Source organism: Oncorhynchus masou, unplaced genomic scaffold, assembly GCF_036934945.1.
Source record: "Oncorhynchus masou masou isolate Uvic2021 unplaced genomic scaffold, UVic_Omas_1.1 unplaced_scaffold_827, whole genome shotgun sequence".
Lineage (NCBI taxonomy): Eukaryota > Metazoa > Chordata > Actinopteri > Salmoniformes > Salmonidae > Oncorhynchus > Oncorhynchus masou.
Genome location: NW_027016841.1, coordinates 259,681 through 331,769, shown reverse-complemented (window position 1 = coordinate 331,769; position 72,089 = coordinate 259,681). Strand labels below are relative to the sequence as shown.

Below are 72,089 nucleotides of genomic sequence, written 5' to 3'. Positions count from 1 at the left end.
GGGAGGAGGTACAAACAGAAGTACACACACACAGAGCGAATGTCAAGTACGGAAAATACCGGCTTTACATCCTGTAAAACAAAACTCATATCAACTGGTGGACATAAGGCATGACACCATGCCAACCGGCTCATCCATCCTCTATATCAATCAACAAATGTATTTATAAAGACCTTACGTCTGCCGATGACACAAAGTGCTGTACAGAAACCCAGCCTAAAACCCCAAACAGCAAGCAATGCAGATGTAGAGCACGTACATTACTGTTGTTGTGGTACGCCCCCCACGGATCCATTCTTTCACACACTGAATCATTTTGTTTGTGTCAGTTGACTTGTCCTGAGACTCACTAAAACCCACCTGGTGCTTGTTTCGGAAAGCGGACGTAATCAAGCGGGAAACACTATTGCTGCACCTGCCAATGGAATTATGTCACGCGTGTCGGAAAGGGGAGCGGAGAATTGAAAATGATGTCCAGAATGCTCTGGCAACACCACATTGGTGAACACCATTGATTGTTAACCTCTGTAAACGCGTTATGAGGGCCACCGAAAGCGTTGCACTTTCTTTCTTTTCGCCTCATTCATTCGCCACTAAATTCACACACTTCAGAGGGTTAAATTCAGACACCGGTCTTCAGAGAGTCCTGTGGAGGGATAGTTTATTTATCCTCCACCAGCTGCATTGTTATTCACAGCAGCAAAGCTGAAAGACCGATAAGACCCTACCGATCCAACCCTGCACTCTTCCGCTTTATTACCCAACTAATTAAATTCAGCTTTCTGACGTGCGTCCGCCACATAAAACGACCAAAGTGAAGGGAATCTATTGACTGTCTAATTATTCTTAGTACAGTGGAAGTTGAATGTGGACATGAATGGACTTGAAGAGCCAACCCAGGCTTAGACTAGAGAGGCTTCTGGCAATTGCCTAAATACAAACACTTTGAATATAAGATGCAAATCGACATCAGAAGTTTTACAGTATTGAAGGCGGAAGAGATTGAAGAATGGAAGGTTTATTTCTTTGAAAGAGGGATTATAAGGTTACATGGATGTCTGTTTACCAGCTAAAATTAATATATGTTTGTTAATCAGCATTTGGGCCCTGAGGCGCCCCCTCAAATCCACCGAGAATTAATTGTAATTATTTAGGATATGCTCTTTTCCACAGTGACGTAGGCTACAGTGGCTGGGAGCTTCGGGCGATGAGTCCATGGAAGAATTCCAGGGCCCAGTGTTTTCACGCTGAGCAAAAGTCCTATCAATTGAAACTGTGTGAGAACACACTAAATCCCATCATACGCACCATTGCAAATAATTAATTCCAAGAACGGGGTATTTACCAATTAGGTGAGGCGAAATGATTTTGTGAATGCTACCGCCAAGCGGTCCACGGCATTCTAAAATTAGAGCCAAGCAGGTGTGATTTATTAAAGTTTTGGCCTGCCGTCATAAACAGGGAGAAAACAATGAAAGTGGGGATAATGAATCGGGCAGTGGAAATGGGGGGAAAATTCATTGTCTCTCTCGCCTCTCTCGCTTCTCTCTCTCAATCGGGATCAGCAACTCTCTCCCACCTTTAACAGATATTCCTTATTTGAATTCACGCCCAAACAGCTGCATATTAATTTGGGGAAATCAACAGAAAAATTGGGTCACCTGCAGTTTATTCATTCCCTACGTTTTTCATTATAGAGAGAGACCTGCTTCTCAGAATGCATTTAATGAATTCATCTTAGTCTGGGCATCGTGGGTAGTCTTTTATTTGTATTTTTTCCCTGAGGAATATTTCTGTCTGAAATAAAGCCCTTATATGGTGAAAAAAATCTATTCTGATTGGCTGAGCCTGGCTCCCCAGTGGGTGGGCCTATGCCCTCCCAGGCCTACCAATGGCTGCACCCCTGCCCAGTCATGTGAAATCCATAGATTAAGGCCTAATGCATTTATTTAAATTGACATGGGTTCTATATGGAACCGATTTTGGTTCAGTGAAGAAGTATGTAAAGATGACTACTGGTCACCTTGGTGTTCCAGGCCTACTACATTGCAGATGTTGCATTGCATCAGCCAATGGTTGCGTGCCACCTCCTCGACAGTCGAGCATCACGTTGATTTATCATATGATGTGGTTATCTGATATGTGAAAAACCCATCCAGACGTTGTTAGATCTGGCGTGCATCTGCAATGTAGTCAGCCTGGAACAGGTCGAGTCTTGGATTAGGGGTCTCTGGCCAATCAATGACCTTTCCTCGTCTCCGGGTAGAAATTGACCTGACAGTGTGTTGTGACCCACACCTCTACACACATGCAGGTATAAAAAACACTGTCTGGAAACTTTGCATTTGGACCTTGACTTGGAATCAGCAAGTAGTGGCGGGGTGAGAGTTGTTCCTCTGACCGTGACGACGGAGGCTCAAAGCACAGACAGTTATTTGAATGAATTATCCTAAGTGATGGCGAAGCGGCAGGACGGCGCTAGTGAACTCCACCCTGTGTTTGAGACTATGACTATGGGTGCCAAGCTGCTCTAAATATACCCTGTTTGACTCTTACCACAACCCCCCTCTTTGGTTTTTGAGATTCAAATGATGATGTCATGTTTTGGTAACTGTGCAGTTTCAAAGTCTCTTGTTTCAGTGTTTTTCATAGCTAGGACTAGGAGTTTTACCCGACTACATTTATAGCTTGTAACGAGGTCAGTAGTTTTACCTGGTCAGGTCACATGGTCCAGGGAAAATTCCAATAGATAGCACTACAAAAGCTCTTTCTACGTTTCCTCTTGACCTTGGGAGGCGACTTCATCACAAAGGGCCAGATTTCATGTACGTACTGTATGTGGGGTGTATAGGGAGGGTGGAGGAAGGAGGAACTAACAGGAACAAAAAGAGAGCGCCTGGGAGAGAGTATATCGGCACCTGGCACACTTCTAAAGAGCCAGAACTTCAGACATCTAAATCCCTTCAACTGAGCCCCTGTGTGTGTGTGTGTGTGTGTGTGTGTGTGTGTGTGTGTGTGTGTGTGTGTGTGTGTGTGTGTGTGTGTGTGTGTGTGTGTGTGTGTGTGTGTGTGTGTGTGTGTGTGTGTGTGTGTGTGTGTGTGTGTGCGTTTCTAACGGTGTTTGTGCTCTTCACCAATCAAACAGATTGCACAGAGACTCAAATGTACTCTGACCTGCAGTCAAGCTCACTAAGCCAGTCTCAGGCCACAACCCTGGGTCCTCAACCGCTGCACCTCTCAACTTTTAGGGCAATATTTAGCTGACTTTTCAGAGGATCCTCGCCACTGACTTTGCAACTTTTAGAATGGTCTATGCTATCAGGGATTCTTGGGACGTCCCAACTCTGACGTTACCCCATTGACGGTGACATTTGAAATGGTTACGGTTAAGGTCAGGGTTAAAGTCAGGGTTAAGTAAAGGTTAAGATTAGGTAAGGGTTGGGGTAAGGGTAGGGGTTAAGGTCAGGGTTAAGGTCAGGGTTAAAGTAAAGGTTAAGATTAGGTAAGGGTTATGGTTAAGGGTTGGGGTAGGGGTTAAGGCTAGGGTTTAGGGCATGGATGTCTGAAGGATCCCAGATAGCACTACCCAATTTAGCTGGCTTAATATAAACCTGTGACTTCACGGGGTGGCTGAGACATTTGCATTTGAACGAAAGGGGTGGGAGGTATTGACAGACTGTGTGCTGCAGCAATTGAATTAGTGATCATATCAGGACCATTCACTAGAGTTTAGATGACTCTTTGGTGTAAACACCTGGGTTTATTTACTGACTGCTGGGGGTTTCCTTGTGTTGTACCTTTGTATAGGGATTCTAAAATTGCTCTCGGTAATGCCATGGGAGGGATTCATGTTAATGAATCACTAATGGAGTCATCCTGAGAAAATGATATCAACATTTACGCAAACCAATCTTAGTCACTAATTTTAAGTCTGAAGATGTATTCGTACATATCGTTGAAGGTCATGAAAAACATATTCCATTTCAATCCTCATGTTAACAGAGTTTTGACTTTAAGCTTTCGACTAAGTGTTCTCAGCCAGTTCTGCTGTTGTGTGTATTATTCACTTTCTGTTCAAAGCCTAAATGTTCTAGGAATGAGTGAGTCACAATCACCGCATGTTGTACTCAGATGGAATGGAGAGGGATGAACTTATTTATAGAGGACCGTTGCAGGGCAACATCAGTTCAGAGCACTGTTAGATATGTGTCTCTTCAAACACATTGGACTTCAATGGAACTCAGTGAGGTTGTATACTCTGCTATCAGGTACGGTGGTTGTTTTAGAAACGACAGACAGACAGGCAGGCAGGCAGACAGGCAGGCAGGCAGGCAGGCAGACAGACAGACAGACAGACAGACGCTGTTATTGTCAGATACACCAGACAGATAACAGTGATATATGTTGTTTTACAGGGTCAGACATAGTAGTACATGCCCCTGGGAGCATTTTAGAGTTAAGTGCCTTGCTCAAGGGCACATCAATATATTTTCATCACTTTACTGGCTTGGAAATTTGAACCTTGCGGTTACTGGCCCAAAACATTAGACTCTCTGCCACCCTACAGAGAGAGATGGGGGTGGAAGGGGAAGAGAGGTATTCTGTATGGTTTGGCATGTAAAGTGCCTGTTAGGGGTTTATTAAGCAGCAGCATGAGTGACTGACTCGTCCTTGACCCCGAACAGCGCCGGTACATTTATTGTGAAGATTATCCATTGTTGCTGTAGCCGTTTGCTCTAGCGGTTTGCTCTCTCTCTCTCTCTCTCTCTCTCTCTCTCTCTCTCTCCAGGACAATCCTCTGATCCTGCAGTCAGACAGGAATGTGACGGTGAACGCAAGAAACAACCTTGGTCAGCTAACAGGACAGCTCACTGTGGGTGAGTCAGCCTCCGCCGCCACCAGCTGGCCACACACACACACGTACACACACCCGTCCCACACACACCCGCATTCACACAAACACATGCAAACACACTGCCCCCACACACACACACACGAACAAGCACACACACACACACTAACACACACACAGATTACCTGGACTCTTGAACAAAAGTAGCCCATCTTGGGTAGTTGTGTTCCAAGAAGTGGAACCCCAAGACAGCCGGGCCTCAGAAACCCCCGGGCTGGGGAGAACCCGACCATGATGGGGCTTCCCGTTAACTATCCCTCGCCCCTGGGCCACACCGCATGGTGCCTCACTGACTGACTGACTTGCTGGCTCCAACACATCGCTCTGGGGAGTTCTGCATTGTTCCGGAAGTCCAGAACAGAATTCCCTCCTCTCCTCCTGTCAGAGATTTCAGAAGGATTCCAAGGGTTTCTGAAGGAGCTCTGAGTCAGCATGTTGACGACACTCACGCACTTTCTAGTCAGGAGGAAAGGGGCTTTCGGAGGGAGACTGTGCACCGGTTTTACTGGACTGCTGCCGCCTTGGATATGGCCATGATTGATTGGGAGATTTTGACCTGGAATGGAATGGAGAAACTGGTATCTGGAAGGGACTCATACACTGGCAGACTAGTGGACCCACAGGAGAGAGAGACTCAACCTTCTTAGATGGCTATCATTGTACTTATCAGCTTAGTGGTCTCTGGTCCAAGGAGATAAGGGTACCTGGTGAGACCAGTATGACCCTGTCTCTTAGTCTGGTACTCAGGCAACCTTAGTGTTAGTCTCTCTCTCTCGCCTTCTAATATTTGTATCTTCCTCCATTCCCTCTGACTCCTCCCCCTCCCTCTTTCCCTCTCTGCTCTCTCCTCTTCTCTATCTCTTCCTGTTCTCCGTCTGTGAACTGGCTAGTGATAACATTCATCTTCCAATAGGAGAACAGTGTGGTACTTTGGAGTTCTACTCCACATCCACAGACCTCTCTCTCTCTAATTTACTCTCTCTTTGTATGTCTCTGTATGTGTCTGTCTGTCTGTCTGTCTGTCTGTCTGTCTGTCTGTCTGTCTGTCTGTCTGTCTCTCTCTAATTTACTCTCTCTGTAATTTACTCTCTCTCTGTATGTCTCTGTATGTCTCTGTATGTCTCTGTATGTCTCTGTCTGTCTGTCTGTCTGTCTGTCTGTCTGTCTGTCTGTCTGTCTGTCTGTCTCTCTCTAATTTACTATCTCTGTAATTCACTCTCTCTGTATCTCTCTGTCTCTGTGGGTCTGTCTCTCTCTCTCTCTTTAATTTTCTCTCTCTCTCTCTCTCTCTCTCTCTCTCTCTCTGTCTGACTGTCTCTCTCTCTCTGTATTTCAAAGTTCCACTGTCCATAAGCTCAGATAAATTATATTACAGTCAATTATGAGACACACTTTGAAATCACGGCCGACGTGCTCTGATCATAAGGTCCTTGGAGGAGACACACACACACACACAGTTCACCTTGTTGCTATTAGGGCATTGGAACTCCAGCCAACGACACACACGCACATGCATTCGCACACAGACAAACACATACATGTGCAGACACACACACACACACACACACACACACACACACACCTTATTACCCTCCCTCAGCCAGTTGCTAAAGGCCATGAAGTTACCCTGTGGCACAGAGGAACAGACAAAACCGTCACTGAGCCTTGAGTGCTGCACTCTGTTTTATCCTCCCTCCCTCCCTCCCTCCCTCCCTCCCTCCCTCCCTCCCTCCCTCCCTCCCTCCCTCCCTCCCTCCCTCCCTCCCTCCCTATTCCTGTCACCTCGTTAATTTGAGTGAGGACCTGTCATGGCCCATATCCGAATCAGGGCTCGTAAAAATGAAAAGTGAACTTGGCCCACTGAAAGTAGGCTTTTGGCCCCCCTTTCTGACACCAAAATGCTATTTGTCTTCCTCTCCATGTAGAAATTACCTTTAACCACAGAGCTAGGATCAGCTAAGCCTCTAAATCCTTAACAATCAGAAGTGAAGAAAAACTGAAAAGTGTCCTTGGATCAGTCGACAGCAGCAATCTCCCTAGTCCTGTGTCCTCCTTCCCCCTCGGAGAGAGAGATAACATCATGAGAGTATTTTCTGGACGTGGTGCCCAGCTGCTCGGAGGACAGCGAGGGCGAACGGGAACGTCTGTTGTCTTTTTTTGTTGTTGGGGTGTGTCATTGACTTTTCATTTGTATAAGTGTATTCTGGGTAATAAATGGCTTTCTCACTTTGTGGCAAGATTTCATTACGACCGTGGCAGGAGACAGGCGATCAAAACTGGCGACGGGGGCCAAAATGCATTTTTGGGAAAGACAGCGCATAAGGGCGTATGTGACTGTGAGTGTGACAACAACGTCACAGGGATCACTCTCACCCGCCACGCTGCCAATTTTAGAAGTGACTTTCACCGTCCAGCCGAACACTCTATCCAAAACAATCCTTTTATACCCTTTCCTCTCCTTGTCCCTTTCCTAGAAGAAATGGACTTCAAACCTTAAACTGGCAAACTCCCCTATGACTTTGTAATGAGCTTCTAAACTTCGGGCTTCATTTATGTCCCGTTATCTTCTCCTGCTCAGTAATTATTTTCTCTTTTTATCTCGGAGGAATCGTTCCACTCATTTTTTTGTCCAGCTGCTGTATCATGTGGGTGGGGTGGGCAGGGGTGGGAGTCGGAGATGTTCTGGGATTAACACACAGGACTTTGGGGTAAAGAGATGAGGCACTCTGATTGGATCCCCGCTCTGTCACCCATTCTTAGCGTCAATAGGAACAGGTGTTGAAAGCTCTGCTTCCTTGTTATTTTGGTATTTGCTCTTACTTGCTATTAAGCAATTTGGTATGTACTCAAAGGCTAACTTGCCCTTGAGTCATTCTGGGTAAGAGACAGCTTCAGTGACAAGAATATGAATTCTACATTTGATCATGTCTGCTGTGCCTGTACAGGGCACAGGGCCGTCTTTCCCTGTGGCTACTACCGACCGTTTGCAACTGTTCATTCACAGGTGGCATATAAAAGATGATGAACTAGCAGCGCATATGCTTTGTGACGCGAGATCATTCTCAATGAGAACATATTTGCTATAGGTATATTGGGACGTGTTAGAATAGAATCTGTCCATTTTTATGAAGGAAGTACTCATTTTGCTTTGTTTCCATCAATGTCATGCCGGTTATTGATGTGTGTGTACAGATGACACCGCAGGCCTCCGTGTTTACAGACAGCCATGAAGAGTGTGTGATTAAATCCACCTTTTAGCAGCGTCTCTTCTTTGCCTCCTTCGTCTCCCTGGCTGAAAAGATTCTCTTGATTAATGTGTCGGATGAAACCAAACTTTTTCCCTTTTTTCTCCCGCGCTCTTTATTAATGAGTGTAATCTTATTTAGACACATAATTTGTGTATGTTTGTCCATAAATCATGTGTTGTTTTTCTAACCTGGGGTAAAAGGTGCTGCGCGCTGCAGTTTTCTGACTCCACGGCTCTTCAGTTTTCCAAAGCACCTTCAAAGAGTCGAAAGGTCTTCTTCCAGGAGACTCGCTCTCTGACTGATTTCAGCACTTCAAAAAGAGACCAGCGATGACCTCGTTGTTTCGCAGTGTTGCATCACCTTCTTCAGTGTTTACTTTTGAAAGTAAATTAATTCAGCATTTCTCAGCCCTCGTTCAAAGGGGCCGTGACCAGCTAGCTCGACGAGTTCCCGTGACCAACTAACTCGACGAGTTCAAAACTTAAACTTGTTTCTTTAGACTTTATATTTTTGACAGGAAAAAATGACTCTAGACTTTGTCTCTTCCCCCATCCCTCTACTTTGTATTTGAAAGGTCAAAATGGCACCAAACAGGGATTGCCCCTTCCCTCTTTGTGGTTCTCCCCAAACAACCAAACTGCCCTCGTTCCTGACTGACTACAAAGCAGTCATCTGCTTTCTCACGACGCCTGGATGTTGAACATATTCACTAACCACATTATATCCTATAGCAATGTGGTGCCTGACAGTCGTTGACGTGGCACTCAGCCTTTGGCTGGTGCAATGTCACGTCTGCAATGTCACGTCTGCAATGTCACGTCTGCAATGTCACGTCTGCAATGTCACGTCTGCAGTGTCACGTCTGCAATGTCACGTCTGCAATGTCACGTCTGCAATGTCACGTCTGCAATGTCACGTCTGCAATGTCACGTCTGCAATGTCACGTCTGCAATGTCACGTCTGCAATGTCACGTCTGCAATGTCACGTCTGCAATGTCACGTCTGCAATGTCACGTCTGCAGAGTCACGTCTGCAGTGTCACGTCTGCAATGTCACGTCTGCAATGTCACGTCTGCAGTGTCACGTCTGCAGTGTCACGTCTGCAGTGTCACGTCTGCAGTGTCACGTCTGCAATGTCACGTCTGCAATGTCACGTCTGCAATGTCACGTCTGCCTGGAACCCCATCTCTGATTGAACAAGTGACATTTCCTGCGTGTTCAATATCACCACAGAGGATCATCCTTCATCCTTCTCTAATCACAGGAAAATCTGCACCAATGAATGATCTCGGCAGCTGGTTTATAACGGCCTGTTGTCATTAATCTTCTGAGGAGCAGAAGTTTCAGACGCCAGTCCAGACCCACTGTCTCCTTAGTGTGGGCTGCTGCTGTCAACGTGGATATAACTACTTCTTATCACCGGTTGTCGCTAAGTGGCAATGTCCTTGTCTTCTCCAAAGTGTTCCAAAGTGCCCTAACAAGCCACCCCATGAAGTGTTGTGAGTGTAAACTCTGCTCTAGAGTGTTTTCGTTGACGTCCAGCAGCCATTTCCCCCTCTTATATTACATTTGCAGTTATTATGGTCATTTAGCAGACACTTACCCAGAGTGACGCTCATCCTAAGGTAGCTTGGTGAGACAACCACTTATCACTGTCTTACACCACATACCGCGGATGTTTAAATTCATCCGTTTTGACGTTTTTGACGGTGAGGACATACGGAGCTGTCAGGGAGTCAGTCAGAGTCAGTTAGCGCTGCTTTTGGCTTTCCGCCGACGTTCAGAAACGTAAGAGAGCATTCTAAATGTACCTCACTTAAGTCGACGTTTTCTTAAACTGAAGTCATGTACCTCAGAGCCAGAGAACAAAACGCCGAGATCACGGCATGAAAACACGGAAAGTTCATCAAGTATTAACAGTGGTTTAACGCCTGGTTGTTGAATCCTGTTTTCTCTCCTGGTGTTGTTGCTCTGCTTGTGTGACTAGGAGTAATTCCCCTGTGGCTGTATCTGGGGGACTGGAGGAGATGTTGATGACCTTTGGAGCGTATCTACTGTAAGTGGAAGTCTATGGGATCTGAAGGACGGTTGAGAGTTGAGGTTGTTGACGCTGGGCGCTGGTGATGCTGAGCACTGTTGTAGCCATGTCGCAAATGGAATCAGAGTCAAACTATTTGACTTTTCTATCTCAAAGTCAAACAGTAATGTGGGAATTCAATGAGAGGCGGAGTAGAATGGAAGAGAACAGCGCCCTGGCCGGGGTGGGGGGTGGTGGTGGGGGGGTGAATGCTTCCTGCTGTGACTCGATGCCTTGGTCACTGCCGCATTTACATGTTTTTTGAAGCATCTAGTAATTTATTCACAACCGTGGCGTCTAAGTGTGTCGCGGACCCCCGAGTGTAACGCCCGCCACCCCACATCCGTCACACCAACATCCTCTTCCTTAACGCACCCCCTACGCCTGCAATTCCCCTTCTCTCCCGGAGCAAGAGAGAGGGAGACAGAGCAACGGAGTGACATCAGCAGGAGAGAGTTTAATTTGAATACCGCACTGTTGTTTTGATGTAGTCTGCAGCGATGCCACGGCTATTTATTTCTGGTTCTCAGTTTGTCACCCCAATCTGTCTCTCTCTGTGTCTCTGTCTCTCTGTGTCTCTCTGTCTCTCTGTCTCTCTGTCTCTCTGTCTCTCTTGCTCTGTCTCTCTCTCTCTCTGTCTCTCTCTCTCTGTGTGTGTCTCTTGCTCTGTCTCTCTGTCTCTCTCTCTCTCTGTGTGTCTTGCTCTGTCTCTCTCTCTCGCTCTCTCTGTCTCTCTCTCTCTCTGTGTGTCTCTCTCTCTCTCTGTCTCTCTCTCTCTGTCTCTCTCTGTCTCTCTAACTCTCTCTCTCTCTCTCTCTTTCTGCATCCTTTCTTTTCCTCCCATCCCTTTTGCTTGTCTGTGTCTGCTTGTATCATATCCGTACCATCGCCAGCAGGCAGAGCAGGAGAGAAGCCAGGCACAGCATATGAATAAGGGCCCCTGAGAAACCCATCATAGTAAGATTCGGTCAAGTGGGGATTAATCAAATGAGCACATAAATTAACACTTTTCTTAATGAGGACTCCTGTCGTTATCGGCATCCATTGGAATTAGGTTGTCTTTATCTGCGGGAGTGGGGTGCTATTAATCTCCAACTGTCATCATTATTCCACCTTTTTGCTTTTAATCAGATGGGGCTCGTAGAAAAACAAGTTGTCAAACTCTGCAAACCACTTCTAGGAGTCTACATGAGGAGGATCTGAATTGCATACATGATGGGTTTTTTAAACGACACCAGCAGAAAGAAAGAAATAGAAACCACGTTTCATTGCTGAACAGATTGATGCCCAACTTTGTTTGATTTTTCAAGATCAATTTCAAGAGACTACAGTATAATTGCCTCCAATACTAATTGTTATCAGAAATGTATCTCCACTGGATAACAGCCCACAGTGTCTTTATTGCAAACTATTTCAAATCCTTTCATCCTCATTGGAACAATTATTTTCATTAGTACGAATCAATGAAGACAGAACAGAAAAAAAGTGCCATTTTAAACAACAAAATAACGAGCCTCGGAATCCAGAAACACACATTAAAAAGACAACCTGATAAGTAAACAAACAACAACAACAAAAAAGCAGTGAAAAACCAGCCAGCACAGCAGGATAGCTTTAACTGTCCGACGTGTTTAAGGGCCAGAGAGGGAGCGGCCATTTTCTTTACCTCATCAGATGGAAGGTAATCCCAGGTTGATCACCAGTAATAAAGTCTTGTTATGACTGACATGACACTCTTGGGATGCGAGTTGACAGATGGAATGGCTGAAGACCACAGCTCCGAGCAGCTAGCAGTAGACCTGCTGGAAACCTCACATAGATACAGGCTTTAACCTCAGCTTAGCAAGACTTAAGGCCAAATGAAAAGAGAGGAGGAAGAGTGGATTGGATTGGGATGGAGGGAGGGATGAAGAGGCAACAAACAAACAATGCCCTCTCCTATCAGTCCCTGAAGGTCGGAAAGATTTGGAGGAGGTGATAGCGAATAGCTATGTATTTTTTTTAACCTTTGACCTGATTATGTAAGACAAGCAATGGTTTCTGGTTGTAGACCAAGGCTTTTCTGACTCAAGTCTTCAATGGAACAGGGGCACATGGTCAGGTTTCCTTATTGTGTGCAGTACTGCCATATGGTTAGAGTTACAGAGGCTGCAGGTCTAGCATGATAGGTTGTTTTACATGACCATCCATGACCAACCAGCCATTCAAAAACAAGGCTTTTCAAATAGATATTGTTCAGTATAAAGGCAACATTTAACCACAAGCTGTTAAGTCAAGTACTTCAGTGTAAGAACCTGTTTGTACCGAGTGGTACACTATGTTGAGCACCATCTTTCACGCTCTCTATCTCTCAATTCAATTGGCTTTTCATTAGCATGGGGAACATATGTTTACATTGCTGAAGCAAGTGAAATAGATAAAAAAGCAAAATATAAATAAACAGTCACAAATGAACAGTAAACATTACACTCACAAGTTTCAAAGGAAGAGACACATTTCAAATGTCATTATGACTATGTACTGTGTTACAATGATGTGCAAATAGTTAGAACTCTCTCTCTCTCAACTGCCCTTATTCTCTCTTCAAAAACCATTGCATCTTAGCCCTCAGGTAAACACCTGCAATGGAGGTGAGGTGTGATATGTGATGGTTTGTAATGTGTTTGTGTTTTGTATGACATTGACCCAACAAAGGGGATTTTTAAGTCTAATTCTCTTTCTCTCCCGCACTCTCTCCAGGCTCGGAGATGGTGGAGGCCCAGTGTCAGAGGTTCGAGGTGAGGAGTCCTGACGGGGAGCGGGTGCTCTTCTCCGCTGACGAGAAAGAGATCAGCATCGGCACTGAGAAACTGAGGGTGACAGGTAACGCATATACACATGCATGCAGACACAAACACACAGGCGGAGAGCAGCAGGTAGCCTCGAGGGTGACAGGTAGCCTCGAGGGTGACAGGTAGCCTCGAGGGTGACAGGTAGCCTCGAGGGTGACAGGTAGCCTCGAGGGGGACAGGTAGCCTCGAGGGTGACAGGTAGCCTCGAGGGTGACAGGTAGCCTCGAGGGTGACAGGTAGCCTCCAGGGTGACAGGTAGCCTCCAGGGTGACAGGTAGCCTCGAGGGTGACAGGTAGCCTCGAGGGTGACAGGTAGCCTCGAGGGTGACAGGTAGCCTCCAGGGTGACAGGTAGCCTAGCGATTAGAACGTTTGGCCAGTAACCGAAAGGTCACTAGTTTGAATCCCGAGCTGACAACATGATCAATCTGTTGATGTGCCCTTGAGCGAGGCACTTTACCTTAATTGCTCGCTGTTGAGGCAGACCCTGTCTGGGACCTCACTCTGAGGGGGAGTTGAGATATCCAAAAAACACATTTCAAATTCACAAATAAGTACTACTACACACTTGTACATGTTTGTACTAAGACAAATATAAGCACCCCCCAAATGATTGTTATTAAAATCCCAGTGCAGTCCTGTGTTTTATATATATGTTGTACATTAGTTACCTCTCTGACAATAACAGCTTGTTTTCAGTTTCCCCCTCCCCACTCAGACCACTCCCAGACAATCCTAGCTAAATTCTTGCTTGAGAAATTGCTCTCTTCAAAGAGAAGATATTTTCTTTTGGCAATTTTTGGCCATTTTAATTCAATCGTTACCCAGAGTAGGCTGCCTATGCATAAACGGAGAACCAAGTGGTAGTTATCTTTTCAAGGAAATTAAATCAAATATGATTAGACTATAGTTTACTACAATGTCTGTAAATCATTATTGATAAGGGAAAGAAGTGCAGGGCGCTCAACCAACCATTACCCATGTATTTGTCTCTGCCAGCAAATCATCCTCCCAAAGGATAAGCTACATCACGTATGCAGAACGTAGCTCAAGAGAAAGAGAAGACTCCTCTCTCACCAGTCCTGCTGCTTCAGACTCAGTAGCCACACGCGTGAGATCAGGTGCGCGTGTCGTCTCTATTAAATAGAGTAGCTATAGTCTGTACGGGCCGAGAAGCACGTGGCACGTTATCCTTCCAAGGAGATGTACTTCCTAAATAGGATCAGGCTATGGGTTACTACATTTGGTTAGAAATAAATATTGATCGCCCATATTTATCTCGGTCTGAAAATCGTCCAACTCCTAAAAGGCAGGCTATAAAACGTAGCGCAAGAGAAAGTGCAAGTCTCTCAGAATCTGCTCTCTTCAAACTACTTCTAGTAAACTACTATTTGCTGATGTGGCAGAGCAATACCGATAGCCTAATATAATGGGCCATGTGAGAATCTCTGGTGATTTAACCTATTTCCTAGGATATTTTTGAGCTTTTTGATATTGCCTATAGGGAGCAGAATTGTTGAGTCCATGCCTGGCAAGTCAGCTATGGCACATACGCCTAAAATAATCTTGCGGGACTGAGGTTGGGTTTGAAGCAGTTGCAGGTACAGATACATGTTAAATGCGGGTCAGTTGGGTGGATTTACCCAGTCTAAAAGGCTCCATTCACAGGTCAGTGCTCCCATAGCAACCAGATAGATTGTGATGGTGCTAAGGGCCTGTGTGCAGCAATGCACAGCGACTGCTAGTGAGTGGGTTGAGCAGGACTCAGACAGTTGTTGTGTGTGGCCTACATGCAGACATCAGCATTAGATAGAGAGACAGGGACTGAGAGAGAGGGACGGAAGAGAAAATTAAGAGAGAGAGAGAGAGAGAGAGAGAAAATTAAGAGAGAGAGAGAGACGGGAGAGAAAATTAAGAGAGAGAGGTAGGGAAAATGGAAAGAGAGAGAGAGAGAGAGACGGAAGAGAAAATTAAGAGAGAGAGGTAGGGAAAAATGGAAAGAGAGAGAGAGAGAGAGACGGAAGAGAAAAAATTAAGAGAGAGAGAGACGGAAGAGAAAATTAAGAAAGAGAGGTAGGGAAAAATGGAAAGAGAGAGAGAGAGAGAGAGAAGGAAAGATTAAGAGAGAAAATGCACATGTCTATCTCTGTTTGCTTTCCTGGCGCGGTGGTCTCTCCCGGTAAACGAGGCGGCGGGGAGGTCAAGTGGAAGCAGTCGGGGGTCGTGGGCGAACAGACACCCTCCTCCATCCTCCTCCTTTTCCCCTCTGTAATTGGAAAGATCTGTCCATTACAAAGCCAGGAAAGAAAGAAAGGGGGGTGCGAGTGAGAGATGGAGGGAGAGAAAGTGGCGGAGGTCTGCAAGGTGATTGATGTTGTCTTTCGTCGCTCACGTCCGGAGAATGAAAGCATGGAGGAAGGAGGGAGGGTTGGAGGAAGGAAGGAGGGAGGGTTGGAGGAAGGAAGGAGGGGGAGGGTTGGAGGAAGGAGGGAGGGTTGGAGGAAGAAACGGACGTTTCTGTATGTGCTCCATGCAAGAACATCACTCATACTATCTCTGTTTAGTGTGAGGAGATATGATGTCATTGCCATGTGTTCTAACATGGGCTACTTAAACTGATGTTATTTTTGGATACATGTTTCTATTCTATTTTCTATTATCATCTGCATTGTTGGGAAAGAGCTCTCAAGTTAAGAATTCCACTGTACTGTTTTACACCTGTTGTATCCTGGGCACGTGGCGAATAAAGTTTGAAAGCTGAAACTTCTAACATACACTGAGTGGACAAAACATTAGGAACAGTATTGATGTCACTTGTTAAATCCACTTCTATCAGTGCAGATGAAGGGGAGGAAACAGGTTAAAGAAGTTTTTTTTTAGCATTGAGACAATTGAGACATGGATTGTCTATGTGCGAAATTCAGAGGGTAAGACAAAATATTTCAATGCTTTTGAACGGGTTATTGTTGTAGGAGAACTGCAACGCTGCTGGGTTTCCTGTGTGTATCAATAATGGTCCACCACCTAAATGACATCCAGACAACTTGACACAGCGGTGTGAAGCGTTGGAGTCCATGTGGAATGCTTTCGACACCTTGTAGAGTCCATAACCCCAACGAATTGAGGCTGTTCTTAGGGCTTTAAGGCAACTCAATATTTAGGTCTTCATAATGTTTTGTCTACTCAGCGTGTACCTTTCGAAATGGACAATTCTCACATCACACATTTGAGACGTGGTGTCAGTATCACACACATGAATATTGTAACATCACTGGACTTCTCATCATCAGTGTCATCTTACACAGGACTGGCTAATCAGGACCTTAGCTGACTTGAATTACATTATATTCAGTACCGGTTAAAAGTTTAGGCACACCGACTCATTCAACAGTTTTTCTTGGTTTTTTACACTGTAGAATAATATGGAAGACATCAAAACTATGAACTAACACATATGGAATCATGTAGTAACCCAAAAAGTGTTTAAAAAAATCAAAATGAATTTTATATTCTTCAAAGTAGCCACCCTTTGTCTTGATGACAGCTTTGGACACTCTTGGCATTCTCTCAACCAGCTTCACCTGGAATGCTTTTCCAACCGTCTTGAAGGAGTTCCCACATATACTAAGCACTTGTTGGCTGCTTTTCCTTCACACTGCGGTCTGACTCATCCCAATCTCAATTTGGTTGAGGTCAGGTGATTGTGGAGGCCAGGTCATCTGATGTAGCACTCCATCACTCTCCTTCTTGGTAAAATAGCCCTTACACAGCCTGGAGGTGTGTTGGGTCATTGTCCTGTTGAAAAACAAATGATAGTCCCATAAGCGCAAACCAAATGGGATGGCGTATCACTGCAGAATGCTGTGGCAGCCATGCTGATTAAGTGTGCCTTGAATTCTAAATAAATCACTGACAGTGTCACAAGCAAAGCACCCCACACCATCACACCTCCTCCTCCATGCTTCACGGTGGGAACAGCACATGCAGAGGTCCCAAAGACAGCGGTGGGAACCAAAAATCTCAAATTTGAACTCATCAGACCAAAGGACAGATTTCCACCGGTCTAATGTCCATTGCTCGTAACCGACGCAAGTCTCTTCTTCTTATTGATGTCCTTTAGTAGTGGTTTCTTTGCAGCAATTACCATGAAGGCCTGACAGGCTTTGACTGACCTTCATGTCTTAAAGTAATGATGGATTGTAATTTTTCTTTGCTTATTTGAGCTGTTCTTGCCATAATATGGACTTGGTCTTTTACCAAATAGAGCTATCTTCTGTATACCACCCCTACCTTGTCACTACACAACTAATTGGCTCAAACGCGTAAAGAAGGAAAGAAATTCCACAAATGAACTTTTAAGAAGTCACACCTGTTAATTGAAATGTATTCCATGTGACTACCTTATGAAGCTTATTGAGCGAATGCAAAGAGTGTGCAAAGCTGTCATCAAGGCAAAGGGTGGCTACTTTGAAGAATATTAAATATAAAATATGTATCCTTCACTCATGCTGCCAAACATACCGTCGTAAATCTGACTATCCTACCGGTCCTTGACTTCGGCGATGTCATTTACAAAATAGCCTCCAACACTCTACTCAGCAAATTGGATGCAGTCTATCACAGTGCCATCTGTTTTGACACCAAAGCCCCATATACTACCCACCACTGCGACCTGTATGCTCTTGTTGGCTGGCCCTCGCTTCATATTTGTCACCAAACCCACTGGCTCCAGGTCATCTATAAGTCTTTGCTAGGTAAAGCCCCGCCTTATCTCAGCTCACTGGTCACCATAGCAGCACCCACCCGTAGCACGCGCTCCTGCAGGTATATTTCACTGGTCACCCCCAAAGCCAATTCCTCCTTCGGCCGCCTCTCCTTCCAGTTCTCTGCTGCCAATGACTGGAACGAATTGTAAAAATCACTGAAGCTTGAGACTCATATCTCCGTCTCTAACTTTAACCTCTTGAAACTCCCCATCCCGGATCCGGGATTGTGACTAAGCCTCAGGCTCATTAGCATAACGCAACGTTAACGATTTCTGAAAATCGCAAATAAAATTAAAATAATGCGTTTGCTCTCAAGCTTAGCCTTTTCTTAACAACACTGTCATCTCAGATTTTCAAAATATGCTTTTGAACCATAGAAATTGACTAATTTGTGTAAGAGTATGCAAAGCTAGCATAGCATTTTGTGTAGCATGTAGCACGAAACATTTTCACAAAAGCCAGATAACCAAATAAATAAAATCATTTACCTTTGAAGAGCTTCTGATGTTTTCAATGAGGAGACTCCCAGCCACATACCAAATGCGCAGTGTTTCCTGAAAGCGTCTGTGTGTAGGAGAAATCGTTCCGTTTTCTACATTGCGCCTGGCTACCGAAACGAACCGAAAATGCAGTCACCTACAACGTGAAACTTTTTCCGGATTAACTACATAATATCAACCGAAACATGGCAAACGTTGTTTGGAATCAATCCTCAAGGTGTTTTTTCACATATCTCTTCATTGACATGCAGTTCGTGGAAGCTTGCTTCTCTCTCTGTGCCCCATGGAAAAATACTGGCAGGTGACTTTTGCGCACCAATTTCGGCGCAGGACACCGGGCGGACACGTGGTAAATGTGGTCTCTTATGGTCAATCTTCCAACGATCTGCCTACAAATACGTCACAATGCTGCAGACACCTTGGGGAAACGACAGAAAGGGCAGACTCATTCCTCTTGCGTTCACAGCCATATAAGGAGATCATGAAAGACAGAGCCTCAAAATCCTTGTCATTTCCTGGATGCCAAGTCATCTTGGTTTTGCCTGAAGCTCACGTTAAAGGGCACGCACAGAGAAGATATTTGTATTTCTGGACACGTCAGAGTGTTTTCTTTCGAACAGTAGCAATTATATGCATAGTCGAGCATCTTTTTGTGACAAAATATCTTGTTTAAAACGGGAACGTTTTTCTTCCAAAAATGAAATAGTGCCACCATAAGTGTAAGAGGTTAAGCACCAGCTGTCAGAGCAGCTCACAGATCACTACACCTGTACATAGCCCATCTGTAAATAGCCCATCCAGCTATAGCCCATCCGTAAACAGCCCATCCAATTACCTCAACCCCATACTGTTATTTTATTTTGCTCCTTTGCACCCCAGTATGCCTACTAGCACATTCATCATTTGCACATCTATCACTCCAGTGTTTAATTGCTAAATTGTCATTATTTCTCCACTATGGCCTATTTATTGCCTTACCTACCTTACCTTACCTCATTTGCGCACATTGTGTATATATACATTTATATTGTGTTAGTGGCTGTATGTTTGTTTATTCCATGTGTAACTTTGTGTCGTTGTATGTGTCGAACTGCTTTGCTTTATCTTGGCCAGGTCGCAGTTGTAAATGAGAACTTGTTCTCAACTAGCCTACCTGGTTAAATAAAGGTGAAATAAATACATTTTTTAAAATGATTTGTTTGACACTTTTTTGGTTACCACATGATTCCATATGTGTTATTTCATAATTAGAGTGTCTAGTTTGAGAACCAGACGCCTCACAAGTCCACAACTGGCAGCTTCATTAAATAGTTCCCGCAAAACACCATTCTCAACGTCAACAGTGAAGAGGCGACTCCGGGATGCTGGCCTTCTAGGCAGAGTTCCTCTGTCCAGTGTCTGTGTTATTTTACCCTATTATCCTTCTATTGTACTACTATTGTCCTTCTATGGCTTCTATTGTATTACTATTGTCCTTCTATGGCTTCTATTGTACTACTATTGTCCTTCTGTGGCTTTTATTGTACTACTATTGTCATTCTATTGTCCTCATACTGTCCTTCTATTGTCCCCATACAGTCCTTCTGTTGTCTTTCTATTGTCCTCATATTGTTCTTCTATTGTCTTTCTATTGTCCTCATATTATTCTTCTATTGTCTTTCTATTGTCCTCATATTGTTGTTCTATTCTTATTCTATTGTCCTCATGTTGTTATTCTATTGTCTTTCTATTGTCTTTCTATTGTCCTCATATTGTTATTCTATTGTCTTTCTATTGTCTTTCTCAGGGAATGAAGGTGTCGTCTTCGGACATTCAGTGGAGACATCCCATATCAGAGCAGAACCTTTCCAGGATCTCAAGTAAGCATTCTGGAATAACACGCACACACACACACACACACACACACACACACACACACACACACACACACACACACACACACACAAACGGACACACACACACACACACACACACACACACACACACACACACACACACACACACACACACACACACACACACACACACACACACACACACACACACACACACAAACGGACACACACACACACACACACACAAACGGACACACACAAACACAAACGGACACACACACACACACACACACACACACACACAAACGGACACACACACACACACACAAACGGACACACACACAAAAGTACACACACACACACACACACACACACACACACAAACTGACACACACACACACACACACACACACACACACACACACACAAACACAAACGGACACACACACACACACACACACACACACACACACACACACACACACACACACACACACACACACACACACACATACACACAAACGGACACACACACACACACACACAAACGGACACACACACACACACACACACACACACACACACAAACACACAAACACACAAACACACAAACACACACAGCACACAGATGTCTGGACACAGACAGACAGACAGACAGACAGACAGACAGACAGACAGACAGACAGACAGACAGACAGACAGACAGACAGACACACACACACACACACACTGACTCACTCATTTACTGTTACTTTGAAGATACCCCAAAGTCATTAAAAGAAAGGGAGAGTGTGTGTGTGTGTGTGTTATGTGTGTGTCCATACCTGTTTATTCCAGTAGTGTTTTGAGAGCCCTTGACTTGACTTTATAAAACCCTTTGGCCTTGGCGGCGTGGTCATCCTGATGTGAGCGTACAGTAGAGACTGTAGTGCAGTGCAGTTATACAGCTCTTTAAGAGGGCGGTCCTGGCCAGGCTGCTCCTCCATACACTCTCCTGTCATCTACATTAAACCCAGGTAAGGATCAGATGAGATGCTGTATACAGGGTCAGCGAGGGCACACTGCATTGGCCCTCTCAGTCAATGGCTGATGGATAGAACCAGGGTCTGTATTCATAAAGCATCTCAGCCACAGGAGGTTGGTGGAACCTTAATTGGGGAGGACGGGCTCATGGTTATGACCGGAGCAGAACAAGTGAAATGGTATCCAACATATCAAACAGATAGTTTGATAATTCCATTCACTCCGTTCCAGCCATTATTATGATCCGTCCTCCCCTCAGCAGCCTCCTCTGGTCTCAGAGTAGAGTTTCTAGGATCAGTTTTGTCTTTCAGATCGTCATGAATAACATTACATGGAGAAGGGGGACCTGATCCTCGATCAGAACTATAATCAGCAATCCCCATTTCCATGTAATCACTCCGATCTAAAATGAGGATCAGATATCTCATTTGATATCTATTTTGTTATTGTATAGAAGGCAGAAGGGATCCTTGAGAAAGGGACAAGTGGAAAGGCATACACAGTGTTTCCCCTACTGTTGTACAGGTGGGCTTGCCTAAAAGTGTTTGGTTTCTATTGTTTTCAACTGACAATGTTGATGCCAGTGGGCCTGGATGTTGCCTTGGGGTGTCTCGCCTCACGCCGCCATCTGGGTACAGACTTCAATAGCAAGTGAACATGTCATTCTCCTCTTAATTCAATACAGCTGTGTACTCTTATTGTGAATCCATTCAACACAGTTTGATGGCAGAGGTATTTGATCGCTGGTCTCTCATCAGCCAATCAAATCTCACCGATTTATATAGCTTTCGCCTCATTGGCCGACAGCCGCATTGACTGCCGGCCATAACACTTACATCCTCTTTATTGAACAGTCAAGCAGCTCCGTATCAGTGTCTGTATTGTGCGTCATAAGAATAACCCTTTAAAACGATAGCCTAAGGGCCCTGCGGGCTAGCTAGCATAGCGGTAAGTACATGAGTGGATTGGAAGAGACTGACAGACAGGCTAGCATAGCGCTAGCGTTAGCATACAGTGCAGTATATAAATGTGTGGATTAGCAGAGAGAAAGACAGACGGGTATGATGGAGAGCTAATGGGCAGCTTCCAGTCACCTATGAACTGCTTTTATGCAAATGTGGAAGGCTCATTTGTATATTGTCAGGGCAGATTAAGTTCTGGGGAGAGAAAGGGACTGATGGGCATGGATTGGGCTGGAGGAGTGGAGGGAGGGAGGGAGGTGAGGGATAAAGATAGTGGGAGGGAGGGGTGTTTTATCTATCATATTGTTATACCTTCTCTTGGTGCAACCCAAATGGCACCCTATTCCCTACATAGTGCACTACTTGCTATAGGGAATAGGATGCCTTTTGGGCCTCTTCCTCTGTCTGTAATATAGGTGTTGGTTGGGAAGTCTCTTTTGAATTTCTCCTGATTTCTCTCCGTCTAAAACCACAATACACCGGGTAGTTGCCACACACACACACACACACATACAACGAGCGTGCGCACACACACAGACACGCGCGTGCGCACACACATTTGAACACAGCACACGCTGTTCTCCTCACCAAGCATGGACATAATGAAACAGACCCCATTTCACAGGAGCTCTCTCTCTCGGTCTTACTCTCTCTCTCTCTCACTCTCTCTCTCACTCTCTCTCTCTCTCTCTGACACACACACACACACACACATGCGCACACACACAGAATGCATGACACATATGAATAATTTTCAGAGTGGCACTCTCATCTCTTACCTCTGAGTGAACTGAAATGTGACGCATTTTTGACTGACCGCCGTGGCCTTTCTCTCCGCTCTGCGTCGGGGGTTAATTCGGTATTACACGCTTTACATATTTCACTCCCTCGTCTCTCACTCATTAATTGTTCGGCAGAATGGAAACATAGAAATGAATCAAGTTCATATCCCCACCTTTTTATAGTAGTTTAATATAAGTGTGTTCATTAGGACTCGTACTTAACAGGCGATCGAGGTGAATCGCTGCTAATTATCTGGACCAGGGCTTCTTTCTCTGTTTTTGGATTTGGTATCACTTTTTTACTTTTCTTTTTTGATCAAATCCGCTTTTTGGCCGAGGTCGTTTTTGTACCCCTTCTTTTGTTCTCTTCCCCCTTTCTCTATAAAAGTCCCCCGATTTTGCAGTTAAAGTAAATGAAACGTGTAATGACTTGATGGAGTCTATTTGAGGCTAATGATGTATGTTATGATGTAACCCTCTAAAATACAAATGAACATAGAATACATCCTAAATGGCACCCTACTCCCTATTAATTGCACTACTTTTGACCAGAGTCCTATGAGCTCTAGAGTCCTGGTAATGCACTAAGGGGAATAGTGTGTCATTTGGGAAGCAGACAAGCCTACGCAGCAGGATAGACACGGCAATAGTTACAGAGACTCTTTTAGAAGTTTGGACACAGTTTGCTTGACGGGGACCCCAGGATGAAGTCCTTTCGATTAACCCCGGACCCTGTTCCTAGAATGCCCTGTTGAAACTTTTGCATATTGGTCCCACCTAACCCCAAATTCTTTCTCTTACATCACATATTAACTACTAAAAAGTAGTGTAAGTGTGGTTTGTGTCTATTGTCCTCTCGGGATTGTGTCTATTGTCCTCTGTGGATTGTGTCTATTGTCCTCTGTGGTTTGTGTCTATTGTCCTCTCGGGATTGTGTCTATTGTCCTCTCGGGATTGTATCTATTGTCCTCTGTGGTTTGTGTCTATTGTTCTCTGTGGTTTGTGTCTTTTGTCCTCTGTGGTTTGTGTCTACTTGTCCTCTGTGGTTTGTGTCTATTGTCCTCTCGGGATTGTGTCTATTGTCCTCTGTGGATTGTGTCTATTGTCCTCTGTGGTTTGTGTCTATTGATCTCTGTGGTTTGTGAAAAGAAGAGAGAGGGAGAGGGAGAGAGAGCGAGAAAGTAGAGATCAACGGTAAAAGAAGAGAGAGACAGTAGCGACAGAAGGGAAAAGAAGAGAGAGAGAGACCGTAGAGAGACAGACGTCAAAGAAGAGAGAGAGAGAGAAAGACAGTAGCGACAGAAGGGAAAAGAAGAGAGAGAGAGAGAGACCGTAGAGAGTCAGACGTCAAAGAAGAGAGAGAGAGACTGTAGAGAGACAGACGTCAAAGAAGAGAGAGAGAGAGAAAAGACAGTAGCGACAGAAGGGAAAAGAAGGGAGAGAGAGAGAGACAGAAGGTAAAAGAAGGGAGAGAGAGACAGAAGGTAAAAGAAGAGAGAGAGAGAGACAGAAGGTAAAAGAAGAGAGAGAGAGAGAGAGAGAGACAGAAGGTAAAAGAAGGGAGAGAGAGAGAGAGAGAGAGAAGGTAAAAGAAGAGAGAGAGAGAGAGAAGGTAAAAGAAGAGAGAGAGAGACAGAAGGTAAAAGAAGAGAGAGAGAGAGAGAGAGAGAGAGAGAGAAGGTAAAAGAAGAGAGAGAGAGACAGAAGGTAAAAAAGAAGGGAGAGAGAGAGAGAGAAGGTAAAAGAAGGGAGAGAGAGAGAGAGAGAGAAGGTAAAAGAAGGGAGAGAGAGAGAGAGAGAAGGTAAAAGAAGGGAGAGAGAGAGAGAGAGAAGGTAAAAGACGGGAGAGAGAGAGAGAGAAGGTAAAAGAAGGGAGAGAGAGAGAGAGAAGAAGGTAAAAGAAGGGAGAGAGAGAGAGAGAGAAGGTAAAAGAAGGGAGAGAGAGAGAGAGAGAAGGTAAAAGAAGGGAGAGAGAGAGACAGAATGTAAAATAAGGGAGAGAGAGAGAGAGAGAGAAGGTAAAAGAAGGGAGAGAGAGAGAGAAGGTAAAAGAAGGGAGAGAGAGAGAGAGGTAAAAGAAGGGAGAGAGAGAGAGAGAAGGTAAAAGAAGGGAGGGAGAGAGAGAGAGAGACAGAAGGTAAAAGAAGAGAGAGAGACAGAAGGTGAAAGAAGGGAGAGAGAGAGAGAGACAGAAGGTAAAAGAAGAGAGAGAGAGACAGAAGGTAAAAGAAGAGAGAGAGAGAGAGAGACAGAAGGTAAAAAAGGGAGAGAGAGAGACAGAAGGTAAAAGAAGAGAGAGAGAGACAGAAGGTAAAAGAAGAGAGAGAGAGAGAGAGACAGAAGGTAAAGGAAGGAGAGAGAGAGACAGAAGGTAAAAAGGGAGAGAGAGAGAGAGAGAAGGTAAAAGAAGGGAGAGAGAGAGACAGAAGGTAAAAGAAGAGAGAGAGAGAGAGAGGGAGAGAGAGAGAAGGTAAAAGAATAGAGAGAGAGAGAGAGAAGGTAAAAGAAGAGAGAGAGAGACAGAAGGTAAAAGAAGAGAGAGAGAGAGAAGGTAAAAGAAGAGAGAGAGAGAGACAGAAGGTAAAAGAAGAGAGAGAGAGAGAGAGAAGGTAAAAGAAGGGGAGAGAGAGAGAAGGTAAAAGAAGGTAGAAGAGAGAGAGAAGGTAAAAGAAGGTGAGAGAGAGAGAGAGAGAAGGTAAAAGAAGGAGAGAGAGAGAGAAGGTAAAAGAAGGGAGAGAGAGAGAGCGAGAGAAGGTAAAAGAAGGGAGAGAGAGACAGAAAGGTAAAAGAAGGGAGAGAGAGAGACAGAAGGTAAAAGAAGGAGAGAGAGAGAGAGAGAAGAGAAGTAAAAGAAGGGAGAGAGAGAGAGAGAGAAGGTAAAAGAAGGGAGAGAGAGAGAGACAGAAGGTAAAAGAAGGGAGAGAGAGAGAGAGAAGGTAAAAGAAGGGAGAGAGAGAGAGAAGGTAAAAGAAGGGAGAGAGAGAGAGAGAGAGAAGGTAAAAGAAGGGAGAGAGAGAGAGAGAAGGTAAAAGAAGGGAGAGAGAGAGAGAAGGTAAAAGAAGGGAGAGAGAGAGAGCGACAGAAGGTAAAAGAAGGGAGAGAGAGAGAGAGAAGAAGTAAAAGAAGGGAGAGAGAGAGACAGAAGGTAAAAGAAGGAGAGAGAGAGAGAGAGAAGGTAAAAGAAGGGAGAGAGAGAGACAGAAGGTAAAAGAAGGGAGAGAGAGAGACAGAAGGTAAAAGAAGAGAGAGAGAGAGAAGGTAAAGGAAGGGAGAGAGAGAGAGGGAGAGAGACAGAAGGTAAAAGAAGAGAGAGAGAGAAGGTAAAAGAAGAGAGAGAGAGACAGAAGGTAAAAGAAGAGAGAGAGAGAGAGAGAGAAGGTAAAAGAAGAGAGAGAGAGAGAGACAGAAGGTAAAAGAAGAGAGAGAGAGAGAGAGAGAAGGTAAAAGAAGGAGAGAGAGAGACAGAAGGTAAAAGAAGGGAGAGAGAGAGAGAGAAGGTAAAAGAAGGGAGAGAGAGACAGAAGGTAAAATAAGGGAGAGAGAGAGAGAGAGAAGGTAAAAGAAGGGAGAGAGAGAGAGCGAGAAAGGTAAAAGAAGGGAGAGAGAGAGAAGGTAAAAGAAGGGAGAGAGAGAGACAGAAGGTAAAAGAAGGGAGAAAGAGAGAAAGGTAAAAGAAGGGAGAGAGAGAGAGAGAGAGAGACAGAAGGTAAAAGAAGGTTGAGAGAGACAGAAGGTAAAAGAAGGGAGAGAGAGAGACAGAAGGTAAAAGAAGGGAGAGAGAGAGAGAAGGTAAAATAAGGGAGAGAGAGAGACAGTAGGTAAAAGAAGGGAGAGAGAGACAGAAGACGGTAAAAGAAGGGAGAGAGAGAGACAGAAGGTAAAAGAAGGGAGAGAGAGAGAGACAGAAGGTAAAAGAAGGGAGAGAGAGAGGTAAAGAGAAGGTAAAAGAAGGGAGAGAGAGAGAGAGAGAGAAGGTAAAAGAAGGGAGAGAGAGAGAGAGAATGTAAAAGAAGGGAGAGAGAGAGAGAGAGAAGGTAAAAGAAGGAGAGAGAGAGAGAAGGTAAAAGAAGGGAGAGAGAGAGAGAGAGAAGGTAAAAGAAGGGAGAGAGAGAGAGAGAAGGTAAAAGAAGGGAGAGAGAGAGAGACAGTAGGTAAAAGAAGGGAGAGAGAGACAGAGAGAAGGTAAAAGAAGGGAGAGAGAGAGACAGAAGGTAAAAGAAGGAGAGAGAGAGACAGAAGGTAAAAGAAGGAGAGAGAGAGAGAGAGAGAGAAGGTAAAAGAAGGGAGAGAGAGAGAGAGAGAAGGTAAAAGAAGGAGAGAGAGAGAGAGAAGGTAAAAGAAGGGAGAGAGAGAGAAGAAGGTAAAAGAAGGGAGAGAGAGAGAGAAGGTAAAAGAAGGGAGAGAGAGAGAGACAGAAGGTAAAAGAAGGAGAGAGAGAGAGACAGAAGGTAAAAGAAGGGAGAGAGAGAGAGAGAAAAGGTAAAAGAAGGGAGAGAGAGAGACAGTAGGTAAAAGAAGGGAGAGAGAGACAGAGAGAAGGTAAAAGAAGGGAGAGAGAGAGAGACAGAAGGTAAAAGAAGGAGAGAGAGAGAGAGAGAGAGAAGGTAAAAGAAGAGAGAGAGAGACAGAAGGTAAACGAAGGGAGAGAGAGAGAGAAGGTAAAAGAAGGGAGAGAGAGAGAGAGAGAAGGTAAAAGAAGGAGAGAGAGAGAGAGAGAGAGAAGGTAAAAGAAGGAGAGAGACAGAAGGTAAAAGAAGGGAGAGAGAGAGAGACAGAAGGTAAAAGAAGATAGAGAGAGAGACAGAAGGTAAAAGAAGGGAGAGAGAGACAGAAGGTAAAAGAAGGGAGAGAGAGAGACAGAAGGTAAAAGAAGAGAGAGAGACAGAAGGTAAAAGAAGAGAGAGAGAGAAAGTAAAAGAAGGGAGAGAGAGAGAAGGTAAAAGAAGAGAGAGACAGAAGGTAAAAGAAGAGAGAGAGACAGAAGGTAAAAGAAGGGAGAGAGAGACAGAAGGTAAAAGAATAGAGAGAGAGAGACCGTAGAGAGACAGAAGGTAAAAGAAGGGAGAGAGACAGAAGGTAACAGAAGGGAGAGAGAGAGACAGAAGGTAAAAGAAGATAGAGAGAGAGACAGAAGGTAAAAGAAGGGAGAGAGAGACAGAAGGTAAAAGAAGGGAGAGAGAGAGACAGAAGGTAAAAGAAGGGAGAGAGAGAGACAGAAGGTAAAAGAAGAGAGAGAGAGAGACAGAAGGTAAAAGAAGAGAGAAGGGACAGAAAGTAAAAGAAGGGAGGGAGAGAGAGAGAGAAGGTAAAAGAAGAGAGAGAGAGAGACAGAAGGTAAAAGAAGAGAGAGAGAGACAGAAGGTAAAAGAAGGGAGAGAGAGAGAGAGACAGAAGGTAAAAGAAGGGAGAGAGAGAGAGAAGGTAAAAGAAGGGAGAGAGAGAGACAGAAGGTAAAAGAAGGGAGAGAGAGAGAGACAGAAGGTAAAAGAAGAGAGAGAGAGACAGAAGGTAAAAGAAGAGAGAGAGAGAGAGAGACAGAAGGTAAAAAAGGGAGAGAGAGAGACAGAAGGTAAAAGAAGGGAGAGAGAGAGAGAGAGAAGGTAAAAGAAGGGAGAGAGAGAGAAGATAAAAGAAGGGAGAGACAGAGAGAGAGAGAAGGTAAAAGAAGGGAGAGAGACAGAAGGTAAAAGAAGGAGAGAGAGAGACAGAAGGTAAAAGAAGAGAGAGAGAGACAGAAGGTAAAAGAAGAGAGAGAGAGAGACAGAAGGTAAAAGAAGAGAGAGAGAGACAGAAGGTAAAAGAAGGGAGAGAGAGCGAGAGAGAGAAGGTAAAATAAGAGAGAGAGGAGAGTAAGAGAGTAAGAGAGAGACAGAAGGTAAAAGAAGAGAGAGAGAGAGAGAGAGACAGAAAGTAAAAGAAGAGAGAGAGAGAGAGAGACAGAAGGTGAAAGAAGAGAGAGAGAGAGAGAGACAGAAGGTAAAAGAATAGAGAGAGAGACAGAAGGTAAAAGAAGAGAGAGGGAGAGACAGAAGGTGAAAGGAGAGAGAGAGAGAGTAGAGAGACAGGAGTTTGATTAAAGAGAACAAAATCTCAAACAAGAGTCAGAAGACAGAGTGCGTGTCATCAGCAATCAGCTAATTCCACTAGCTAACACTGGCTCCATAATCAGATGCGCATTGATCAAGCTGTTGGACGTCGACACATAGCCTACGTCCCAAATTAACTCCTTTTCCCTACATAGTGCACTACTTTTGTCCGGAGCCCTATGGGCCCTATTCAAAAGTTGTGCACTATATAAGCAATAGGGTCCATTTGGGATGAAGCCATGGAGTTCACAGAGGTCCAGACTCAATTAAAGCCTCATCCAAAGAACTACAGAGGAACAGGTCCAGTCGATATCCTCCTCTTCCCTTTCTGTACCCCCTCACAACTCTACCACCCTACCCCCGGTCAAAGGGGAACCCCTTTGAGACTCCAACCCCACTCACAGTCAAGGGCTTTGGGAGAGATCTTCCCCACATTATCCCCTTCCCTCCAAAGCCACAGTGCAGTACAGTGATGCTCATGAGGTAATGATTTAAGTTGGCTCTTTGGGAAAGTTTCTGTGAAGTGAACGTGGCTCTTTAGGAAAGTTTCTCTGAAGTGAACGTGGCTCTTTGGGAAAGTTTCTCTGAAGTGAATGTGGCTCTTTGGGAAAGTTTCTGTGAAGTGAACGTGGCTCTTTGGGAAAGTTTCTCTGAAGTGAACGTGGCTCTTTAGGAAAGTTTCTCTGAAGTGAACGTGGCTCTTTAGGAAAGTTTCTCTGAAGTGAACGTGGCTCTTTAGGAAAGTTTCTCTGAAGTGAACGTGGCTCTTTAGGAAAGTTTCTCTGAAGTGAACGTGGCTCTTTAGGAAAGTTGTCCATCTGATCAGTGAACGTGGCTCTTTAGGAAAGTTTCTCTGAAGTGAACGTGGCTCTTTGGGAAAGTTTCTCTGAAGTGAATGTGGCTCTTGGGGAAGTTTCCCTGAAGTGAACGGACGCTTTTAGGAAAGTTTTTCGCAAGTTTGACTGAAAGTAAGGAAAAGTTTAATGGAGGTTTGTGTACCAGCCTCTGCATATAAGCCATGTTGGTTCTGTGGGAAGCTTTTGACGATTCGACTTCACTTTTGTGGCCCATTTTAATAATGGAATGTCCATCGGATCAGGTGGGTTGGAAGTTAATGAAAATCCTTGGTAAGGTCAACCTGGCAGCCTGGCGCTGTATTTCTTTAGTATGTCGGCTATGTACAGGAACAACCATCTGTGTCTTTTATGACAAAAACCAAAGCGCCTTTTATTCATTATCAGGCAGATTTATCGGGACATTGAGCAACAAGGGCGTTCTCTAACATTCTCTTCCGTCAACCATTAATTAGTTACACTGAAAGAGGCATTACAGGCATAGGGAAAGGCCTGAACAGAGTTGGCTGTTATGTAAATCATTTGGTGTGTGGCTGCGTGTACCAGCCTCTGCATATAAGCCATGTCATTGTGAACTCAGAGGTTATGATGCCTTCTGCCTGGCTGCTGGTCAGCCTGGCTGACATGCCTTAGCCTTTTACAGCCTGGCTGGACACCCAGGTCTCTTATAGCAGATGGAGCCTGGCTGCCTTCTCAGCCTGGCCACTTTCAGCCTGGCTGCCTCCTCGGCGAGTTCTCAGCCTGTGCCTTCTCAGCCTGGCTGCCTTCTCAGCCTGGCTGCCTTCTCAGTCTGGCTGCCTTCTCAGCCTGGCTGCCTTCTCAGCCTGGCTGCCTTCTCAGCCTGGCTGCCTTCTCAGCCTGGCTGCCTTCTCAGCCTGGCTGCCTTCTCAGCCTGGCTGCCTTCTCAGCCTGGCTGCCTTCTCAGTCTGGCTGCCTTCTCAGCCTGGCTGCCTTCACTGCCGGGTATTGCCCTAGTATGTGTGATATTGTTTCCAACCTTCTGCATACGGCTTCCACTTTGTTCCGCCCGCGAGCCAATGTCTCCCTTGTAGGATATACGTTTGCCCTCAGGTTAAGCGCAGCTACATAGTGTCGATGTTTAAATCGCACCGCTGCTGGATCTGCGAGCCAGCTGTAGCTGATCTTATCTTGGTGGAACCTGCCAGTTCCACTTCCTTGGCTTGGCAGCGCCTCCCAATCCTCCAATCCTTTCGACCTCCAGTTAGAGGGGTTGTTGCACAGCTGCTTGTGCTTTTTTGTCTCCATCTCTGCTCCCTTTGTGCTTGAGCCATCTTCCCCGACTGGCATCATAGCATCTAGTCTTTCTCCCAAGTTCAGAGTTTGCTCCGGGACTCCCACTGCACGTATCCACAGTTTAGAAAATTCCTCCTGTGGCATTGTGTATCCCGTTACCGTCCTTGTCAGTGGGTCTGACGACACTGCCAGGTTAAATAACCTTTGCGCCTGGATTGCTGCTATCATTTTTGCAACTTCACAATGCCTAAGCCGCCATCTTTGTTCCTGCATAGATCAGGCCGTCACAGGTTGACGGAGGCAGGTGCAGACACTTTCTCACTGCTGTTTTAACTATTCCATCTAGGATAGTTAGTTTGACTGTCTCGATGTCCCCGTGGTTTACCGTATATATCACTCGGGGACTGCATATGTGTTTAGTATGCTTACTTTTTGGCTGGGTTGTAGTGGCGCTTGATTGATTCCGCTGACCCACTTGAGGATTTGTCCTCTCAAATCCGGCTTTGAAATCCCCAGCCAGGGGTTCACTTTCATGCCCAGATATTTTTCTGATTTATCTGGGTCAATCCGGTGTAGCTTTTCCCCTTCGATTGTCCATGCCTGACAGTTATTGACTGTGAATGCTCCACCCCGCATCTCACCATGACCCCATGTCACTTTGTTGGCTGCAGGCGCAGGCCAGAAAGTTGCCAGAAACATTCCAATATGAATGTTATGTTGCATGCCCGCCCAAAGAGCTGCTCATAAGCACCAAGTCATCAGTGAATGCTAGGGTAGTCACCTTACTCCCCCCAAACCTGTACCCTCTTCCATGCTCTCGAGCTTGTGAATTAGAGGGTCTACCGCAATGTTGAAGAGGAGGGGCGACATTGGGTCTCCCTGTTTCACTCCCACTTTCATTTCGATTGGCGGTGAGGTTCCTTCCTTCACCTTTATTCTCGTGCGCACCTCCTCGTAGGAGTCCTTGATTAGTCTGATGATATGGCTATCCAGTCCCCTCTCCTTCAGGACATGGATTAAGTGTTCATGTGCCACTGAGTCAAATGCCTTGGCAAAGTCTGTGAATACCACTGCTAGAGCCCTTCTCTCTTTCTTGCTCTGATGTAATACTCCATTTAGGACCATCGGGTTCTCCGCACACCCAGGGGTGGCAATAAAACCCCTTTGCCTGGGGTTGATCGGACACACCTTTGTCCTATAGTTGTATTTGTGGCCAAAGCATATATTAGAAGAAAAACTCCCACTTAAAAAAACACTCAAAAATCTCAGCTGGCCAATCAGCTGTTTACTTGTCATGGATATTTTTAATGACCTGTATACGTCCACACCATTGTGTTGTTGGGGTGCGCCCACACAATTCAAACTTAGAAAAGCTGATTTTTAACATAACTTTTTTATTTTTTTTATTTTATTTTTTTATTTCACCTTTATTTAACCAGGTAGGCTAGTTGAGAACAAGTTCTCATTTGCAACTGCGACCTGGCCAAGATAAAGCATAGCAGTGTGAACAGACAACACAGAGTTACACATTGAGTAAACAATAAACAAGTCAATAACACAGTAGAAAAAAAGGGTCTATATACATTGTGTGCAAAAGGCATGAGGAGGTAGGCAAATAATTGCAATTTTGCAGATTAACACTGGAGTGATAAATGATCAGATGGTCATGTACAGGTAGAGATATTGATGTGCAAAAGAGCAGAAAAGTAAATAAATAAAAACAGTATGGAGATGAGGTAGGTATAATTGGGTGGGCTATTTACCGATAGACTATGTACAGCTGCAGCGATCGGTTAGCTGCTCAGATAGCAGATGTTTGAAGTTGGTGGGGGGGATAAAAGTCTCCAACTTCAGCGATTTCTGCAATTCGTTCCAGTCACAGGCAGCAGAAAACTGGAACGAAAGGCGGCCAAATGAGGTGTTGGCTTTAGGGATGATCAGTGAGATACACCTGCTGGAGCGCGTGCTACGGTTGGGTGTTGCCATCGTGACCAGGGAACTGAGATAAGGCGGAGCTTTACCTTGCATGGACTTGTAGATGACCTGGAACCAGTGGGTCTGGCGACAAGTATGGAGCGAGGGCCAGCCGACTAGAGTGTACAAGTCGCAGTGGTGGGTGGTATAAGGTGCTTTAGTGACAAAACGGATGGCACTGTGATAAACTGCATCCAGTTTGCTGAGTAGAGTGTTGGAAGCTATTTTGTAGATGACGTCGCCGAAGTCGAGGATCGGTAGGATAGTCAGTTTTACTAGGGTAAGTTTGGCGGCATGAGTGAAGGATGCTTTGTTGCGGAATAGAAAGCCGATTCTGGATTTGATTTTCGATTGGAGATGTTTGATATGAGTCTGGAAGGAGAGTTTACAGTCTCGCCAGACACCTAGGTACTTATAGATGTCCACATATTCAAGGTCGGAACCATCCAGGGTGGTGATACTAGTCAGGCGTGCAGGTGCAGGCAGCAAACGGTTGAAAAGCATACATTTGGTTTTACTAGGGTTTAAGAGCAGTTGGAGGCCACGGAAGGAGTGTTGTATGGCATTGAAGCTTGTTTGGAGGTTAGATAGATTGTTGGGAAGGAAAACTATTTAACTCATTTTGTAATTATAAGTCATATTTCATGGAAATCTGGAAACACTGGACAGTTACTTTGAGGTGTTGATGTGGAGAGAGGAAACTGATCCCAGATCTGTATCTGCAGCCAACTTCCACCTAGTGCTAGCTCATCAGAGGGCCTTCTTACTGTACAGGAACCACTCTTCTGGAAAGGGGAATTTATAGACCGAGTGGGAGATTTTAGCTGAGTGAAGCAGACTGTCTGTGTTCCAAAACGGTCCGTTTGTATGTGTCCGATCCAGCCCAGATAAATGGGTTTACAGTACAGTGTGTAGCCAGCTGGGAGTTTCCCCGTCTCCTCAAGCATGTGTTGGAACAAGCTGCAGCTAATAGAGTGCAGTGTTTACTGTTGTTCATTTGATGTTTGGTTAGACACTTCTTCAGGGGGCAATTGGAAATAAGTGAAATTTAAACACAGTACATTTGCATGTGTGTGTGTGTGTGTGTACATGTGTTTGTAGATAATCTGTGTGTGTATCTGTGTATCAGTTTCTGTTTTCTTCGGTCTCAAACCGAAACACCCTCTAGCCATGTCTTACTCAAACTGAAAAAAAATTTGCGGGCTCCAAAAACCTGATATTATCAAACTATCTCACCGCCGAAACACACCTTCTGTTCTCTAAGCGGCCACAACAGCTGCCGACACCCTCCAGACGTAACCGCGGCAACGGTGTAGACGGTTTGGAGGCCCGCGAGGCCCCGGGCATATTGATGTCCGTCTGCCTTCCTGGTAAAAACATCTAAATGATACTTATTGAGCCATCAGTAGCCTTCCAGGAGAGATGTAGTGACTGAGAGAAGCTCCGGCTTAGTCTAATCACCTGTCCTCTTATTTTACTTCCAACCAAAACATCATTATCGTCTTCAGCCATTTTTCTTTTTTTAACACTCTGAAAACACTCACCAGCTGGGACTTTCAGGGGCTTTTGTTAGATTTACTGGCAACACCTGGATCTGCGAGTCGGATCTAAATGGATTGGCCACCTTCCAATTCTGATATTTTTTCACTTTTTTATTTTTTTATTTTGACCAATCAGATCAGCTCCTTTGCCCATAATTGTACATAAGGTCAGAATTGGGCTGCCTGTGTAAATGCAGCCATCATCATCCCATTGTATATTGTTGTTTTGTAATATGAGCTTTGGTATATAGAGAGTAAATCCTTAAATATATATCACAGGCCTCAAATCAAATCACATTTTATTGGTCACATACACATGGTTAGCAGATGTTAATGTGAGTGTAATGAAAGGCGTGTGCTTCTAGTTCTGACAGTGCAGTAATATCTAATAAGAAATCCAACAATTGCACAACAACTACCTAATACACACAAATGTAAAGGGATGGAATAAGAATATGTACATATATAAATATATATATAAATACATGAATGAGCAGTATATACAAATACATATGAGATGAGTAATGTAAGATATGTAAACATTATTAAAGTGGCATTATTTAAAGTGACTAGTGATCCATTTATTAAAGTGGCCATTGATTTGAGTCTGTATGTAGGCAGCAGCCTCTGTGTTAGTGATGGCTGTTTAGCAGTCTGATGGCCTTGAGATAGAAGCTGTTTTTCAGTCTCTCGGTCCCAACTTTGATGCACCTGTACTGACCTCGCCTTCTGGATGGAGGCGGGGTGAACAGGCAGTCGTTCGGGTGGTTGTTGTCCTTGATTATATTTTTGGCCTTTTCTGTGACGTCGGGTGCTGTAGGTGTCCTGGAGGGCAGGTAGTTTGCCCCCGGTGATGCGTTGTGCAGACCTCACTACCCTCAGGCGAGCCTTACGTTTGAGGGTGGTACAGTTGCTGTACCAGGCGGTGAAAAAGCCAGACAGGGTGCTCTCAATTGTGCATTTGTAAAAGTTTGTGAGGGTTTTAGGTGACAAGCCAAATTTCTTCAGCCTCCTGAGGTTGAGGAGGCACTCCTTCACCACACTGTCTGTGTGGTGGACCATTTCTGTTTGTCTGTGATGTGTACGCAGAAGAACTTAAAACTTTCCACTACTGTCCCGTCGATGTGGATAGGAGGGATGCTCCTTCTGAAGTTCACGATCGTCTCCTTTGTTTTGTTGACGTTGAGTGAGAGGTTGTTTTCCTGACACCACACTCCGAGGGCGCTCACCTCCTCCCTGTAGGCAGTCTCATCATTGCTGGTAATCAAAGGCCTGCAAACATTTAGGAACTTGATGATTTGAGTTGGAGGCGTGCATGGCCATGCAGTCATGGGCGAATAGGGAGTACAGGAGGGGGCTGAGCACGCACCCATGTGGGGCCCCAGTGTTGAGGATCAGCGAAGTGGAGATTTTGTTTCCTACCTTCACCACCTGGGGGCGGCCCATCAGAAATTCCAGGACCCAATTGCACAGGTCAGGGTTGAGACCAAGGGCCTCAAGCTTAATGATGATCTTGGAGGGCACTATGGTGTTGAATGCTGAGCTGTAGTCAATGAACAGCATTCTTACATAGATATTCCTTTTGTCCAGATGGGATAGGGCAGTGTGCAGTAGTGTTCATGGTGTTAGTAACTTCGGACCCAAGTTATTGACTCAAATCCTAACTGGAGTTTCACAGGCATACACTGGCAAATCTCCAATTGCTACAGATCTCAAGTTATGAGCAGACTCCTAACTGAATGTCTGAGTTCTTCCTACCCTCGTTTTAATGCCATGCTATTGATAACTTTAGAAAGTTAAACAACCACTTCAGATAGGAGGAGATACCAATCCAGCCTCACGTAGCAGAATATCCACCCTAGAATATCCACCCTAGATTATCCTTACTACCCTAAACCTACTGGCCCCAGTTATAATGCTTCAGAGTGGTTTTAATACCTCCTGTTAACCCACCAACCACTTCAGCTGGAAGTGGATCTATGAATCCGGCCTCACACAGCAGTATATCCACCCTATCCATCGTCTCCTATAGCGTATAGACTCACTCCAGTGGTGGGCTGCATGGGCCAGATTGACTGAGCGCCCCAGAAGCCTGAACCATTGATTTCTTGTGAAGCCTGCACTGATTTAGCTTGCGGCCCCTCTGACGTTATGTGTTGTTTCACTTCAACCTGGGACCGAGCCTGGGACTGAGCCTGGGACTGAGCCTGGGACTGAGCCTGGGACTGAGCCTGGGACCGAGCCTGGGACTGAGCCTGGGACCGAGCCTGGGACTGAGCCTGGGACTGAGCCTGGGACCGAGCCTGGGACTGAGCCTGGGACCGAGCCTGGGACCGAGCCTGGGACTGAGCCTGGGACTGACCCTGGGACCGAGCCTGGGACCGAGCCTGGGACCGAGCCTGGGACCGACCCTGGGACCGAGCCTGGGACCGAGCCTGGGACCGAGCCTGGGACCGAGCCTGGGACCGAGCCTGGGACCGAGCCTGGGACCGAGCCTGGGACCGAGCCTGGGACCGAGCCTGGGACCGAGCCTGGGACTGAGCCTGGGAGCCTGGGACCGAGCCTGGGACCGAGCCTGGGACCGAGCCTGGGACCGACCCTGGGACCGAGCCTGGGACTGAGCCTGGGACCGAGCCTGGGACCGAGCCTGGGACTGCAGGTGTTACTGACACTGGGAGGAGGAGAGAAGAATTGTGCTGTCTTCACAAATACCTTACATCTGACCCAGCATTTTATTTTTTGTGCTGAGTGAGAGAATGTAGGACGTTTCCCCTCCACCACGTGAGACCAGGGAAAGTGGCAATGACACTGTATGTGGAACAATATGTCACATTGTTACGGCTCCCTCATCATCTCTCTGTGTTTCTCTGTCTCTCTCACACATCTAGCACAGATAGAATAATGTGAGGAGCACGCTCGTATTACCCATTTTATCTCTCTCTCTTTCGCTCTCTTTCTCCCTCCCCCATGTCTCTCTCTCTGTTGAAATGTCACCTCAAAAGCACCCTCTCCAAGAAAAGAGATCCTCTCCTTTCCTCCTATCCCCTCCTTTCCTCTCATTTCCTCTCCTTTCCTCATTTCCTCTCATTTCCTCTCCTTTCCTATTTTCCTCTCCTTTCCTCTTTTCCTCTCCTTTCCTCTTTTCCTCTCCTTTCCTCCTATCCTCTCCTTTCCTCCTATCCTCTCTTATCCTCTCCTTTCCTCCTTTCCTCTTTTCCTCTCCTTTCCTCTTTTCCTCTCCTTTCCTCTTTTCCTCTCCTTTCCTAATTTCCTCTCTTTTCCTACTTCACTCATTTTCGCCCTCTTTTTTTATCTTGTCTTTAAGGGAAGTGTTTTCATCAATACTTTTAGACTTCCTGACAGGCATTTCAGGCAGACGAACAATGGTGTTTCTTCTCCTAGCAGGAGGCAGTATGAGTCAGCATATGGTCGCTCAGAGGGGTGGCATGCAGTAGTACAACAGATTCCATCAAGCTTGGATGAAATGGGATATAAAACCACATATAGATTATTTCTCGATTCATTTTTATTTTACCCAATTCAAAAAGTCTGGTATTTCCAGCTCATCAAATATGAAGCATATGTTTCTCCTGACCACATGACTGACTGGATGTAATGGCTGTGCAGACTTTTGTTCAGGCCCTGCCCTAAAACACTAATTATGGTTCAGGCTGTTTGTGATTTGACTATCTGGATCAGGTTGGTTAATGCTGGGCAGGAACAAAAGCCTGTACACCTAGTAGCTGCAAACCCCTGGTCTAATGTGGTCCAGTTTACCTGACACTGATTAAACCTATTCCTGAACTACAAAGGAATAGAGAATCTCTAGGTTCAGAGAACCTGCCCTAAAAGCCTAGCTGGTCGATGTTGAAGGAGGTGTAGGGATGAAATATTCTGCTAACTTTCCCAAAATTCTAAAGTTTTCCAGAAATATTCCACAGAGATTTCTGGAAAACCTGGGAATTTTGGGAATGTTACCGCAATTTTCCAACCCAAATGGTGTCTTAAGTCTGGCTGCTCACATATCAGCTTGTTGTTCTGACTCTCACCCTACTAGTTCCACTTCAATACATCTGTTTGTTTTCACCCCGGGACATGTTAGCCTCTCACAGCGGTCTGTGGTAGGCCACTTTTACTGGCACTCCGCTTTGAGCCACTCACACTCTCAGCAGGAAGCCCCAGTGCACCATGGGAAGTTAAAGAGCTGCTTGTGCCTTGTTCTGATTGTGTTGCTAGCCGTGTAAGAGCTGCTGTTCTCAGAGCGTAGCCTGGCGTTTCAGTTGCTGGTTTGTACTGGATTTGATCGGTACGGTGTCCATGTTAGGACATAGTATGAGAAGTATGGGGTCCATATTAGGACAGCCAGATGAGGATGTTTTATGTAAATGTGACGAGAGACTGACTGGAAGCTTTTGTGTAATAAAATAGTATTTAACTACTGCTTTGAGGGTGTGTATACACTATTTATACACAAGTATGTAGACAACCCTTTCAAGGTAGCGGATTTGGCTATTTCAGCCAAGTCCATTGCTGAAAGGTGTATAAAGTTCAGCCCACAGCCATGCAATCTCCATAGACAAACATTGGCATTAGAATGGCCTTACTGAAGAGCTCAGTGATTACTACTTTGAGGGTGTATATGTCTTGTCTCTCTCTCTCTCTCTGTTCTTCTCTCTTTCTCTTTCCGCAAACACGCCAAAAAGTTGTGACACACATCCGTCGGATACGTCACGTCAGCGACCCGGGCAGAAACTAAGGACGGACCCCAGTCTTTTCACTATTCAATTATCACCGATGGGATGCATGGAGCCATGAAATTACATGTTCATGAAATTAAAATCCCATAATTCCCAGGGTCTCCCTGCCATTTGCAGTTTCCCGGGCTACATTTCACAGCCACAGACGGGCAGGACGCGAATGTCTTTTTTTACTTTGTCATTTTTGGACCCAACCAAAGGATTTGTCAGGGAATCTACTGTAGTTAGTAGTAGGTTGTGCTGGATGGATCATGGTTAGAAACAGGATCACGGTGCATTAGTTTGTAGATGTGAAGATGGAGAAGCCTTGAAACACCTTCAGGTGACCTCCCTGCTGCTCTTGCCTTGCGGGCTCACACATACAGAGTCTCACACCTGCCTACACACTATTTTACACCTGACTGGCATTCGGCATTTAAGTGCTTTACGAAATTTAACATTTACTTTTCAGTGATCAGAACCCCCACCCCCCATGTACCCATATACCCCATTACCCATAGTTCCGAGTCATCCCCCTTACCTGTCTCTCTGTGACAAGTGTTGTGAATTGTATAACTTTTACAACACAGTTGAAGGCTCTCACCTGTTCTTTTCCTGGATATTCATGGAGCGAGTTTAGCAGGGTCTACTTCCACGGGATATAACTTCTCTTGGAGATGGGGACTTCAAAAAAGTAGTCACAAAAGTCACAGAGGCTTGAAAATGTCATTTTCCAACCATTTCTCATCGTTCAAGTCGGCTCACTCTTCCTGCCAGACGACACCTTTGTATCGCTCAGCGCTCTCTGACACTTTAAACGATTTATGTCGCCCCGCCCGGTGACACAGAAGGGTGATGTGGGGTTTTTTTTTGACCGAAAAGGTCATGGGTTCAGATCTCAAACGGTAACATGGCGATATGGCATCAGGGCCATTAAAGTAGAAAGGTCAAGGTGAATGTCAAGCTGTATACGCCTGGAAAACATCTAACTTATATTGTGACTGAAACCTCCATGGAGAAAGTTCTGAGTTTTTCTGACTATGGATTCTGTCTGTCACACCCTCCCTCACTACCTTACAATGTGTATGCACCAGAACTATTATTACATTACCTCCCCCTCCGTTCCCCCCTGAGCTTTTAGAAGTTGTCAAATGAAGACGATAACTGTGTTGATGCATTCTCTCGTTGCCTATCTCTGTCATGTTATAAACAACATGTCCGCCGCATAAAACAAGCCTTGGCGGGCGGCGTTGAAGGTCAAGGCGGATCTCCTCGCCTGCGAGAAGGAACGCAGGAAGGCGGCTCCTGCATGATAATGAACTGGACCGATAAGACCTACAGTCTCTGACTCGGGTGTCTTTTCATATAAAGAATCACCACCAAGGCCTTGGCTTTCTGGATGGATGGAAACTTTTTACGTTTTCTTTTTTTTTGGTCTCCGAATCACCAGGCGGAACAGCAGCCTGAGCAGCAACAGAAAATCAATGTCCTGATTGAATTCCTCTTTTAAAACGGCCGAAAGGACCAGAGCTATTCATAGATATTGTATGATATTCTTACTGTGTAAGAGAAAGAGGCTGTGAGGTTTTTTTGCAGAGAAGTTGGAAGGAAGGATCGTTAAGTCAATATATTCATTTCTGTCAGGTGGTTAATTATCCGAGGCCTGTTTCACCAGCTAACCTGATGGACCAGTGGACCAGATGACCGCTCAGTCCACAGGGAGACTTCCCATCCAGGCTTCCTTCTGTGTGTGTGTGATTGTGTGTGTGTGTGTGTGCCTGTGTGTGACAGAGAGAGAGAGGAATAGTGAGAAAATATGTGTACTAATGTGCCTGTGTATCACTTAGTGTCCCTTTCACACCACAGTCCAATCAAATCCTCTCAGCTAGATCTGTGTTATAGTTTTTAAAGAAATGCTGCTTTAAAAGAAGTTTCAGTTCAGTTATTTTTTCCGATCGGTGACTTACATTCTAATTGTACACTATGTTTTCATTATTGATCCTTCAAGTCACCCATGCTTTGAATCTAAAGTGATTCGTTGTCTAATTGAATCCCTGGATGTCTGGTTCTCTGCAGGCTGGAGTCTCCCACCAGGACCCTGAGTCTGGAGGCTCCCAGAGGGGTAGAGGTCAACGCCGGGGTGGGTGACTTCAAGGCCTCCTGCCGGAAAGACCTGTTGCTCCAGTCGTCAGAAGGAGAGGTGAGAGGGGGGAGACGGGGGTCAGGTTGGAGTGTGTTGGGGTGGGTTGTTGTTGGGGTGTGTGTGTGTGGGTTTTAGGAGGGCTACAATACTGATGCTAGTAGCAGGAGTTCATTAAGTGTCTTATTAACCTAACGAGCTCCATCAATCAGCGCAACCTTGTCCAGCTTTGTTCTCCTCTCCATTTATTTGGGGGAGAGATGTGACCTCATTAACGCTGCAGTCATGATGAGGTGCCTGTTATTTGTCTGTCTCTCTGTCTCTGTCTGTCTGCTCTTCGGTCTGTGGCCCAGCGCACTGTCGAGACTTCCCTGGAGCGAACCTTGTCATTAGCTCTGTAATTAACTCGGAAAGAAAAGCAGTGTTCGCCAAGACTGTGATAGTTTGATAGCAGAGAACAGTAGGAGAAACAATAACTATGCAAGTTCTGACTTATTTGTCACCTTCTTCTTTTTAAAGCTCATTTTTCAGGGGGAGGGACGGTTGGTTTTGGGAAGAGCCTTTCGTCTCATAGTAAATGTTAGTGGCATTTAGAAGGTAACTTACTCCTAAAGCACCACTTCAATCTCTATTAGACTTCCTTGTTGCTATGACCGATAGTGCATCCTGGGCAGGTGAGAGGTCACAGGTTAGAGGCCAGTGTGATAAGTAAATGTCCCCCCATAGAGTTAGATAGGGTCCCATATCCTGTCTTTTCAATGTCCACTTCTACTTCAGGAAGTGCACCCTCTCTCCAACTCCATGATGTCCCCTGCGTGTTGTTTGCATGCTAAGCACAATGGCCGCTGCTGAAGTGGAACTGGTTTGTGTGATTGGTCCTAAACAACTCAAGCGTTGTCAGACTTTCAGAGTCCGTCTCCCTGCTGTTACAGGATCACCTTTAAATGAACACTAGCTAGTTCCTGAGATGTGTCCCGCTCTCCTTTCAGCTCCAGGCCCCCAGCCTGGCTTTAGTAACTACACCCGCTATTTAATTAACTTCCAACATCCCCGGTAATAGATCATTGTATATTGTCACTTAACTATAAAAAGGCATTTTTTTCTTATTTCTCCTCTTCCCTTCTTCTTTTTCATATCTTGCCTGTATAGGAGATGTCTACCTTGTCTACCTTTAGAGGTAGACCTGGAGTCGAAAGTAATGCACACCTGTTTAGGCTAGTGGAGTAGAACACTTGAAAAAGAAAAGGAGAGCCTCACACTCTAGGAGCTCAGATGTAATCATTTAATAACTAAATATGTTTAGACAAGCGGTCTTCATCAGGGTCTGTCTGTCTTCATCAGGGTCTGTCTGTCTTCATCAGGGTCTGTCTGTCTTCATCTGGGTCTGTCTGTCTTCATCAGGGTCTGTCTGTCTTCATCGGGGTCTGTCTGTCTTCATCAGGGTCTACCATTAGAGGTAGATCTGTCTGTCTTCATCAGGGTCTGTCTTTCTTCATCAGGGTCTACCATTAGAGGTAGATCTGTCTGTCTTCATCGGGGTCTGTCTGTCTTCATCGGGGTCTGTCTGTCTTCATCAGGGTCTACCATTAGAGGTAGATCTGTCTGTCTTCATCAGGGTCTGTCTGTCTTCATCAGGGTCTGTCTGTCTTCATCGGGGTCTACCATTAGAGGTAGATCTGTCTGTCTTCATCGGGGTCTGTCTGTCTTCATCGGGGTCTGTCTGTCTTCATCGGGGTCTGTCTGTCTTCATCAGGGTCTGTCTGTCTTCATCGGGGTCTGTCTGTCTTCATCAGGGTCTACCATTAGAGGTAGATCTGTCTGTCTTCATCAGGGTCTGTCTGTCTTCATCGGGGTCTGTCTGTCTTCATCGGGGTCTGTCTGTCTTCATCAGGGTCTGTCTGTCTTCATCGGGGTCTGTCTGTCTTCATCAGGGTCTGTCTGTCTTCATCAGGGTCTGTCTGTCTTCATCAGGGTCTACCATTAGAGGTAGATCTGTCTGTCTTCATCAGGGTCTACCATTAGAGGTAGATCTGTCTGTCTTCATCAGGGTCTACCATTAGAGGTAGATCTGTCTGTCTTCATCAGGGTCTACCATTAGAGGTAGATCTGTCTGTCTTCATCAGGGTCTACCATTAGAGGTAGATCTGTCTGTCTTCATCAGGGTCTGTCTGTCTTCATCAGGGTCTGTCTGTCTTCATCGGGGTCTGTCTGTCTTCATCAGGGTCTACCATTAGAGGTAGATCTGTCTGTCTTCATCAGGGTCTACCATTAGAGGTAGATCTGTTTGTCTTCATCAGGGTCTACCATTAGAGGTAGATCTGTCTGTCTTCATCAGGGTCTGTTTGTCTTCATCAGGGTCTACCATTAGAGGTAGATCTGTTTGTCTTCATCAGGGTCTACCATTAGAGGTAGATCTGTCTGTCTTCATCAGGGTCTACCATTAGAGGTAGATCTGTCTGTCTTCATCAGGGTCTACCATTAGAGGTAGATCTGTCTGTCTTCATCAGGGTCTGTCTGTCTTCATCAGGGTCTGTCTGTCTTCATCAGGGTCTGTCTGTCTTCATCAGGGTCTACCATTAGAGGTAGATATGTCTGTCTTCATCAGGGTCTACCATTAGAGGTAGATCTGTTTGTCTTCATCAGGGTCTACCATTAGAGGTAGATCTGTCTGTCTTCATCAGGGTCTACCATTAGAGGTAGATCTGTCTGTCTTCATCAGGGTCTGTCTGTCTTCATCAGGGTCGGTCTGTCTTCATCAGGGTCTACCATTAGAGGTAGATATGTCTGTCTTCATCAGGGTCTACCATTAGAGGTAGATCTGTTTGTCTTCATCAGGGTCTACCATTAGAGGTAGATATGTCTGTCTTCATCAGGGTCTACCATTAGAGGTTGGACAATGCCCTGAAGAGGAGAAGAGGCGACCATAGAGAGTGTAAGACGAGCACTAGACACTTGACACAAAGCGTTGTCGGCAAACCGTGGGCTTTGACGTACAACGAGGGGTGTTGTGAAACAGATGGACCTCTCTGTAGCCTTAGTGTGACGGAGTTCTGTCAGTCTTTGTGCGCCGTGACACCCAGTGACACGTCCTGACCTTCCTGTCTTCGTCCTGACCTCCTCCCTCATCAGTCCAGCCTTGCCGGCCACACAAATTACAACTTATGTGCCTCTACGAGGAAGTTGGGGAACACAGCCAATTAGATTTACTGCTCCTACTTTCCTCTCTCTTTCTTTTTAATTCTCAATTATTCCTCGTGTGATGGAGGACGTTGACAGAAGAAGAGGGAGAAGAGGAGAAAATAGATGTCTCTGTCAATTTGGAAGGGAAGGCAAACCACATCGGACACCGGGGCTTAACGCGAAATCGATGTTGTCAGCAGCTGGCACTTAAAGGAGCTACATTCAAGTTTAAAAACTTTGGAGAGGCTGGAATTAAATCCAAATGGGTTCGGGTTCCCGATTCGGGAGCATCTTATCGCCTTCTCCGGGATTTCCATTAAAATCAGAGGGAATGAGACTTGACAGAGTCCTCTCTCCTCTAGTCCTGAGGCCTACTCACTCGCTCTGTCTGTCTCGCTCTCTTTCTCTCATCCCAAGGCCTACTCACTCTATCTTTCTCTCGCTCTCTTTATCTCTCTCTCTCTATTTCTTTCTTTCTCTCTGTATTTCTCACTCTCTCTCTCTCTCTCTCTCTCTCTCTCTCTCTCTCTCTCATCCCTAGGTCTCCTTACTCTCCCTTTCTCAACTCTCTCTCTCAGCTCTCCATGTCTCTCTCTCTCAATTTCAATAGAATTCTCTCTCTCATTAAGCTCCCCATGTCTCACATGTAAACGGAAAAGAGCAGGCAGGTACTCAAGTGAAATCTTGAAGCCTCCAATTGCCCAAAGCCTTTGATTGTCTCTTTTTTTTATTGTACATTAGTGCCATTCAACTTTAAGAGCGGAATATCGTAAAGTTCAATTGCCCTCATTCAACCTATTTAGAGAATGGCTAAGTAGTAATAGAAAGAATGCAGTGTAGGTTAAGTGGTAGTTATTCTGAGCTTCTTAGCCTCTTAGCCACTGCTAAAGCTGCACTGAAGTGGACGCTTAGAACTGCTTCCTGTCTCAACTATGTTTGTTGTTGTGGTGGTGGTAACTCACTTCCTCCCGCCGTTCCTTCTCTTTCTCCTCTTCCTCCTCTTCTCCCTCGTTCTCCTCCACCTACTCATCATCAGTCACAACTCTGAAACCTGAGTAGAAACCTACTTCTCATATCTAGTATGCAACATTCGACTGAAATCTGTCATGATCAACCCATAATTGGGGCGGCAGTGTAGCCGAGTGGTTAGAGCATTGGACTGGCAACCGAAAGGTTGCAAGTTCAAATCCCCAAGCTGACATGGTACAAAATCTGTCGTTTTGCCCCTGAACAGGCAGTTAACCCACTGTTCCTAGGCCATCATTGAAAATAAGAATTTGTTCTTAACTGACTTGCCTAGTAAAATAAAAAATATTTTCTCTGACTTTACAGTAAAACATTGAAGGCAGCTGTAATGGCACTTTCAACCAGGGCCCAACTAAATACGCCTATACACATGTAACCACAAAGCTAAGGTGACAAACTAGCACGGGTAACCCATATATGGTCTTACAGTATGTCTAATTTGTTTGAATAAAGATCCAGGCTGCCTCCCAAATGTTTGCTTTTACAGGCATTTCGCTACACCTGCAATAACATCTGCTAAACACATGTATGTGACCAATAACATTTGATTTGATTTGATGTCACCCTATTCCCTATTTGGTGCACTACTTTTTACCAGGTGCCATACAGTAGCTCTGGTCAAAAGTAGTGCACTATAAAGGGAATAGGGCGCCATTTGAGACGTTCCCAGATAATGTATTCTCTAGTGTTTGGGAACAGAACTAGTCTGACTGTAGTTGAGATATGGGAGAAATAATGGGAAAATCTGTCAAAATGGCAACCAACATAACTAGGGTACCCTACAGTCCCTTCAGAAAGTATTCATACCCCTTGACTTGTTCCACATTTGTGACTGGCCGGCATTATTCGGTCTTATGTAGCAACATTTGAAATGGTGTTTTTTTACATTGGAGAAAAGTAAAGACTCAGAGCTAGAAAACGGTATATCATACAATACAATTGAGGAACAATGGGAAAGTAATTCTGCTTTGAAATTTGATAAACTTGTAACCCCACAAAATGACCCTTGAATGTTTTGGTACCTACTGCAGAGCTCTTCTTTGTCTACACTCAACACACCCTCTTAAGCTTTAGCCCCACCCATCTCTTTAAGGATTCACGTGAGGCTATGTCCTAAACAACCAAACATTTCAAGACTAAAGGCTGTAATCTGGAGTGCCAGAGCGTGCTCTGGGCATTCATAAACTCAGAGCATTGTCAGATTGTTCATTTAAATTCAGAGCGTTTGGCTCTCAGAGCTTTCAGAGTGCACATTGGATGCTCTGGCTGAGGAGTTAGGGTAGATCTGAACGTTCTGATCTAACAACAGCAGTCATGCACCCAAGCTAATGTTGGCTAATTTGCTAGCTACTTCCTGACACAAATGAGAGAACGGCTCACTCATTTTACTCACCCTAGCAGAGCTGTTTATGTTATCAGAGCATTGGTGACTGCAAAGGTGCTGCTGGCAACAATTTAATTACGCTTTTTTGCCAACGTTTACTGACACCGGCCGTATTCAACAGGTTCGTAAATTCGGCTGTTATTCTGCCCTCTGGCACACTCAGACGAGAGTCCTCTGAAATCAGAGTACATAGACATAGTCTATCGACAGTTGTTGCAGTGACATCATAAACATTATATCGAAATAGTTGCTAGCATCTTTTGTTTAGACGTGTAAGCTAGCTAGCTAAACAACGAACCATAATCCCAACTGATAATGTTACTACCATGCATGAATCTAGCAATGCAAATGGCTCTGAGATACAAATAATATTACTACACAGATCATACACTTAACGTTAGCAAGCCAGCCAGCCAGCTACCGTTAGCAAGCCAGCCAGCCAGCTAGCGTTAGCTAGCCAGCCAGCTAGCGTTAGCTAGCTAGCGAACAGTGCACTTTAACTTGAAATGAAAGCGACTTTCTAACAGAAACGGTGACTAACTCCATTCCGTACAAATTTGCGCAACCACAGCATTCAAACGAGGCTGCAATGAAAACTAATGGGACTGTAGCGACTGTGTTGGCAACAAAATCCAGGGTGTGAACTAAGTTTCGATTCAGCATTGATTGACATGATAACGGACTAATAGTATTCGAGAAAGGATGGAAAAAACGGACCCCTCTGACACGGTACGTTACAACGTGACGTGTCACTACATACTGCACGGCATGCATTTGCAACTCAACTTAAACACAAGAAAGGGACAGGGTAAGGGGGATACCTAGTCATTTATACCTTCTGTGTGTTCTCTTTTTGACTTCGTCTGCATATTTGCAATCAAACGCCAGCATTTTCTTCATCTCCTTGTCTATCATTCTCTAATTCCACTGATTTCAAAGCTCTGTCCTCCAGAAAGTGGAGAGCAACACTTATGCTGTTCTACTATGTGATATCTAGCAAAAAAGCAGCATTAGAATGGATTGCCAACACATACTGAACAGCTCATATTATAGACAGAAGTGTGCTATATGGCAGACCAATCCATACTCATCTCTCGGCCTATCCAGCCCACTCATAATCTTAGCCAATCATGGCTAGCGGGAAGGTTTCTGACTTTTTCCGTGGCTAAACCAACTAGGCTCGTAATTTAACAATTGACTTCGTATTCACAGATGGTATACATGTTTGTTATTAAGGCACATATAAGTTCACACGTTCCAGAAGGCATTTCTGCCAAAAAAACGCATTTACTTTCAAATAGCGTTCCTGTGTAGTAGTGATGCCTGTGTTTAGCTCTATTCCATTTTTTTTGTATCCTAAAAAACGTCCTAGTTCTTGCAGATGACAAGCATACCCATAACATGATGTAGCCACCACTATGCTTGAAAATATGAAGAGTGGTACTCAGTGATGGGTTGTGTTGGATTTGCCCCAAACATAAAGCTTTGTATTCAGGACAAAATGTTAAAGTTCATTTCTTTGCCACCTTTTTGCAGTTTTCCTTTAGTGCCTTGTTGCAAACAGGATGCATGTTTTGGAATATTTTTTATTCTGTAAAGGCTTCCTTCATTTCACCTCATTTAGGTTATTATTGTGGGGTAACTACAATTTTGTTGATCCATCCTCAGTTTTCTCGGCCATTAAAATCTGTAACTGTTTTAAAGTCACCATTGGCCTCATGGTGAAGTCCCTGAGTGGTTTCCTTCCTCCGGCAACTGAGTTAGTAAGGACACCTGTATCTTGGTAGTGGACTGGGTGTATTGATACACCATCCAAAGTGAAATAAATAACTTCACCATGCTCAAAGGGATATTGTTTTATTGACCCATCTACTATTACGTGCCCTTCTTTACGAGGCATTGGAACACCTCCCTGGTCTTTGTGGTTGAATCTGTGTTTGAAATTCACTGCTTGACTGAAGGACCTTACAGTAACAGCAATTGTATGTGTGGGGTCAGGAGATAACGTAATCAATCCAAAATCATCTTAAGCCCTATTATTGCACAAAGTCCGTCCAATTTATTATGTGTCTTGTTAAGCAAATTATTACTCCTAAACAAATTTAGGCTTGGCATAATAAGGGGATAAATTGATTGACTCAAGACGTTTAATCTTTTCATTCTTAATGAATTTGCAAGAATTTATAAAAACTTAATTCCACTTTGACATTATGGGGTATTGTGTAAATCTAAATTTAATACATTTTAAATTCCGGCTGTAACACAACAACATTTGTAAAAGTCAAGGGGTGTGAGTCATTTCCGAATGCTCTGTATGTTATCAACCATCACAGTTCAGAACTGATAAATCACAGCTGTCCAATGTTTGGCAATGACGATGGAAGCCATGACGGTGGCGGGGTCTGCGTTCTGTCTGACATTGTCCTAGTGTCACGCTGAGGCAGCAGACAGGCGCACCCACACACACACACACACACACACACACACACACACACACACACACCTACACACACACACATTGTTGTGTACACACTTTTATGCTAAAAGACCTATAGGACAGGCTTCCTTCATTGTTGTGTATTTGTCCCCTCTGTCTGTGTGCATTATGCCGTCACTACAGCTGGACTTGGTCTCAGGTTTATTATGGTGGTCAGTACAGTACTAGGGTCTGTCACTAGGTCTCAGGTTTATTATGGAGGTCAGTACAGTACTAGGGTCTGTCACTAGGTCTCAGGTTTATTATGGAGGTCAGTACTAGTACAGTACTAGGGTCTGTTGGTCTACAGTACTGGACTTCACTAGGTCTCAGGTTTATTATGGTGGTCAGTACAGTACTAGGGTCTGTTACTACAGCTGGACTAGGTCTCAGGTTTATTATGGTGGTCAGTACAGTACTAGGGTCTGTTACTACAGCTGGACTAGGTCTCAGGTTTATTATGGTGGTCAGTACAGTACTAGGGTCTGTTACTACAGCTGGACAGCTGGAGGTCTCAGGTTTATTATGGGGGTCAGTACAGTACTAGGGTCTGTACAGCTGGACTAGGTCTCAGGTTTATTATGGTTATTATGGTCTGGTCACTAGTCTCAGGTTTATTATGGTGGTCAGTACAGTACTAGGGTCTGTCACTACAGCTGGACTAGGTCTCAGGTTTATTATGGGGGTCAGTACAGTACTAGGGTCTGTCACTAAAGCTGGACTAGGTCTCAGGTTTATTATGGTGGTCAGTACAGTACTAGGGTCTGTCACTAGGTCTCAGGTTTATTATGGAGGTCAGTACAGTACTAGGGTCTGTCACTAGGTCTCAGGTTTATTATGGGGGTCAGTACAGTACTAGGGTCTGTCACTAGGTCTCAGGTTTATTATGGAGGTCAGTACAGTACTAGGGTCTGTCACTAGGTCTCAGGTTTATTATGGAGGTCAGTACAGTACTAGGGTCTGTCACTAGGTCTCAGGTTTATTATGGTGGTCAGTACAGTACTAGGGTCTGTCACTAGGTCTCAGGTTTATTATGGTGGTCAGTACAGTACTAGGGTCTGTCACTACAGCTGGACTAGGTCTCAGGTTTATTATGGTGGTCAGTACAGTACTAGGGTCTGTCACTACAGCTGGACTAGGTCTCAGGTTTATTATGGTGGTCAGTACAGTACTAGGGTCTGTCACTAGGTCTCAGGTTTATTATGGAGGTGTACAGTACTAGGGTCTGTCACTAGTAGGTCTCAGGTTTATTATGGTGGTCTGTACTACTGTCACTAGGTCTCAGGTTTATTATGGTGGTCAGTACAGTACTAGGGTCTGTCACTAGGTCTCAGGTTTATTATGGTGGTCAGTACAGTACTAGGGTCTGTCACTAGGTCTCAGGTTTATTATGGAGGTCAGTACAGTACTAGGATCTGTCACTAGGTCTCAGGTTTATTATGGAGGTCAGTACAGTACTAGGGTCTGTCACTACTAGGTCTCAGGTTTATTATGGTGGTCAGTACAGTACTAGGGTCTGTCACTAGGTCTCAGGTTTATTATGGTGGTCAGTACAGTACTAGGGTCTGTCACTACAGCTGGACTAGGTCTCAGGTTTATTATGGAGGTCAGTACAGTACTAGGGTCTGTCACTAGGTCTCAGGTTTATTATGGAGGTCAGTACAGTACTAGGGTTACTGCTCACTCAGGTTTATTATGGTGGTCAGCTGGACTAGGTCTCAGGTTTATTATGGTGGTCAGTACAGTACTAGGGTCTGTCACTAGGTCTCAGGTTTATTATGGGGTCAGTACAGTACTAGGGTCTGTCACTACAGCTGGACTGTCACTAGGTCTCAGGTTTATTATGGTGGTCAGTACAGTACTAGGGTCTGTCACTACAGCTGGACTCTCAGGTTTATTATGGTGGTCAGTACAGTACTAGGGTCTGTCACTAGGTTTATTATGGTGGTCAGCTGGACTAGGTCTCAGGGTTATTATGGGGGTCAGTACAGTACTAGGGTCTGTCACTACAGCTGGACTAGGTCTCAGGTTTATTATGGTGGTCAGTACAGTACTAGGGTCTGTCACTACAGCTGGACTAGGTCTCAGGTTTATTATGGAGGTCAGTACAGTACTAGGGTCTGTCACTACAGCTGGACTAGGTCTCAGGTTTATTATGGTGGTCAGTACAGTACTAGGGTCTGTCACTAGGTCTCAGGTTTATTATGGAGGTCAGTACAGTACTAGGGTCTGTCACTAGGTCTCAGGTTTATTATGGAGGTCAGTACAGTACTAGTTTACTAGGTCTCAGGTTTATTATGGTCAGTACAGTACTAGGGTCTGTCACTAGGTCTCAGGTTTATTATGGAGGTCAGTACAGTACTAGGGTCTGTCACTAGGTCTCAGGTTTATTATGGGGGTCAGTACAGTACTAGGGTCTGTCACTAGGTCTCAGGTTTATTATGGTGGTCAGTACAGTACTAGGGTCTGTCACTAGGTCTCAGGGTTATTATGGAAGTCAGTACAGTACTAGGGTCTGTCACTACAGCTGGACTAGGTCTCAGGTTTATTATGGGGGTCAGTACAGTACTAGGGTCTGTCACTAGGTCTCAGGTTTATTATGGTGGTCAGTACAGTACTAGGGTCTGTCACTACAGCTGGACTAGGTCTCAGGTTTATTATGGTGGTCAGTACAGTACTAGGGTCTGTCACTAGGTCTCAGGTTTATTATGGTGGTCAGTACAGTACTAGGGTCTGTCACTAGGTCTCAGGTTTATTATGGTGGTCAGTACAGTACTAGGGTCTGTCACTAGGTCTCAGGTTTATTATGGTGGTCAGTACAGTACTAGGGTCTGTCACTAGGTCTCAGGTTTATTATGGTGGTCAGTACAGTACTAGGGTCTGTTACTACAGCTGGACTAGGTCTCAGGTTTATTATGGTGGTCAGTACAGTACTAGGGTCTGTCACTACAGCTGGACTAGGTCTCAGGTTTATTATGGTGGTCAGTACAGTACTAGGGTCTGTCACTAGGTCTCAGGTTTATTATGGAGGTCAGTACAGTACTAGGGTCTGTCACTAGGTCTCAGGTTTATTATGGAGGTCAGTACAGTACTAGGGTCTGTCACTAGGTCTCAGGTTTATTATGGGGGTCAGTACAGTACTAGGGTCTGTCACTACAGCTGGACTAAGTCACAGGGTTATTATGGTGGTCAGTACAGTACTAGGGTCTGTCACTAGGTCTCAGGTTTATTATGGGGGTCAGTACAGTACTAGGGTCTGTCACTACAGCTGGACTAGGTCTCAGGTTTATTATGGTGGTCAGTACAGTACTAGGGTCTGTCACTAGGTCTCAGGTTTATTATGGTGGTCAGTACAGTACTAGGGTCTGTCACTAGGTCTCAGGTTTATTATGGTGGTCAGTACAGTACTAGGATCTGTCACTATGGTGACGGTATGGCTACGTTCCAATATCCATACTATTGTACCACTTGTCCAATACACAGACTGTGTCTGAAGTGGATCCCTGTGCCCTATATAGTGTACTACTTTAGCCCTATGGGCCCTGGTCAATAGTAGTGCTCTGCACTATATAGTACATAAGATACCCTTTCAGACACAACCATAGCTTCCTCCTAAACGGTGTACTTGCGTGGATATTGCAACAGAGCCATGGATCTGTGACACCCTCGTCCCAAACCCTTGCTGGGGGATGTCACATGTCTGTCTGGTAGTAGCTTCTGTAGCCACTAGGCAGCAATTTCTTAGAACAATCTCTAGTATCCACAGTAGTTGAGGAACAATGCAGTCCAGTACAGTCATAATTCCCTTTGGCATCAATGTGGACAGACATGACCAGCTTTTCTAGAGCATTAGATCCTGTGTTGTGTTTCTGTGGTTCTGTAGCTGCTGTACAAAACTACTGTGTACAAAACATTAAGAACACCTTCCTAATATTGAATTGCAATATTTTGCCCTCAAAACAGCCTCTATGTGCCGGGTCATGGACTATACGGTGTTGAAAGCATTCCACAGGGATGCTGGCCCATGTTGACTCCAATGCAAACTGTTGAGGGTGAAAAACCCAGTAGCGTTGCAGTTCTTGACACAAACCGGTGTGCCCGGCACCTACTACCATACCCCGTTCAAAGGCACTTCAATCTTTTGTCTTGCCCGTTCACCCTTTGAATGGCACATATACACAATCCATGTCTCAATTGTCTCAAGGCTTAAAACTCTTTCGTTAATCTGTCTCCACCCCTTCATCTACACCGATTGAAGTGGATTCAACAAGTGACATCATCAAGGGATCATAGCTTTCCCCTGGATTCATCTGGTCAGTCCATGTCATGGAGAGAGCAGGTGTTCCTAATGTTTTGTACACTCAGTGTATAGTCGTTTTGCCCCAGTTGTATGTAGGCTGAATGAATCCTAACTTGAGATGAATGTCAAGTGGGAATTTCTGTATTTTCATGAAAAATTTAGTTTAGCCCACACATATCTGAAGTTACGATTCACATACTCTTCCACACTAAATTGATTTGATCTAACTTCTGTGATCTTTCTCTACTCTTGCTCTCTCTTTCTTGCTGTTTCTTGCTCACTCACTACTCACACACACACACACACACACACAGCTGGACACTCAGGTTTATTATGGGGGTCACACACACACTAGGTCTCACACACACACACACACTACACACACACACACACAACCTGTCACACCAACCTGTCCCCTTTCCCTCATATAAAACTTTGCCTTCACCCTATTTTACTTAACTTTCAGGGTCTAAATTAGGCAAAAACAAGTTTTGAGGATAAACAGAGATGGCTCTTGAGACTCTTGAGATGAGGACATCATTGGTGTTGCGGAGAGGGAAAGGAACATTAAACTCACAAGAGGGTTCAGTCAGAGCTCTCCCCAACAGGCCCTCAGGTGCTGTGATTGCAGCATGCATCTTATCAGCATAAAATAACCTTAACACAATTTAAAGGAGGAGATTTCTTTCTGGTTCGATTAAATCCCCCCTCTCTTCATTAGCCTACTGCTCTATTGGCTTTGGGGTATTGGAATGAATCATCAATTATATCCCTGCACTTTTTTAATACCATTTATAATTCATGAATTAGCTCTGTTTTAATTTTGCAACAATTCAATCTCAAAAGGGCGTCTTTGTGTGTTTGTTGACTGAGGGTGTTGTTGCATGTGTTGATGGTGTGTGTGATGTTGTGGTGTGTGTGTGTGTGTGTGTGTGTGTGTGTGTGTGTGTGTGTGTTCCTGTGGTGTGTGTGTGTTGTGATGTGTGTGTGTGTGTGTGTTGTTGTGATATGTGTTAATGGTGTGTGATGTGGTAAGTGTCAATTGTGTGTCCACAGTGTGTGATGTTGTGGAGTAATGTGTGGCATCAATGTGTGTGTGTGTGTGTGTGTGTGTGTGTGTGTGTGTGTGTGTGTGTGTGTGTGTGTGTGTGTGTGTGTGATGCTGTGGTATGTGACCATGATGTGTGTGTACAGTATGTGACATTGTGGAATGTGGTGTGTGTGTGTGTGATGTGTGTGTGCAGTGTGTTGTGTGTGTGTGTGTGTGTGTGATGTCTGTGTGTGTGAATGGCACACATACACAATCCATGTCTCAATTGTGTGTGTGTGTGTGTGTGTGATGTTGATGGTGATGGTGTGTGTGATGGTGTGGCATGTGTTGATGGTGTGTGTTGATGGTGTGTGGCATGTGTTGTTGGTGTGTGTTGATGCTACTATGGACCAGAATCATTTGGAGAGGAAAAACTCCTCGCCCTAGTTATAGACTGGAGTTATATCATATCATATTCAGCTACAAGTAGGGACCAGAATCATTTGGAGAGGAAAAACTCCTGGCCCATTTTTTGAAAACTATTTGCACTAACAGTATCGTTATGTCCCAAATGGTACTCTATTCCCTATATAGTGTACTACTTTTGACTAGGGCCATATGGGGAATGTGCCATTTGCCTCACACTAGTCAGAGAGACAGGTATTTCCAGTGGTGCTGGTCCACATTTGTATCCGTGTGATTAATGGGACATTGTCTGAGTCAATGGATACACTAGCTCCTCTCCATCCACTTCTTCCCATTTCCTCCATTGTCATGTGACATTCTTATGTAGGCTCATTCTGGGAGGGTAATGGACTGTGTAATGCACTCAGATGGTCCTAGTCATTTGTACCACCACCGTGATGTGTGTGTGTGCCTGTGTGTGTCTGTGTGCCTGCATGCTTGTGCACTCCCAGGCATCACCTCCGCAAAGGCACCACTTTCGTCCTTCAACTCCCCCTTCCTCCCATCCCCCCCTGCCGACATGCTGAGACACTAAAAGGGTTTCGGTTCAGGATACCTTCCTCCTCCTCTCTTCTCCCCCCTCCTCTCCCCTCCCTCTCTCTTCTCCCCCCTCCTCTCCCCTCCCTCTCTCTTCTCCAGCTGCGTCGGGAGAAATCATCCATGAAAAATGTTTTGACCGCCTATAATTGCCCGTCCCTACTCGTTCAGGGTAGGAAGGAGGGGGGGTAGGCTAAGGAAGCTAGCATCTTCCCATAAACATGATGTGGAGGGGGGGTAGGCTAAGGAAGCTAGCATCTTCCCATAAACATGATGTGGAGGGGGGGTAGGCTAAGGAAGCTAGCATCTTCCCATAAACATGATGTGGAGGGGGTGTCTGGCTAATGGAAGCTAGCATCTTCCCATAAACATGATGTGGAGGGGGTAGGCTAAGGAAGATAGCATCTTCCCATAAACATGATGTGGAGGAGGGAGGGTAGGCTAAGGAAGCTAGCATCTTCCCATAAACATGATGTGGAGGGGGAAATAGGCTAAGGAAGCTAGCATCTTCCCATAAACATGATGTGGAGGGGGGTAGGCTAAGGAAGCTAGCATCTTCCCATAAACATGATGTGGAGGGGGGTAGGCTAAGGAAGCTAGCATCTTCCCATAAACATGATGTGGAGGGGGTAGGCTAAGGAAGCTAGCATCTTCCCATAAACATGATGTGGAGGGGGTAGGCTAAGGAAGCTAGCATCTTCCCATAAACATGATGATGTGGAGGGGGGGGGGTAGGCTAAGGAAGCTAGCATCTTCCCATAAACATGATGTGGAGGGGGTAGGCTAAGGAAGCTAGCATCTTCCCATAAACATGATGTGGAGGGGGTAGGCTAAGGAAGCTAGCATCTTCCCATAAACATGTGAGGGGGGGGATAGGCTAAGGAAGCTAGCATCTTCCCATAAACATGATGTGGAGGGGGGTAGGCTAAGGAAGCTAGCATCTTCCCATAAACATGATGTGGAGGGGCTGCTCGCAATGCGCTAGCTGCTGTGACAAGGACTAATACTTACAGACACTTTCATTTGGGATGTGTGTCAACTCTAATCCTTTTATAAGCTGGCCCAAATGATTTCTGCTCTTCTCTTCCTCCGTTCCCTTCTTTCTCACTTTCCTATATCTCCTTTTTGGGGTTATGGTATGACGACAGTGCAATATTAGGTGTTATTTGAGGTTTGTTGTTCCATTGTGGGTCGTTGTTGCTATGGAGAGGAGGTCCTGGGGAATCTGATTGGTTTAGAAACCCCCCGGTGCCAGTGATCTCTCCTCCCATAGGTAGAAAGGGCAGTAATTTCCCCTATCATGGAACAATATGCTAAAATCAAATCTCCCTGGAGTGTAATATCTAATACACAAACGCTATATATATCAAATCAAATTGTATTGGTCACATACACATGGTTAGCAGATGTTATTGCGAGTGTAGGGAAATGCTTATGCTTCTAGATCTGACAGTGCAGCAGTATCTAACAAAACCTAATATCTAACAAATTCCACAACAAAACCTAATACACACAATCTAAACCCAGCAAAAACAGAAAATTCTCTTCTTCAGGAACCTGTCTTTCAAGGATAATATCGTAAAACTCCAAATAACTTCCCAGATCTTCATTGTAAAGGGTTTAAACATTGTTTTCCATGCTTGTTCAATGAACCATAAACAATTAATGAACATGCACCTGTGGAAAGGTCGTTAAGACACTACCAGCTTACAGACGGTAGGCAATTAAGGTCACAGTTATGAAAACTTAGGACACTAAAGAGGCCTTTATACGGACTCTGAAAAACACCAAAAGAATGCCCAAGGTCACTGCTCAACTGTGTAAACGTGCCTTAGGCATGCTGCAAGGAGGCATGACGACTGCAGATGTGGCCAGGGCAATAAATGACAATGTCCGTACTGTGAGACGCCGAAGACAGTGCTACAGAGAGACAGGACGGACAGCTGATCGTCCTCGCAGTGGCAGACCACGTGTAACAACACCTGCATAGGATCGGTACATCTGAACATCACACCTGCGGGACAGGTACAGGATGGCAACAACAACTGCCCGAGTTACACCAGGAACGCACAATCCCTCCATCAGTAATCAGACTGTCCGCAATTGGCTGAGAGAGGCTGGACTGAGGGCTTGTAGGCTTTGTAAGGCAGGTTCTCACCAGACATCACCAACAACAATGTTGCGTGTGGGCATGAACCCAACGTCGCTGGACCAGACAGGACTGGCAAAAAATGCTCTTTACTGACGAGTCATGGTTTTGTCTCACCGGGGGTGATGGTCGGATTCACGTTTATTGTTGAAGGAATGAGCCTTACACCGAGGCCTGTTCTCTGGAGTGGGATCGATTTGGAGGTGGAGGATCCGTCATGGTCTGGGGCGGTGTGTCACATCATCGGACTGAGCTTGTTGTCATTGCCGGCAATCTCAACACTGTGCGTTACAGGGAAGTCATCCTCCTCCCTCATGTGGTACTCTTCCTGCAGGCTCATCCTGTCATGACCCCCCAGCATGACAATGCCACCAGCCATACTGCTCGTTCTGTGTGTGATTTCCTGAAAGACAGGAATGTCAGTGTTCTGCCATGGCCAGCGACGAGCCCGGATCTCTGGGACATTCCCCCCAGAAATGTACGGGAACTTGCAGGTGCCTTGGTAGAAGAGTTGGATAACATCTCACAGCAAGAACTGGCAAATCTGGTGGAGTCCATGAGGAGGAGATGCACTACAGTACTTAATGCAGCTGGTGGCCACACCAGATATTGACTGTTACTTTTGATTTTGACCCCCCCTTTGTTCAGGGACACATTATTCAATTTCTGTTTGTCACATGTCTGTGGAACTTGTTCAGTTTATGTCTCAATTGTTGAATCTTGTTATGCTGAAAAAAAACGCAGTTGACAGTGAGAGGACATTTCTTTTTTTGCTGAGTTTAGTAAAGGTATAAAATATAAGGATGAGCAGTGATAGAGCAGCTAAGATGCAATAGATAATAAAGAATAGATTCATATGATACAGTATATACATATGAGATGAGTAATGCGAGATATGTAAACATTCTTAAAGTGACTTGTGTTCCATTTATTAAAGTGGCCAATGATATCAAATCTGTAGGTAGGCAGCCGCCTCTCAGTGCTAGTGATGGCTGTTTAACAATCTGATGGCCTTGAGATAGAAGCTGTTTTTCAGTCTCTCAGTCCCAGATTTGATGCACCTGTACTGACCTCGCCTTCTGGATGATAGCGGGGTGAACAGGCAGTGGCTCTGGTGGTTGTTGTCCTAGATGATCTTTATAGCCTTCCTATGACATCGGGTGTTGTAGGTGTCCTGGAGGGCAGGTAGTTTGCCCCCGGTGATGCGTTGTGCAGACCGCACCACCCTCTGGAGAGCCTTGCGTTTGATGGTGGTGCAGTTGCTGTACAAAGCTGTGATACAGCCTGACAGGATGCTCTCAATTGTGCATCTGTAAAAGTTTGTGAGGGTTTTCAGTGACAAGCCACAATTTTTCAGCCTCCTGAGTTTGAAGAGGCATTGTTGCGCCTACTTCACCACACTGTCTGTGTGGGTGGACCATTTCAGTTTGTTGGTGATACTGCCGTCCCATCGATGTGGATGGGAGGGTGCTCCTTTTGCTGTTTCTAGATGTCCACGGTCATCTATTTTGTTTTGCTGACATTGAGTGAGAGGTTATTTGACTGACACCACACTCCCAGGGCCCTCACCTCCTCCCTGTAGGCCGTCTCGTTGTTGTTGGTAATCAGGCCTACCACTGTAGTGTCGTCTGCAAACTTGATGATTGAGATGGAGGTGTGCATGGCCACGCGGTCGTGGGTGAACAGGGGGTACAGGAGGGGGCTGAGAAGGCTGCCTTGTGGGATCCCAGTGTTGAGGATCAGCAGAGTGGAGATGTTGTTTCCTACCTTCACCACCTGGGGGCGGCCCATCTGGAAGTCCAGGACCCAGCTGCACAGGACGGGGTCGACACCCAGGGTCTCAAACGTAATGCTGAGTTTGGAGGGTACTATGGTGTTGAATGCTGAGCTGTAGTCAATGAACAGCATTCTTACATAGGTATTCCTCTTGTTCAGATGGGATAGGGCAGTGTGCAGTGTAATGGCGATTGCATCGTCTGTGGACCTATTGGGGTGGTAAGCAAATTAGAGTGTGTCTAGAATAACAGGTAGGGTGGAGGTGATATGATCCTTGACTAGGGCTGGGCGATATGGGTCAAAATATTATAACAAAAATTGGCTGGTATGACGGTATTAGACTGTGTTTTTAGTTTTTGAATAATTTAAGTTTTACATTTGCTTTGAGTAGTGAGTGATCCTAGCGTGGCAACACATACATTCTAAGTGATTTCATTATTCATTATTCTAAGTGATTTCATTTGTTCAGTATTTTTCCATTCTGATTGTTTATACTGTTCAAATCAACTTTTTTAATTTCTGCATTTCTTGCAATCAATTACAGTGGTGGGAAAAGTACCCAATTGTCATCCTTGAGTCAAAGTAAAGATACGTTCATAGAAAATTACTCAAGTAAAATTGAAAGTCACCCAGTAAAATATTACTTGAGTAAAAGTCTAAAAGTGTTTGGTTTTAAATATACTTAAGAATCAAAACTAAATGTAATTGCTAAAATATACTTAAGTATCTAAATTAAAAGTATAAATAATTTCCAATTCCTTATATTAAGGAAACCAGATGGCACCATTTAATTTATTTTTATTTTTACGGATAGCCAGGGGCACACTCCAACACTCAGACATAATTTACAAACAAAACATATGTGTTCAGTGAGTCCTCCAGATCAGAGGCAGTAGATGACCAGGGATGTTCTCTATTTAGTGAGTCCTCCAGATCAGAGGCAGTAGATGACCAGGGATGTTCTCTATTTAGTGAATCCTCCAGATCAGAGGCAGTAGATGACCAGGGATGTTCTCTTGACAAGTGTGTGAGTTTGACAATTTTCCTGTCCTGCTAAGCATTCAAAATGTAACTAGTACTTTTAGGTGTCAAGGAAAATGTATGGAGTAAAAGGTGCAGTATTTTCTTTAGGAATGTAGCTTCATAAGGACTTGAAGCGATGCTGCCATCTCTATCGGCGCCATCATTTATTGGCCTTTATGAAATCCATAAACATATTTTGTTATTATTATTATATGAAGTTCTGTGAGATGTAAATAGCCATAATCAGACCTGAGGTATCCTGACCTGTTGCATCACTACCTGGTATGGCAACTGCTCAGCCTCCAACTGCAAGGCACTAGGGTAGAGCGTACGGCCCAGTACATCACTGGGGCCAAGCTTCCTGTCATCCAGGACATCTATATCAGGAAGGTCCTAAAAATGGTAAAAAACTCCAGCCACCCAAGTCATTTACTGTTATTACCTTAATTACCTTGACTAATCTGTACCCCCGCACATTGACTCCGTACCTGTACCCCCTGTATATAGCCTCCACATTGACTCTGTAGCTGTACCCCCTGTATATAGCCTCCACATTGACTCTGTACATGTACCCCTGTATATAGCCTCCACATTGACTCTGTACCTGTACCCCCTGTATATAGCCTCCACATTGACTCTGTACCTGTACCCCCTGTATATTGCCTCCACATTGACTCTGTACCTGTACCCCTCCACATTGACTCTGTATATATATAGCCTCCACATTGACTCTGTACCTGTACCCCTGTATATAGCCTCCACATTGACTCTGTACCTGTACCCCTGTATATAGCCTCCACATTGACTCTGTACCTGTACCCCCTGTATATAGCCTCCACATTGACTCTGTACCTGTACCCCCTGTATATAGCCTCCACATTGACTCTGTACCTGTACCCCCTGTATATAGCCTCCACATTGACTCTGTACCTGTACCCCCTGTATATAGCCTCCACATTGACTCTGTACCTGTACCCCTGTATATAGCCTCCACATTGACTCTGTACCTGTACCCCCTGTATATAGCCTCCACATTGACTCTGTACCTGTACCCCCTGTATATAGCCTCCACATTGACTCTGTACCTGTACCCCTGTATATAGCCTCCACATTGACTCTGTACCTGTACCCCTGTATATAGCCTCCACATTGACTCTGTACCTGTACCCCTGTATATAGCCTCCACATTGACTCTGTACCTGTACCCCCTGTATATAGCCTCCACATTGACTCTGTACCTGTACCCCCTGTATATAGCCTCCACATTGACTCTGTACCTGTACCCCCTGTATATAGCCTCCACATTGACTCTGTACCTGTACCCCCTCTGTATATAGCCTCCACATTGACTCTGTACCTGTACCCCCTGTATATAGCCTCCACATTGACTCTGTACCTGTACCCCCTGTATATAGCCTCCACATTGACTCTGTACCTGTACCCCCTGTATATAGCCTCCACATTGACTCAGTACCTGTACCCCCTGTATATAGCCTCGCTACTGTTATTTTACTGCTGCTCTTTAATATTTATTATTATTGTTTACTTAACACTTATATTGGTTAAGGGCTTGTAAGTAAGCATTTCACTGTAAGGTCTACTACACCTGTTGTATTCGGTGTATGTCACAAATACAATTTGATTTGATAATCAAGGACTTGGCCATTAGTTGACTGGTTGTGAATAGCGTGTTAGTGCAGGGTTAAAACAAATATGTGCAACAGCGGGTGGTGCCCAATGAGAGGGGTGGAGAACTATAGTTTGACATGTACACAACTCTTGAAAGTTGAAAATGTTTACCAATATTACTCTACGGTAGATCACCACTGCTCAACCAAGGGCCCTGTGTAATGCACAGGCATGTAACGTGCCTGGATTGGATTTTGATTTTTCTGTCATATGGTCCAGCACCATCGCTTTCATTTTTGGTCAAATTCTCATTTCTGGTTAAGCCTTAAAATTCAGGATTAAATCTTGCAATGTCACATGATTGTGCAAAACACAGGGGCCTATTCCATGTTGCTTTGTGGTCTGGTGTTTTTCGACGCAACCCTCAGGGACCACCCGTCATTTCACACATTGGATGTATTTCAACACGAGCACACCTGATTCAGCTAATGAAGAGCTTGATTATTAGTTGACGGGACGAGTTGAATCGGACGTGCCAGTGTCGAAGGACTGGAGGGCTGGTTTGAGAATAACACGCCCCTAAGGTACATTATCAGCTATTTAGCATATTGTCTGTAGGATACTGCCAGACCCCTGTACCTGTGCCTAACATGGTGGCTTAAAAGACCCTGTGAAGTCAGCTAGCGCTGTGCCTAGACAGGCCAGTCCTGTGGAGTTAGGCTTAAATCAGATCAGGCCAGACCTGTGGAGTTAGTCAGCAGGATAGACCTGTGGAGTTACCTAGCGGGCAGATCAGGCCAGACCTGTGGAGTTAGCTAACGGCCATCAGACCAGGCCAGACCTGTGGAGTTTGCTGTGGCAGACCAGGCCAGACCTTTGCTACCGGCTGGCAGAAGATCCAGGCCAGACCTGTGGAGATCAGGGCAGACCAGACCAGACCTGTGGAGTTACCATGGCAGACCAGGCCAGACCTGTGGAGTTCGCTAGCAGAGACCAGGCCAGTCCTGTGCCAGACCTGTTAGCCATAACGGCCATGGCAGACCAGGCCAGACCTGTGGAGTTCGCTAGTGGCAGATGGCTGTGGAGTTAGCTAACGGCCATGGCAGACCAGGCCAGACCTGTGGAGATCAGGGCCAGACCTGTCCTGGCAGACCAGGCCAGACCTGGAGTTAGCTAACGGCCATGGCAGACCAGGCCAGACAGATCCAGGCCAGGCCAGACCTGTGGAGTTACTAACGGCCATGGCAGACCAGGCCAGACCTGTTAGCTAGGCCATGGCAGACCAGGCCAGACCTGTGGAGTTAGCTAGCTAACGGCCATGGCAGACCAGGCCAGACCTGTGGAGTTTGCTAACGGCCAGGCCAGACAGACCAGGCCAGACCTGTGGAGTTTGCCATAACGGCCAGGGCAGACCAGGCCAGACCTGTGGAGTTAGCTAACGGCCATGGCAGACCAGGCCAGACCTGTGGAGTTAGCTAACGGCCATGGCAGACCAGGCCAGACCTGTTAGCTAACGGCCATGGCAGACCAGGCCAGACCTGTGGAGTTCGCTAACGGCCAGGGCAGACCAGGCCAGACCTGTGGAGTTAGCTAACGGCCAGGGCAGACCAGGCCAGACCTGTGGAGTTAGCTAACGGCCATGGCAGACCAGGCCAGACCTGTTAGCTAACGGCCAGGGCAGACCAGACCTGTGGACTATGCACTATTAGTGGTGCTCCAGGTAATCAAAGGAAAGAAGATAAACATGGCGGCTGCTGCCGTCTCTGATCCATCATCATGCTGGAGGGAGGGAGTCAGGGAGGGAGGAGTGTGTCTGGGCTTTTGTTTGTGTTTACGCTGGTGGAGATATGCCCTGTCAGCTCACGGAGAGACGCCATTACTTACACTAATTGGTGCTCCAGGTAATCCACCGCCGGATCCATCATATCTGAATACGCTGGTGGAGATATGCCCTGTCAGCTCACGGAGACGCCATTACTTACACTAATTGGTTCGCCACCGCCGGCTTATATCTGAATACCGGCGCTCTCTTTCCTGGTTCCTACACTTTCCATCTCTCTCTTTATTTCTCTCTCTCTCTGCAATGTCACTCTCTCCATTTAGTATATTTCTCTTTTCTCCTTCATCATGAAAATGGGGTACATGAATGATGGTGGGTAAATGCCGGGAGAGATTACCTGATAGCGAGCTCCTTAAGGCTGTCAAGGAGTGCTCTTGTTACTTTATACTGAGATAAATACATATATAAATACATCAACGGATAAATGAGTCAATATCCGTCAATAAATAAGAGGGGATCTAATGAGTTCTAAGCTGATCGCTGCCTGTTTCAATCGCAATACCAGGAGCACTCAGCTTTTGAAATACAAATCTCTCCCTATCCCTCTTTCTTCCCCTCTCTCTCTCTCTCCATCTCTCTCTCTCTCTCTCCCTCTCTCTTTTCATATTTCTCCCTCTCCTTCTCACTCTCGCCCCTCCATTGCGTCGTTAGTGGTGTGTATGACACTTCATAAACGATACACACTCCTAGTGAAGGCTCTTCTAATGGAGTGTATGGTGCTCATTACTCGGGGAGAGGAGATGCTACTGACTGACTGCTGCTGGTGCTTCTGCACAGGTGTTTTCTCTTGACAGATGGAGAGGCCATGGTCGCATAAGGGTGTTGAACTCAGAAATAGAATCCATAGAAAGGGCTTGGAACCTCGAACCCTGGCAATTTGACTGGTAAACTCATGGGTACTCTCGCAATGGCTGCCTGGTATTGTGATCATTTCCATGGTAGTTCCATTCTGTTTCTATGGTTTAACTGGACAGGAAGTGTCTGTCCTCTGGCGGCCAATTTAGAGAGACTGTATTATACGAGTGTCACAACATGGAGAGCAAGATAGTGCAGGAGTGAGGTTAAGTGACCAGAATGACCTTGCTATAGTCTGTCTGTCTGTCTGTCTGTCTGTCTGTCTGTCTGTCTGTCTGTCTGTCTGTCTGTCTGGCTGTCTGGCTGTCTGGCTGTCTGTCTGTCTGTATTCACTTCCTTCTGTGTTATATCTTATATCTTATTGTCCTTTTCTCCCTCTTTCTCTCTCCTTCTTTCTTTTTCTCTCACTCTCCAGATCTTTTTAGATTCCAACACAATTCGGCTGGGGAACATTCCCCACGGGACAGCGGCAGACCCGCTGCACGGGGCGCCGGGCACCACGTACCCCAAACAGACTGTGTACGAGCTGTGCGTGTGCCCAAGCGGCAAGCTCTACCTGTCCCCGGCTGAGAAGGGCTCCACCTGCCAGACGACCAGCAACGTGTGTCTGTGGAGCTGAGAGAGGGGGGGCCAGCGGACCGCTGAACACCAGAAAGGCCTTCCCCTCATTAGGATCCCAGGATACCAGGACCCCAACAGACCCTGATCCGCATCCATACTGTTCCCCATCCATCGATAGATTTACTTTTTTTTTTTACTTTTTGACAGACATTCTTCATTTTCTTTCTTTCTCTGTGGTCACTCTCTCTTTCTCTCTTTCTCATCTCTCTCTTTCTCTCTTTCTCATTTCTCTCTTTCTCATCTCTCTCTCTCTCTCTTTCTTTTTTCTCTTCTTCCTTCTTTCTTTGTATTACTTTTCCTCTTCCTCTCCGTCAGTTGTTATTTCTTTCTCTTACCCTCTCTATTGTTCTCTCTCCTGCTCTCTTTCTCCTCCCTTCGTCATCTCTCTCTCACAGTCCTCCCAAACAAAGAAGAAAAATCAGGAATCCCTTGAAAAATGAGGCTTGGGGAAAAAGCCCCTTCTTCCAAAAGTTTGATGGAACAAAAAAACGATATGAAGTGACAATTTGTTTTCTCCTTGTTTTTCTATTTTTCTATCGTTCTCAGATGGGGAATGAGTGTTGCACCGCCGCCGGGCCGAACTTGAACCGAGAGATTTGCGTGGACTGATTTGTTTTTCTAAGAAAGCGATACACAGGTGCCTTTGCTATTGTTGGTAAAGCACATCACCTCCAACGTTCTCATCCTCTTCAATGGACCATCGTTAACTCACTGGAAAACTAACTGTCTTTGGCTTAAAGCCTTGTCCAAATCTCTATACAGACTTCAAGTACAGTTCTTTTTTTTTCCTCTGATGTTTTCTTGATAAAAAAAAGCACAAAATTATGCCATGTATATAACAATACCAATAAAATGAAAAATAAAACTATATTGTTTTATAAACACATCCTGAATCTGGGAATGTTCCAGGGTTGACTTTCTACTTTTTAATTTGAAGTGCTATGGTCATGTGTATGTTCTACATTTTGAGGTTGTGGCCAATTTCCCTGCTCTGAAATCATGGTCTAATGTAACATATAAAGTAATATTACAACAAAGTGCAGTGATTCTCCTTTGTCTGTCAGAGCTGAATCACTAATCACTATCACTTATTTTACCAGGTAAGTTGACACAACACATTCTCAATCACAGCAACGACGTAGGGAATAGTTACAGGGGAGAGGAGGGAGGATAAATGAGCCAATGGGAAGCTGGGGATGATTAGGTGGCCATGATGGTATGAGGGGCAGATTGGGAATTTAGCCAGGACACCAGGGTTAACACCCCTACTCTATGATAAGTGACATGGGATCTTTAATGACCACAGAGAGCCAGGACATCAGTTTAACGTCCCGTCCAAAATATGGCACCTTACATAGGGCAATGTCCCCTTCACTGCCCTGGGGTAGCATCACCATGGAAAGTATTCGACTACAAATAAAAATATTTTAGGCTTTTAATCCTATTGAACAATACAGACTTATCATATAAGTTTGGTATACCCAATCTGATGTTTATTTGATTAGGATGATATACTCATTTTACCCTCACAAGACTCCAGTATGTCCCACTTCTGCCACATTAAGGTTACCTCATACAGCCTCCATCCAATCAGGATGCCCTCTGACAGGAGCAACAGCAACGTTTGGCCAGTCTGGAAACAACAGTTGGGTTTGTTGTGAGATGGGACTGGGGCCAGGATTCAAACCAAATGTGCCGACATTGCACTACACTTGACTTTTATTGAAGGTCATTTCACTGACTTGCACAGAGACCGTATTTGCGGTAAACACAGCAGATACCGGCTTAAACACAAACGACCTTTTTCAAGTCAAATGTAGTGAGATGTAGGAGCCTTGTGGTTTGTTTGAATCCCCTTGCCAGTCTCTTTTGAGTCTTGGTCAAAAGTAAGGAAACTGGGGAGAGTTTATAGTTATGATATTTAACTATCCAACTAGAAACAATATGGACACAATATGTTATGAAAGCATTAAGTGGATACATTGATTTAAAAAAAGAAAAAGCTATTTATTCAAATTCACATGTATGTAAATACACAACCACATGTTTTAATAATGATTTAAAGGTATATATAAATATATATATATTTTCTTAGATTTTATGCAATGTGTTTGTAAGATTGTTGTAAAATGGCAATATTATCCAATGACAAAATGTGTTTTGAGTTTTATTTCTAGTTGTACGCTAACTGTTTTCCTGCTTCATTTGCATCCACACCAGAAGGTTGAAGATCTAGACATAGAAACGTACAAGGTGACTCCGGTCATAAGCCATAGCCTTTGGTCGATTCATCAAGTGGTGGTATGAGAGTAACGGTGGACATAATTAAACGTCTTTATTTGGGAGAAGAAATGTAAACGTTCTGCCATTGCTTTGTTCCCCACGGCAGTTACATATACTGCACAGTAGATGACATGAAACGGTCAACAGTGAGTAGTCATTTTAAAATACTTCAATCTCAACCATGCCACCAGGCCAGGGCCTAACATGTATTTAATACCAGAGTGAAACAACAGTGGGTCCGTTTCATTGTCAGTTAGACACTCGCTCCACTTTGCTTTTAAAGCCGCCAATGTTCTTCACTATCAAATGTCACTTTTTCATGGTCTGTTTCAGTGTCACATTATGTGAACAATGTCATGTTATTGAACGGGAAAATGACAAGGAAGCCCAGACTCTTTCTTTCCCTTTTTCCTTCTTGCCATCTTTCTAACTCCCCCTCTTTCTTTGTTTCATTCGTTCCCTCCCCCTCTCCCTTCCCTCCGTCCCTCCCCTGTCTCTCGCTGTGTTTTTTATTGGGATTATGAAATGAGGCGTCGGGGGCTGAGTCAAATTTACCCCAAAATAGGACATCTTCATAAAACCATGAGGTCAGCCGCACTGGTGAGGTCTCTTCTTCTTTTCCACACTCTCTCTGTTTACCACCTCTTCAGGAGATCACTGGTGAGGTCTCTTCTTCTTTTCCACACTCTCTCTGTTTACCACCTCTTCAGGAGATCACTGGTGAGGTCTTCTTCTTTTCCACACTCTCTCTGTTTACCACCTCTTCAGGAGATCACTGGTGAGGTCTCTTCTTCTTTTCCACACTCTCTCTGTTTACCACCTCTTCAGGAGATCACTGGTGAGGTCTCTTCTTCTTTTCCACACTCTCTCTGTTTACCACCTCTTCAGGAGATCACTGGTGAGGTCTCTTCTTCTTTTCCACACTCTCTCTGTTTACCACCTCTTCAGGAGATCACTGGTGATGAGGTCTCTTCTTCTTTTCCACACTCTCTCTGTTTACCACCTCTTCAGGAGATCACTGGTGCTGAGGTCTCTTCTTCCTTTCCACTCTCTCTGTTTACCACCTCTTCAGGAGATCACTGGTGAGGTCTCTTCTTCTTTTCCACACTCTCTCTGTTTACCACCTCTTCAGGAGATCACTGGTGATGAGGTCTCTTCTTCTTTTCCACACTCTCTCTGTTTACCACCTCTTCAGGAGATCACTGGTGAGGTCTCTCTTCTTCTTTTCCACACTCTCTGTTTACCACCTCTTCAGGAGATCACTGGTGAGGTCTCTTCTTCTTTTCCACACTCTCTCTGTTTACCACCTCTTCAGGAGATCACTGGTGGTGAGGTCTCTTCTTCTTTTCCACACTCTCTCTGTTTACCACCTCATCAGGAGATCACTGGTGAGGTCTCTTCTTCTTTTCCACACTCTCTGTTTACCACCTCTTCAGGAGATCACTGGTGATGGTCTCTTCTTCTTTTCCACACTCTCTCTGTTTACCACCTCTTCAGGAGATCACTGGTGAGGTCTCTTCTTTTTTCCACACTCTCTCTGTTTACCACCTCTTCAGGAGATCACTGGTGAGGTCTCTTCTTCTTTTCCACACTCTCTCTGTTTACCACCTCTTCAGGAGATCACTGGTGAGGTCTCTTCTTCTTTTCCACACTCTCTCTGTTTACCACCTCTTCAGGAGATCACTGGTGTGGTCTCTTCTTCTTTTCCACACTCTCTCTGTTTACCACCTCTTCAGGAGATCACTGGTGAGGTCTCTTCTTCATTTCCACACTCTCTGTTTACCACCTCTTCAGGAGATCACTGGTGAGGTCTCTTCTTCTTTTCCACACTCTCTGTTTACCACCTCTTCAGGAGATCACTGGTGATGAGGTCTCTTCTTCTTTTCCACACTCTCTCTGTTTACCACCTCTTCAGGAGATCACTGGTGAGGTCTCTTCTTCTTTTCCACACTCTCTGTTTACCACCTCTTCAGGAGATCACTGGTGAGGTCTCTTCTTCTTTTCCACACTCTCTGTTTACCACCTATTCAGGAGATCACTGGTGGTGAGGTCTCTTCTTCTTTTCCACACTCTCTCTGTTTACCACCTCTTCAGGAGATCACTGGTGATGAGTCTCTTCTTCTTTTCCACACTCTCTCTGTTTACCACCTCTTCAGGAGATCACTGGTGTGTCTCTTCTTCTTTTCCACACTCTCTCTGTTTACCACCTCTTCAGGAGATCACTGGTGAGGTCTCTTCTTCTTTTCCACACTCTCTCTGTTTGCCACCTCTTCAGGAGATCACTGGTGAGGTCTCTTCTTCTTTTCCACACTCTCTGTTTACCAAGGAGATCACTTCCTGGGTCAGTAAAGAAGGGATATATCTCTTATTCTTTCCACATTTAAGAAGATGGGAGTTGTTTAGATGGGAGATCACTGGTGAGGTCTCTTCTTCTTTTCCACACTCTGGACACCTCTTCAGGGAGATGGGAGGTCCCATGGGAGGATCTCTGTTTACCACCTCTTCAGGAGATCATGGGAGGATGGGAAGATAAAACGGATGGGAAGAAGGGAGAATGGGAAGATGGAAGAAGAGAGATCACTGGGAAGAAGTTTACCACCTCTTCAGGAGATCACTGGTGATGAGGAGAAGACCTGGAGATGGAAGATGGAGATTAAAGGATGGGAAGATAGGGAAGGATTGAGAAGATGGGAAGGGACGATGGGAAGAAGGGGAGGATGGGAAGAAAATGGGAGGATGGGAAAAACAGATGGGAATGGGAGGATGAGAAGATGGGAGGATGAGAAGATGGGAGGATATTGGAAGATGGGAAGATGGAAGGATGGGAGGAGAATGGGAGGATGAGAAGATGGGAGAATGAGAAGATGGGAGGATGGGGAGGGAGATGGGAAGAAGGGGGATGAGGAAGATGGGAGGATGGGAGATGGGAGGATTGGGAAGATGGGAGGATGAGGAGATGGGAGGATGAGAAGATGGGAAGAAGGGAGGATGAGGAGATGGGAAGATGGGAGGATGATAAGAAGGGATAGTGGAAGTTGTTTTTTCTGAAGTAGTGAGGTCAAACAACTGCTTTAGTAAAGTTATGTGATTTATAATATAGGGAACTATACTGGCTGTCATAGGTGGGTTGGCGTGGGTGGGCGCATATTTGTGTGTACGTGCGCACATATTTGCCTGTTTGCTTCCCTGCATGCGTGTACCCGTGCAGTTACATTTGCATACTTGGCCACAAACACACATACAATACCTGTGTGTGTTTCACAAAACTCATTACCATAAAGTGTGCTGAATGACCTAAGCTGTGCTGTGCTCACACTGGTCTCATTGACAATTCATGGTGTGCTCTGTCTGTCTGGCAGTGGAGAGTACCAGTCGGAGATATGGTCCGGGCACTCTTCTGTCTGACTCTGAATAATTTAACACTACCCTAATCCACATGACACAAGTGATTCTCTCATTCTGATTGGATCAGCTTGAGTTTTCTCTTCATGTCTGGACTTAGACAGGTCTGTGGTTGTTGGAGGACACTGGGAGAATATTATGTTCGCTCTCTGGGCTGGAGTGCTTTTGTTTGAGCCCCTCAGGAGGGAGAGGAGAGGCACTTGGAGCGTCTTGTACTCTAGGACAGGGGTTCCCAAACTGGATCCTGGCCGCCTGGGTGCATGTTTTGGTTTCTTCCCTAGCACTATACCGCTGATTCAAATAACCAACTCATTATCAAGCTTTGATGATTTGAATCAGCTGTGTTGTGCTAAGGCAAAAACCAAAACGTGCCCTCAGGAGGTGCCTCATGACGGCTTTTGGGAACCTCTGCTATAGGATGTGTCTTGGGACAAGGGATAGTCATGTCCACAGAACCTATTTGGATTCATACACACTAGGTGTTCATGATTGTGGACTAACAAAACGTCTTATCTCTTCCAACACACAGACACACATATGCTCTCGCTCTCTCCCTTTCTCTCTCTCTCTCTTTCTCTCTTTTTCTCTCTAAG

At 45.1% G+C, this 72,089-nt stretch overlaps 1 protein-coding gene across 1 annotated transcript; it reads left to right on the top strand.

Moving 5' to 3' along the window:
• Nucleotides 1–12,976: 12,976 nt before the first annotated feature.
• Nucleotides 12,977–67,939, top strand: LOC135539227 (zeta-sarcoglycan-like; the record flags this gene model as incomplete). The annotated part of the gene is made up of 4 exons (XM_064965045.1): nt 12,977–13,099; nt 20,120–20,192; nt 41,457–41,580; nt 65,606–67,939. Coding segments are annotated over 4 exons (524 nt in total), but the record flags the coding sequence as incomplete, so codon positions are not given.
• Between the last annotated feature and the right edge of the window lie 4,150 nt (nt 67,940–72,089).